At 36.0% G+C, this 70,129-nt stretch overlaps 2 protein-coding genes and 1 pseudogene across 2 annotated transcripts; 2 read left to right on the top strand and 1 right to left on the bottom strand.

Moving 5' to 3' along the window:
- Positions 1-4,123: 4,123 nt before the first annotated feature.
- On the top strand, positions 4,124-5,754 carry LOC120137536 (receptor-like cytosolic serine/threonine-protein kinase RBK2; the record flags this gene model as incomplete). Its single annotated transcript, XM_039153269.1, has 7 exons — positions 4,124-4,257; positions 4,391-4,642; positions 4,736-4,890; positions 4,987-5,066; positions 5,156-5,291; positions 5,373-5,522; positions 5,614-5,754. Coding segments are annotated over 7 exons (1,048 nt in total), but the record flags the coding sequence as incomplete, so codon positions are not given.
- Positions 5,755-13,230: 7,476 nt separating this feature from the next.
- LOC120137548 (histidine-containing phosphotransfer protein 1-like) lies at positions 13,231-14,807 on the top strand. Its single transcript, XM_039153279.1, has 6 exons — positions 13,231-13,521; positions 13,632-13,762; positions 13,844-13,912; positions 14,128-14,199; positions 14,289-14,361; positions 14,470-14,807. Exons 1-6 carry the CDS (start codon positions 13,462-13,464, stop codon positions 14,626-14,628), a joined length of 564 nt encoding a protein of 187 aa, XP_039009210.1. The 5' UTR covers positions 13,231-13,461; the 3' UTR covers positions 14,629-14,807.
- Positions 14,808-33,620: 18,813 nt separating this feature from the next.
- LOC120137557 lies at positions 33,621-57,805 on the bottom strand (annotated as a pseudogene).
- Positions 57,806-70,129: the final 12,324 nt, after the last annotated feature.

The raw sequence follows: 70,129 nt of genomic DNA on the forward strand, positions 1-70,129 counted from the left end.
AATCCACTATCAAAATATTACACTTTAAATCCCTAAACTTTTCAATTTTTCCTAAATTGATCACCAAATTCTGAAACTTTTCAATTTAGTCACTAACCCGGTATTGCGGATGTTACACCGCAGATATCTGAGGATCCATTTGACAGCTTCCCAGTGTACTTTGCCCGGATTATTCATGTACCTACTAACAGCTCCCACTGCTTGAGCAATATCTGGTCTGGTGCAAACCATGGCATACATCAGACTTCCAATTGCTGAGGCATACGACACCTTCACCATGTGTGTACGTTCTTCCTCCGTCTTTGGTGATTGTTCTTTGGAGAGTCTAAAATAAACACCTAAAGGTGTACTTACTGGTTTAGCATATTGCATGTTGAACCTGGAGAGAACTTTGTTGATGTACTCAGCCTGTGATAACATCAAAGTCCTCGACTTTATGTCTCTCTGATCCTCATCCCAAGAATCTTCTTTGCAGCGCCCAGATCTTTCATAACAAACTTCTTCGACAATTTTTGCTTCAAGTTTATAATCTCTTGTATGTCTGAGCCTGCAACGAGCATGTCATCAACATACAACAATAAAATAATGAAGTTGTTGTCGAACCTCTTGATGTAGCAACAATGATCTGCTTGGGATCTGGTAAAACCACTGCTACTCATGAAGTTATCGAACTTCTTGTACCACTGTCTAGGAGCTTGTTTTAAACCATACAAGCTCTTCTTCAACCTGCATACCAGGTTTTTCTTGTCTACCTCTATGAAGCCTTCTAGCTGCCTCATATAAATTTCTTCCTCCAAATCACCATGAAGGAAAGCTGTCTTTACATCTAACTGCTCAAGATGTAGATTTTCTGCAGCTACAATTTTCAACACCAGTCTGATTATAGACAGTTTCACGAATGGAGAGAAAATTTTATTGTAGTTAATACATTCTTTTTGTTGAAAACCTTTGACAACCAATCTCGCTTTGTAGCGTTTGCTCCATCGTGCTCTTCTTTGATTCTGTAAATCCACTTGTTGTGCAGTGCTTTCTTGCTTGGTGGTAATTTAGTTAATTTTCATGTCTGATTTGACATAAGCGAGTCCATCTCATCTTTCATGGAAGACTCCCACTTGAGTGAATCCTCCACCTGCATTGCTTCATCATAGCACTCTGGTTCACCATTGTCAGTCAACAACAAGTAGTGCAAAGAAGGCGAATAACGCTGGCTTGGTTTAGGAATTCTGGAGGAGCGTCTCAGTTCTGGTGTGAGTCGTTCTTCTTGAACTGCTTCAGGATTGATTTGAACATCATTTCTAGAAATCTCCTCGAACTCAGCAAATTCCTTTGTTTCAGCTTCAGTATTGGAGCTACTTGATTCTATGGTTGACATGTCTTTGTACATTACATTTTCATTGAAAATGACATCTCTGCTTCTGATGATATTCCGATTTTCGTAGTCCCAAAATGGTAACTGAACTCATCACCACCATAACCAACAAAGGCACATTTGTTGGACTTAGCATCAAGTTTACTTCTTTCAGCAGAGTCTATGTGTACATAAAAAATACAACCAAACACTCTTAAGTATGAAAGGTTTATTTCTTTCTTGCTCCAAGCTTCCTCTGGTATTCCGCCATCCAAAGGAACTGAGGGCCCATAGTTGATCAGGTAAGCTGCAGTGTTGATAGCTTCAGCCCATAGAAATTTGGGCAGTCCGACATGTATCATCATGCTTCTGGCACATTCATTCAGAGTTATGTTCATGTGCTCTGCTACGCCATTCTACTGCGGTGTCATGGGAATTATTGTCTCCATCTTTATCTCATTATTTGCGCATAAATCTTTGAATCTTCTATTTTTGTACTCTCCTCCATTGTCAGACCTCAACCGCTTGACTTTCAAACCAGTCTCATTTTCCACCATGGCCTTCCATTTTCTTAAGATATCAAATACTTCTGATTTCTTCTTCAGAAAATAAACCCACACCTTCCTTGTTGAATCATCGATGAATGTGACATAATATAGTGAGCCTACAAGAGATGGAACTGGAGATGGTCCCCATACATCAGTATGAACCAACTCTAACTTTTCTACCTTGGGTGTCTTGCCAATCTTTGCAAAACTGACTTTCCTTTGTTTGCCAAAGATTCAATCCTCACATAGCCCGACATCTACACTCTTTAGATCCGGCAGCTTCCCTTTTGACAAAAGTGTCTTAATCCCTTTCTTGCTCATATGGCCAAGCCTTTGGTGCCATAGGTTTGATTTTCCATCAGTATCTGCTACTGCAATGATATTCTCTAAATTTGAGGTTACATAGAGAGTACCAGTCTTCTTACCACGAGCAATGACGAGTGCTCCTTTGGTAATCTTCCATTCACAGCCTGAAAAGGTTGTACTATATCCTTCTCCATCAAACTGTCCTACAGAGATCAAATTTCTTTTGAGACTAGGAATATGTCTTACACCTTTCAGTGTCCAGGTGGTCTGGTTTGGCAACTTTAGTCGGATGTCTCCTCTTCCGACGATCTTCAAGGTTTCATCATTAGCTAGATGAACCTTCCCAAAATCTCCACTGACATAGTTCTCCATGATTTCTCGGCATGGGGTGGAGTGGAAAGATGCCCCTGAATTCAAGATCCATGATTCAATCAGACTGTTGACGCTTAGAATCATGGCATCACCTGTCTCCTCTGTCATGTTGGCAGATTCCTGTGCGCCGGTATCTTTCTTCATGCTCGACAATCTCTTTTAAAGTGACCCTTCTTGCCACAATTATAACAGGTAAAATCTTTCTTTCCCGTTCTGGATTTTCCCCGTCTGAATTTCGATATGCCACGATTTGAATTTCTTTCTAAAGTTCTCCCTCTAGACTCCGTGTGCAAGGCTGAGGAGCTTGATGCTTCACCAGATTCTCTCCGTCGAATTTCTTCACTCAATACCAGATCCCGAACATCATCAAATTTCAATTTGTTGTTTCCCGACGAACTGCTAACTGTTGTAACAATAGCATTTCAACTGTCTGGTAGAGATGATAAGAGAATTAAAGCTTGAACTTCATCATCGAATTCAATTTCCACGGAACTCAACTGAGTTGTGATTGTGTTGAGTTCATTTAGGCGTTGAGCCACCGATGCCCCTTCCGCCATCCGCAATTTGAATAATCGCCTCATCAAATGAACTTTATTTAAGGCTGATGGCTTCTCATAAATACTGCAGAGAGCCGCCATAAGACCCGCCGTGGTCTTTTCCTTTACTATATTGAAAGCAACATTGCGGGATAACGTCAGTCGAATAACTCTGAGGGCTTGTCTGTCGAAAAGAGCTCAGTCTTCATTTTTCATGCCCTCTGGTTGCTTTCCTGAGAGGGGTTGATATAGATTTTTCTGGTACAGAAAATATTCGATCTGCATATTCCAAAAGCCAAAGTCCGCTCCATCGAACTTTTCAATTTTCACATTCCCTTCATCTACAGCCATCACTCCACTCGAATATGGCTTCGTTTGGATCGTTTCTGACAATTCTTGCGAACCACTGTGTATAGGAACACCTCCGTCGACAAATTCGTACCGCCGACAATTTTTTTACTATTCACGAAATTAAATATTCATATGAATAGTAATAAATAGTAACTTCGCAAAAAAATTAACAAAATTCACAACCAAAAGCTCTGATACCAGTTGTTGGGAAATAAACTCAGTACGAGTAATTTTCCTATAACCAGATTAGTGAGAATGCTAAATAAAAGCGGAAAAATAATACCTGAAATTGATAATGGAGTTCAGCCGATTTTGCTTACGTCTCGGACTGCTGCAGATCTTTTACTAAGAGAGAAAATTTACAAGTGTTTACAAAACACTCACTACTCACAAGAAAGCTCTCTAGTAATGGGAGAAAGAAATGATTTGGGATGATTTTGAAGCTAAATGGACTAGGATATTTATAGTTGAAGCTTAGGGACTAATCTTGTAATTACCCTAAAAATACAATGGCTAAATGTATGATTTAACCATTACCATTTTCAACAAATGTTGGCTGCCCACTTTGAATTAAAAATTGTCGTCCAATTTGAAGAAATTTAGCCGGCCATCTAGAAAGCCATCAACATTTGTCAACTTTCAACAAGGGTATGGTAAAAAAGGGCAAAAAAAGGCGGAGATGACATGGTTGCACCACTAGAGTCGACTCTGAATTCGGAACTAAGCTGTTTCAAGTCTTCTCGGAAGAACTTTTCGCTCTCGGAGCTTGAGGAAGCAATCGATAACTTCAGTGATGGTATATTTCCTCCTACATGATCATTGTTTTTGTAATTTTGATTTGGTTATAATGTCAAATTTCCACTAGGAAAAAGAATAATGTTCCCATGACATCCTCTTATTGGCCAGATATTGCCATTGTTTTTGAGAAGAAAATTTGATAGGGAAAGGAGGGTATGCAGAAGTTTACAAAGGGCAACTAAAAACTGGAATGTATATTGCGGTTAAGCGGCTAATGAATGGCTCGCCAGACGAGACGACTATTGATTTCTTGTCTGAGCTTGGAATTATAGTTCATGTTGATCATCCCAATATTGCTAAAATGATCGGCTACGGTGTTGAGGGGGGAATGCACCTTGTTCTTCAATTGTCCCCCCATGGAAGCCTGGCCTCGATACTTTACGGTTGGTTTTCCGCAAAGCCTCTTAAGTTCGGTTTCTTCACAAGTTCATATAAAGGAAAACTTGGTAGTTAAACTTGTTGTCGTTCATATACAGGTCCTAGGGAGAAACTGAACTGGAGCCTCCAATTCAAGATTGCCGTAGGGACTGCCGAAGGCCTTGGCTATCTTCATGAAGGTTGCCAGCGAAGAATTATCCATAAAGATATCAAGCCCGCAAACATATTGCTTTCAGAGCATTTAGATGCTCAGGTAAAACTCGAACTCAGATTTCTGTAGAGCTGCAAATAAAAATGTCTTACTTGAGATGTTCCTTTGCTTATGGTTGTATTTCCAACTTAATTCCAGATTTCAGATTTTGGCCTTTCAAAGTGGTTACCTGATCAATGGACTCATCATACCGTCTCTAAAGTCGAAGGCAAATTTGGGTTCATAGTTTAAAACTTCACTCGGTTTCTGTACATCTTAAACTTCTTTTATCGTATGCGAATGCTAATACGAATTCATGTCGTCACAGTTACCTATCTCCCGAGTTGTTCATGCACGACATAGTCGATGAAAAAACGGATGTCTATGCTTTTGGCGTACTGCTGTTGGAGCTCATCACAGGGAAGCAAGCCGTCGACAGTTCACACCGAAGCCTTGTTATCTGGGTGGGTTTGGTTTACCGAAAAGTGAATTTATACTTGTATCCGATATGCACTTATTGAGTCATCCGATTATTCACGTTGCAGGCAAAACCATTGATTGCAGAAAATAAAATCAAGGAGCTCATCGATCCAACCCTCGAGGATGACTATGAGCTGAACGAGTTAAAACGTTGTGTAGCAACAGCTTCGATCTATATAGATCAGTCTGCGATAGATCGACCACAAATGAGCCAGGCAAGTCCTTCCTTTTTTCATCACAAGTTTACTTGCAGTCCAAGTAAAACCTAAAGAACGATGTTGTAATCCCTGAATGATTCAAATGCAGGTTTTATCCATTCTTAAAGGTGATGTTAGCTGCCTTGAGATTCTGAAAGAGCAGTCCGCTCATCGGAGGACTTACTCCGAAGAGATCTTCGATGTGGAAGAATATAACTTAACCAAGTGCTTGAATGATCAAAATAGTTGATTGATAATGTTTGAGGGATTAGAACAGTTTGAAACATGGAAAAAAAGTTCATGTGGAAGTATAATATAAACACATGTTTTTGTATTTCAGACACAAGTACTTCTGTTGTATTTTTTACATAACTAATTATTAGGGCTGAGTTACAACCGGTTAACTGTGTCCATCTGGTTTTGGATTTAATAAGCTAAGTCATCTGGTTTTGGATTTAATAAGCTAAGTCATTTGGTTATTGAATTCGGTAATTTTAATTGTGGTTGTGATCGCATTTCCAGTTTTATTATATTTATCATGATTGTAGATATAACCGGTATTATTGTGGTTCTTGTGAATATTGTGGTCATATAACATCGATACTTTTATATAATGACCGTTATTGCAATAGCAGACCTCTATTCCAGTTGGCCTTGTCTCGTGAGCCGATCTGATGGTTGTGGCCCTTTCAGTAGGGGCCGAACTAAAAATTTATTAAAATGTAAAAATATTTTTATTTACCATAAATATAATTTTTTCAATTGAAGGAATACCGATAAAAGTTATTTTATTTATCTCCCAAAAATATAAACCTAACCTCCCTAATTCTACATGCATCTATATCATAATATAAATAATACTGTGGTCATTATGAATATTGCGATCATGTTATAACGATTTCAGATTATCTATTTCTGTTAACTTAAAATTTTGAGATGCTATAATGAACATTCCTAATTCTACTTGCATCTACATCATAATGTAAATAAAAAGACTAAAAATAGTTTATGTAAGAATTTTTTATGAATTCAAATCATAGTTCTAATTCTGTTATTTTTTTCTACCTTTTAAATTGATCGTAAATTCTGTTAAATTTCTGTCAATATTATTATGAATAAATTTCTAAAAAAATCAAAGAGAAAAAAACATGTTACAAGAATATAAAATAAAAAATTATTATTCAATTTTAAAAATAGATTTATAAATTGGGTAAACTACTTTAAATACCACTCATATTTTTGTTCGAATTATTTATACCACTAATATTTTATCGTAGTTTTGTTTTGAGACAATTTAGTAAAACTATGCACTTGAGGGATTTGAACTCAAGTACTTTAGGTACAAAGGCCAAGGCTTACCACTATATCAACTTAAATTTTTGGTATAATTTTGCAAATATAATATACATAATATGAGTCACGTATTTCAAATATAATTTTTTTAAATAAGCTATAGAATTATTAAAATTTTCTAAAAATGCTTTAAATTTCAAAAAATCTAAAAAAAAACTCCTAAAAGTTAAAAAAAATCCTATATCACTGAATAAAAACTATTATTATTATTTTCAAATGTTTAAAAATATTTTTTCAAATGTTAAAACTAATTTTTAAAAACAATTTTTAATAATGATATACATAACATGAGTCGATTGACCATTTTGTAAATTCAAGTTTTTTTCAAATGTTTTAATTGTTAAAAATATTTTAAAATTTTCAAATGTTAAAAAAGCCCTAAAATATTTTTTAACATTCGAAAATAATAATAATAATAATATTTGTTTTCAGTAACATATGGTTTTTTTAACTTTTAGGAATTTAGAAGTTTTTTGAGATTTTCTGAAATTTAAGGTATTCTTTTGGGGAATTTTAATAATTTTATTAGTTTTTTTAGAAAAACAGTATTTGAAATACGTGACTAATATCATGTATATTATGTTTGTAAAATTACTCTAAAAATTTAAGTTTTTACAGTGGTTAAGCTTTAATTTTTGTAGCTAAAGGTCTTGAGTTCAAAACCCTTTAAGTGCATACTAAATTTTCTTAAAACAAAACTAAGTTGTTTTGGGATTTTTAGTCTCAAATACAATCATGCCAAAACGACGTCGTTTTGGTGAGATTGTCACGTCGGCAACATCATGGCGCACGGCTATCATATCATCATTCCGTTAGATCATTAACGGTGGAGTGACATAATTACACTTACAAGTAAATGTTAGTGCTAAAATTGATAAATTTAAAATGTTAGTGGTATAAATGAGATTAAGCTTACAAGTGAATGATATTTGAGGTAGTTTTGGATTACTTACATATATAAGATAATATCATTGTTTTGAAAATCGGACCGGATCGGCTGGTTCAACCGGTTCAAACGGAAACCGTTGTCTAGTCCGCTTCAATCTAGACCGGTTGAACCGTTACTAGTGAACCGGCCAGAATCGCTGAACCGTTCAAACCGGACCTGCTGAAAACCGGAAAAAACCGGGAAAAACCGCCAATTTTTTTTTTTTTTAAATTAAATCAAACGACGTCGTTTGTTAAACGAGCTAAGTCGAACTCTAGTATTGTTGAGTTCGACTCGAACTTGAAAAATTTAAAAGTAAGCTTAACTCGATTCAAACTCACGAGCTAAAAATTATGAAGTTTAACTCGAACTCGAAATATAATATTGAAACTTGAACTCGAAAAGGTTTGAACTCAAAAAAAATTTAGAAGATCGATTGAAGCCTAAAATTCGAGCTTGATTGAAGTGAAAGAATAGTTCACTAAATGCTTACCAAAAGGCTCCATGATTTTGAATGTTAAATTGCCTCTATTATTATAGAAGTTAGTTGGGATGATCTTCTATGTTTCTTAACCATGTGAGATTGTTTAAAAAAAATTAAATCAAACAATATCATTTTGTTATGATATTTTAGCCCCAAATTTATTTTTTAATTATAGTTATATAACTATATTTATTATTTAATATGTTTTACCTTAAATATTATGTTGTAGTTAATTTGAATCATTTTGTTTCACTTGATTTTATGGTTTTTAACTTATATATGTTATGACTTGCTTTGAATATGAATTGTGATATAAAAAATTATTTTTTATTAAATATTTTTGATATTTTTATTTAATTTTTTAAATAATTATGACGTCGTTCGGTTCTTTCTACCGGTCGGACTGATTCGACCGGTTGAACTAGTGAACCGATAGCATAACCGATTCACTAACCGGTCCGGTTCTGAAAACCATAGATAATATATGATTTCTTAACATTTTAAATCATTAAATCAATTATGTTGGAAAGACAATATGGAGGACAAGTTTTGGTGATATTAAAAGGCCAAAGTGCAATGTAGTATCCATCATAACAAAATTGAATGTAATCTTCAATGATATAATATATAAAACAGAAAAGGAATAAATCAATAAAATATTAAGAAACGATAAGGATTCTCTCCCAACGTTATTGGTTGTCCATTGAAAATAAATTTAAAAAGATCACATACGACAAAGGGAAAAACATATCTTGCCTCTAGTCGGGACTGGTAAAACTGGACTCAAAAAATTATTTTTACGATTCGACTCGATTTAAAAAAAAATTAACTCGAAATAATTTCAAGTTGTAATTTTATAAGCTTAACTTTAAAAAATTTCAAATTCAAATCGAGTTGTAAAATACAACTCAAATAACTCTAAATTTTTAGTAATTAATGGATGAGCTTTTAAGTTTGATTTGAGTCCCTTAATTATGTATGATATATGTATATCACATATGAAAAAATTTATTTAAATGGAAATAAAATAATATCATAATATTATAAATATTTATAATTAAATTTAAACACAAACTCAAAAATTTGACTTTACTCGATTCAATTCAAAAAAAATTCAAGTCAACTACGAATTGTAAAATATGACTCGTCAACTCGAATAACATAAAAGTTTTTACTCTACTCGACTTGATTAATCGATCACCACTCACTCTAGCAGTCCCTAATTTATTAATAAGAAAAATATTTTTTTAAATATATTTTTATTAAATTAAGTTGAAACATTTTTATTGAAATTTAGAAACTATAAAATAATTATTAAAATTTTACATACTTATAAAATTATTAATAAAATAATTATTAAATTAATAAATTAATAGTTATTTTATAATTTGTAAAATTTTACTAGTGGTCAAAAAATTAATTTAATATAATTTAATGATTATTTATATATTTTATCTAAAATTTGAATAAAAGAAAATTAATTCAGAAAATTATAATAAAATTTTTTGAACAATTATAAAGTAATCTATAAATTTATAAAATAATTATTACTTTTTTAAGTAATTATTATAAAATAATCATTAAACTTATCAAGATATTATAAAATAATCTATAAATTTATAAAATTCATCAATAATTTATAATATATAGATCATTTTATAATTGTAACACCACGAATTACAAGTTAGGAATTTAGAGTTTATTAGTTCGGGTCTTAGAATAATTTCCCCTAACCCATGAAGTTTTTGACCCATGAAGCTTTTGACCCAAGTGGTTTTTGATTTGAGCTTGGGATGAGCCCAACAAGCTTGATTTTGGATGCTTTTAACCTTAACTCAAATGTCGGAAGACCAGGAGGGTAATTTACCCATTTTTTTGAGTCAAAATGAATCCCATTAAATGGGATGATCTCACGTTCTGAATTCTCCTCCTCATTTTCATATCAACCTTGTTTCTTATTCCTCTTCACTTTTTGTTCCTCTTCATTTTTTGTTCCTCTTCATTCAAGAGCTAAGTAAAAGTTTGGAGCTTTAAGTTATTCCAGCATTCTATTGAAATTTCAAGGTAAGATTCGTCATCCCATCCTTAAAGATGTCATTTAAACCCACTTTTGCAAGTTTTAGCCAAATTTCCCATAAATGGATTTTAGTAGGGTTTAAGGAACCATGAGTTATAGCAAGTTTTATTGGTTTTAACTTGAAAGAAAATGTTTTAGACTTCCTTCTAAGATTTAAAATGAGCTTCAACTCATTAAAAATCGTTTTAATTAGTGCAAGAGCAAGGGGAGACCTCCAAGGCTAGAGGCAAGGAAAAGTTTACCCTTGGGTGATTCAAGGGTGTTTTCAGTCACCTAAGCTCAAGGTAACACGATTCTGACTTGTCCATACCACATGCAGTTCATCGTATGTGCATTATGGTTTGTTTAGTTCATAAAGCATGCTAGAGTAATTTTCATGGCAAGATTCGTATTTGTGTGTTGCAAGCATGAAAATTAGTACCTTTTGACCTCTAACACACTAAATAAGACATTAAGCATGTTTGCTAGTCTTAGGGGAATTTTTGGGTCGATTTGTGGGTGTTTCCCGAGCTTAAGTAAGTCATTCCCATAAAAAGGATCGATCCCTCGACCAAAGGGATCGATCCCAAAGTTTATGTCCAACAAATGATCAAACCCTTTTCAAAAATATCGACCCGTTAGGAAAAATGATCAATCCCAAACTTTCTATTGTGCATAGGATCGATCCATTTTCAAAAGAATCAATCCCTCAGGGAAAAAGATCGATCCCTAGAAAGAAATGATTGATCTATTCGCTGTTTTGCTCGGTGGAAAAGGGTGAAATTGCATTCTTTAGGGGTCTGAAATATTGAAAATGTGGTCTTGACCTTAACATGTTTGAATGAGTTCAATTTGGTTCATTAATTGATTTGCTTAAATACTTAAACCCTTAATATGGATATCATCGATAATAAACAGCTCGACTAATAACGTTATGAAATAAAGTGACATAAAACTAGCTTTGTTTGATACTCGGGAAATGGCCAGGACACCCGAGTTACTCTAGCATTACTCTTGCATTCTTTAAGTTTCGGTGCGCGTAAATTCTGGTTCTTGCCCCGAAGCTATCACGTTCTAGATAGGTTGGTGTGTTGTCCGAGATGCACGTAATTCCTCTAACCACATTACTTGACCTATCTCATGTTTGATATGTACTTATGCATGTTACCAACATGTTCATGTGGCGAATGCATTTAGTATCGTTTAGTTATTTTTGTGGCACATAGCTTGTGAGCTCAGCGTATGGAATGTGTTTTCATGCACAGGTTAGTATAGGGGATCGCTTAGAAGGCTTTCGCATTCTTACATTCCAGACTAGAAGATTAGGAGAGTATGATTTGAATTTATTTTAGAGGGCATGTATTCAATATAGACCTTGCATAATCATGTCATAACTATATTTTGGATTTTTAAACTCTATGGTTATATTTTGTAAACGTTTGATTTGATTTCAATTGCAAGTGTGATTTATTATGATGTTAACAATTGTTTTCAAAGAAATTTTTGAGTTGACTATTTCGATGGTTTCGTATATCATCGTAATTCATGGATCTTCAGGTCGCACTGGATTAGAGTGTTACAATAATAATATAAAATTTAATGATAAAAGTTAATTCAACCTAATTTAATAATTATTTATGTATACTGTGTAAAAAATAAATAAAAGACAACTAATTTAGAATTAAGATTAGCTGAACAAAATCTTGTTGTATCCTAGCAAGATTGTATGGATATCTTCAAAAATTAATATATTAAAGAAAGATCAATACTGTAATTAGTGTCATAACGTGGAGAGATCAACGCTTCATATCAAATGTTTTTGCCAACTTGCGCTTTGCACTGTGCCTGGTACCAATGACCCTGCCACGTGGCATGGACTACTTGGTCTCAATTCATCTTCCTTGACCACATCATTAAATTAATTCAAAAATAAAAGACTATAAATACTTTGCTGTCAAGCTTCAATAGGTTATAAGGTAAATTATGTATATAGTCATTTGATTATTTATACGGTTTTATTTTAATGATTCTATTATTTTCTAACAATATTATATTTTGATTTCGATTTTATCACCCACCTATCATTAAACAATTAATAAAAGTGTTGACTTAATATTATGTTAAGTATAATGTGATATTATATTATGATGACAACTTAATATTATTATTAATTTTTAAATGATGAATAATAAAAATAAAAATAAATTTTAATATTAAATATAAATTTTTAAAAATAACTACATAACTAAAATAAAATCACGTACATAATTGATTGATTAAATACACAATTTATTTTTCAAGTTTTTATGAACTTTAATCCTATTCACAATTTTGGTATTTTTATAAGTAGTATTATTTTTATATGAAATGATAATATAAAATCATTCCACATGTTGAATTTAGGGACAGACACATGAGTATATATTAGGGAGGTAAACTTATCAAATTTTAAGAAGAGACAATTTTTTAAAATTTTAAGGAGAAAAAATAGATTTTTAATAAAAAAAATTAAAATATATAAAATTTTTAAATTTTAAGGATGCTTAGATTCATTCTTAGTGCTAATGATAATCATTAAAATAAATTTAATCAATTGATAAGACATATTTGGTTACTAGAAACTAGGACCTCTAGATAAATTAAGATTCTCTCGTATTATTGAAATCATTTTATTAGTTTAGAAAATATATTCTATTAAATAATAAAATGATTAAATTTAAAATTATAATATGAAAAATCTTGGTGAAAAGCCTACAATGGTGAATTTAATACGGAAAACTGAAATGATATTTTTCATTTTCCCCTAAAGAGAAGGGGACACAGAACAAATGAAAGAGTAACAGTAGCATCAAATCACAAATCCAGAGAAAAAGAGGACCCACACACTATATACTACAAGTAGACGAATAGCTAAAGTTAGCAAAGGGAATAATATTTTGGAATTTTGTTATCTTACCACATCGAATCCTTTTGTCAAAAGCATTTATACCCTTTTCTTTGAGCTCAACTTTTGGTTCATTTCAACCCCAAATATCAAAATTTTAAGCCACAAACCCCTTTTTCTATGTTGGGTCATTAAGCTCTTTTTTTCTGGAAAAACTTCTTTAGAGAGGAAGAAAACAAGGGGAAAAAGACAATGGAGGTGGTTCAGATGCAAAGAGGATTGGTGGACTACACAAAAACCTTGTTTATGGAGGTAAAAATTAAAGCTTTTAAATGTACAAATTTATTAACAAAAAAGCCCATTTTTTGTCTCTGTTTTGTTGTTCTTGGTTTGTTTGTTTGCTTATTTTTTGTAGTGTTTAGTGTTTCTTGGATGCTCAGTTTTTACAGCTTCAACAGCTTCAAGATGAGAGCAACCCTGATTTTGTTTTTGAAGTTGTCTCTCTTTTCTTTGATGATTCTGAGAAACTTCTCAATGATCTCTCCATGGCTTTGTAAGAACTCACTCTTGACTCACTTTCTCTTTCTGCCATGGATGACAGCCTGGAGTAAATTGTGTTTTTTTCCTTATACAGAGATCAGCCAAGTGTAGATTTCAAAAAAGTTGATGCTCATGTTCATCAATTGAAGGGCAGTAGTTCCAGGTACAAAATCCTTAACAATCTTCAATTTTATGTTTCAATTTTCTTCTCAATACTATACTTTCACTGCAAAACCTTACTGACCTTGTTAGATCCAACCTTTTCAAGTGATTGATAGGTTAAACAGCATGAAAATTGAATCAAAATTTTAGAAAGTTAATATTTTTTCCTTGTTTGATTAAAGAATCAGTGGTTCATCTTTGTGTGTGTGTCAACAGCATTGGTGCACAGAGAGTGAAAGATGCCTGCGTTACTTTTCGCAACTTCTGCGAGGAGCAGAACATCGAAGCGTGAGTTGATTTCGCTCTGTCTAAATCTTTCTTATCAACGATATATTTGGATTCGAGATAGCGATACGATGTTCTTGAATGTTTTTCAGGACCCTGAGATGCCTTCAACAAGTGAAACATGAGTATTACCTTGTGAAGAACAAGCTTGAAACTTTGCTCAGGGTTAGTATACGTGTTTTTACCTACTGGACATCAATTAGTTTTATGAGTACTTCGGTTATGAAACCAGGTTTTCTTATATTTGTTTCCCCTTTTACGGTTCTACTGCAGCTAGAGCAACAAATCGTGGCGGCCGGTGGGTCGATTCCGATGATCGAAATGGGTTTTTTGAAGACCATTAACATGAAAGGAAAGCATGATTCCGGGGTGGTTTATACAGTAGAAACATATGGTGTTTTTTGTGATTCCACTTCAATTCGATCATTATGAGGTTCCCTTTTTTATTTAAACTTACCAAGTGAGATTTGTGGTTGTTTGATGTTTTATGAAAGAAGAGAATATTTATTACTAGTTTCTCATCCCTTACCTTGGAAACTACCATTCTGTTGATAATTTCCTCTTGAACTTTATACTGTTTCTTCCATTAATGTGACTATTATCAGGTTTGTGAATCGCCGGAAATGCTAGATTTATTCATTGTTCATGTTTTTTCGACGATGTGTTTAAACATACGGTGTGGGATTATCGCTTGAAAACCATGCATCAAGTCTTTGATGACTGCATCATCAGTATTCTATTTTTCTGTAATTTTGTCCTTAATATGATGTTATGCAAAGGCAGCAGGGAGCCATTTCCTACTTAAGTTTCCCATTGTTAGAAACAAACCCCACTGGACATCGTCAAAGATTGTCATTTCTTACCGAGGCCAACATTTATTTCTGATAAAGAGTCGATGGTAGGCATCCATGGTATAAACAGACAGCATAAGAGTTGTGGGGTTTCTAATTTGATTATTGAAACGACAGACAAATACTACTGTTATATCTGTCTAAATATGAATCAATCTTAAGATATGTTACTTGTAATGTCAATTGCAATAAAGTTTACGATAATTTGTTGAAAACATTTTGATATTTCGATATAACAAATTAAGTTAAATGAATTTTAAGATTTTCCAAATGATTTTCTAAGTATATTCGATATAATTATTCGAATATCAAAACATTACTCCAAATATTTCAAAAATCATTTTTAATCCTTACTTAAGTGTAAAATTAAGTTTTAATCTTAAAACAATTTCAAAATAATCTTTCAAAGTATTTCGAACCATTTCAAAGTCAAAAATTCCAGATTGCTCAGAGGGAACCGATTCCCCCCTAAATGGTTTGGCTCCGAGATTTCCAGAATGCTCGGAGGGAACCGATTCCCCCATAGGGGTACCGATTCCCCCCTATTCAACGGTCGAAATATTTGAATTTTACACTTAGGGAACCGATTCCCTATGAGAGGGTACCGATTCCCCCCACGCTCCAAGCATTTTTTATTAAATGTTTTCACACTTAAACGGCTATATTATCTTCATTAATTATCCCTAACGTTTAGAAGTGATTCAAGGTGTATTTAAGCAAGCTTAGAAGCCATTGATCAAAGACAACAAACATCAAGCAACTAGAATCAAGAGAGAATCAAAGAGAAAGCATCAAACCTCAAGTTTGAGCATTTCAAGCCTATTTTCAATCAATATTCATTTTGCTTTCAAGAACACATATTGTGCTCAATTGTATTCATCTTTGAGTGTTCTTTTCTTTGTTCTAGAATTGTGCAAACAATCTACCTTGTGAGGATTTCCTTGTAAGTTTGCAAATTTGTATTGTTCTCTTTGGTAGAGAGTTTTCTCAAGAATTTGGGGTATAATTCTTGAGGGTTTGTAAGGTTACTCTTTGTCCTCAAAAGAAAGACAAATTAGTGAATTTGTGAAAAATCCTTAGTGTGGATAGCTAAGGTAGTGGACGTAGACTTTGATTGAGAAAGTCGAACCACTCTAAATCGCTGTGCAAATCTTTTCAATTTTCTGCAAAAGCTTCCACCGAAATTTTAATTGCTAATTCACCCCCCTCTTGGCCGATTCCGTCGATCGATTAACTCAACATAATTGAAATACTTAAATACTTCCAAGTTTGATAAATTCAAATACTTAAAAACTTCCAAGTTCGATAAATTCAAATACTTAAAAACTTCAAGTTCGATAATTGAAACAAAGTTTACGATAATTGAAATAAAGTTTAAAAATAAACTACATTGTCATATCTTCTTCATCATCTTCACCTTCTTCGTTTGGAGGGGATATTCCAAGTTCGACTTCTTCAATGTGTAAGTTTGCTTCCAAATCGGCATCAATTGCATCTTCTAGGGTGGTGATATGTTGCTTACGAGCCGCTCCATCCAAATAATCCTTTAAACAAATGCATACTTCCACCGACTTGAGACTTAGTCTTGATCTCCGTTGCGATATAACCCTGCCACTAACAGAAAAAGCGGATTCCGAAGCTACCGTAGAAGCTTGGACGGTTAGTAAATCACGGGCCATGGCGGCTAGAATCAGAAATTGTGCTTCCTTTTCTTTCCACCAAGCCAAAATATCCAAACTTTCAAACTCTTCAAATGTCATTTTTGATAGAAAATCGCATGACATGTAATTTTCCAACTCGCTACTTGGGGTGGTAGTACGTGATCGTTTGGATTGGGAATTTACAAGAGTGTTAAAAGGATTCAAATTTATGTTACTTGGACGTCTACTAGATGATTCCACATTCATTCTCATTTGATCGTGTATTACACTACTTGATCCGTATTTAGTTAAATAAATTGCAAACATGTCTCGAAAACATTTGTTAAAATAATTTATTTGGTTTTGGACAAAGTTGGGTTCATCATCGGTTAGATTAAAAGCAAACGCAATTTGTTCAATTAGTGTTTCAACCCCGCCAACACTTAACGTTGGGTTTAAAGCGGCGGCACAAGTAAAAATGGGGGGAATCTCCTTAAAATATTTTAAAAGTTTTTCCTTCATTGCAAAGCCAATTTCTTGAAAAACTTCGGTTTCAAATTCAAAGTCATTTAGTCGGGTAGCCAACAAAAATATTTGATTAAGAACCAACGGGCTAGTAGGGTAATAAACACCGGATAAAAAAGTTGTTGCATTTTTAAAAACCCCAAGCAAATCGGTTATTTTGGCTATAGTTTCCCAACTCGAATCCGGATAAATGTTTGGGACATGACCCCTCTCGAAAAGCCAATCGTGAAATGTTTGCAATGTTTCCCTTTGCCTTAAGGCAGTATGCATCATCATCCAAGTTGAGTTCCAACGAGTTGGACAATCCAAATTATGACCTAAAGCTTTTTTATTAACGGACTTACAAAATCGTTTATAATCATTTAGTCTTTTGTTGTTGTTACAAAGAACCGATTTTATCATTGTTTTAAATTCTAATCTAATCGACTCAATAACCTCCAAACCGGCTTGCACGGATAAATTAATTATGTGTGCAACGCAACGGGTATGAAAAAACGCACCGTCTAAAATTGGTGAAAGTAATATTTTCAATCTTGGAACCGCATTTGTATTATTCGATGCATTATCAAAGGATATAGAAAAAACTTTATTTTCTAATTTATAAAGACAAATTACCCTTTTTAAAAGTGTAAATAAATTAGCACCGGTATGCGGCTCACCGAATAATTCAAACGCGATTGTTCTTTTCATCATTTGCCAATTATCTTGATCTAACCAATGTGACGTAACGGCTAAAAAAGAATTTCCGGTATTATGAGGGGAACTCCAAACGTCACATGTAAGCTGTCGGAACCGTCTTTCGGTTGGACCCGGGAATTGGGCTTCGACGTTGATTAAATTGGGTTAGAGTCACCACCGACCATTTAAAAACAAACTTTAGGTTGATTGGACACCATCTTACCTGATCTGCGTTTTACCAGAAACGTGTCGGATTCGGGAGTCGGTTACGGTCAATGAAGGATTAGCACCCTTGAACCGCCCTTTCGGTACCAATTAATTTATCAGTTGTCTTTTAATTGCAAAAATTATAATTTAAATTGAAATTTAAAACATTCGATTCGAATTACTTACCCCTGATTGGTTGAAATTTCTCTAAAAATGAGTAAAAATGTTAGATAACAAATAATAAATAAATATTAAATAACTTGAAGTGAGAAAATAATAAAAAATGTTAAGGAAAATAAGTAATAAAAATGAAGAAAAATATCTAGTCCTTAAAAAAATAAAAGAGTGTAAAAACAAAATATATATATATATATAAACAAATTTAAAAGAAATAAAAAATAATAAAATTAAAAAAATATAAAAAATAAATGAATAAATAAATAAAAATGTAAATGATCAAAATAGCAAAAAAAAGGGTAAAGGACTCAATTGTCAAAAAAAAATTAAGGACTAAAATGGTATTTAGAGAAAACAGAAGGATCAAACATTAATTATAGCATAAACTAAAGCCCAAATCATAAATGTTAAATAATTCAGACATCCTAAATGTAAATAACCCTTAAATAAAACTTAGGACTAAAATGAGCTGAACAGAAATGTAAATGAACACATGATAATTAAACCAAATATGAAAGAGTGACTAAAATGAAGCTGAAACGTAATGTTAGGTGTGATTTTGAGAAAACAAATAATTAGATGGTCAAAATAAAATAAAAGTGAGAGTTAGAATACTAAACTTGTAGTTTATCCTAAAATGTTATTAGAGAATTGATTTGAAAAGAGAGTACTGTTGGGACCCGAGGTTCACATGCAATGGAGAATTGGAGATAGTGTTGTCCAGTCAATTTCTAATTGCCCTAGGAATAAGACCCTTTTGTTTTAAGGGGAATTAAGCATCGATTATTGGGGGAGAGGTGGATTACATAAATGAGTTGCAACAAGTCTACAATCGCTGGAAGCGAGGAAACAAAGAAAGTTTATAGTGAAGTGTTGAACTTGCTGAGGCTGAACTTGCCGATAAGCCCGAGAACACCTCAACCCGGTAGCCCTTACAAGCCGAGGTTGCAAAAGGCTGGTTATTTGTCTCCGACCGTGGCTACTACTTCGCTCGAACCGTCACCGACTTCCTCCACTTCCTCTGTCGACAACACTGAGCTCGTGGTGAACTCAAAATCTCCGATCGCCAACGTGGAAATGAAGTTTTCAAGCCCGAATCTCGTTTTGAAGACGATGTCCCCTCGGATTCCCGGTCAAACGCTGAAGATAATCTCTTGAAAATTATTTTGTTCTTCGTTCGAATGCTATAAAGCTTTTCTCGGATTTCAACTTGTATCACTTCGTATTTCTCCATGATTTCTCCTCCTTCTTCTTAGCTTAGATTTACATTAATTTATAGTGTAAACAAAGCTATTTCCGTGTGATTTTAGAATTCTAATGGCATTAAAATTGATTGTTGGTTGTTGTTGTTGCCCCACGATAATCTGTCACCGGAAAAATCGGGACCTTGCCGTTAGTTTGACCGAGTGGTTGAGGCTGCTCTAACGAGGGATGCGGCGCTTAGGTTTGTGAACCCTTAGTCTTGCCCGTGTGGGCTTGTTGGTCAGCCTTCTAGTTGGGGCTGCACATAAAATTGAACCCCAAATGGAAGCATTATTACACCAATAATATTATAAGGTTTAAGTAAAAAATATGTATGTTATATAATAAAACATATTGTAATGGGTCGGACGAAAATATGTGGCTACAGCTGCCCCTCTTTGTCCTTTTTCGTGGAACGAAAAATAGGACAAAGATAAAATGACACAAATTTTTATTCGGTAGAGTTGAAAAATTGACTCTTAAAGAATAACTCCCTGTCAAATTGAGTTACGGATAGCTCATTCGTTGCGAAGTCGAGTCCATCCTAAATTGATATAGAATTGAAGTTATAGTCCGGACTTTGAATCGGAATGTAGCTTCTCGCCTCGGTCATTTCTCGGTTTGAAGACCTTGGTTGCAGCCGGATATTAGTGAATGATGTGTCATCGAGTTGAATGAAATCGAACTCGACAATTTTATTGACAGATAGCCCTTCTTGCCTTGGGTTATGCTGTAAATGATGTGCCTTGGAGCTGAGCGTAGTCGAACTCAAAGGTCTTTGTTGGCGGATAACCCTTCTAGCCTTGAGTTATGCTACAAATGACGTGCCCTCGATGAACTCGAAGGTCTTTGGTTGGTAGATAACCCTCTCGACTTAAGTTATACTGCAAATGATATGCCCTCGGAGTTGAGTGTAATCGAACTCGGGGGTCTTTGGCAGATAGCCTTCTCGAGTTGGATATCCTTCGTCGTGAAGTTGAAATCCAAGTAAGTAGCATTGTTCCGAGTCCAATATCCTCCGTCGTGAAGTTGAAAGTTGTTTATTGACAACCAGCGATCCCTTCGTCGTGAAGTTGAACTTGCGTTGTCTTGAGTCCAATATCCTCCGCTATGAAGTTGAAATTGACTCTGAAATTGAGAAATTGTTTATTGACAACCAGCGGTCCCTTCGTCGTGAAGTTGAACTTGCGTTGTCTGGAGTCCAATATCCTTCGTTGTGAAGTTGAAATTGGCTCTGAAATTGAGAAGTTGTTTGTTGACAACCAGCGGTCCCTTCGTCGTGAAGTTGAAATTGCGTTGTCTGGAGTCCAATATCCTTCACTGTGAAGTTGAAATTGGCTCTGAAATTGAGAAGCTGTTTATTGACAACCAGCGGTCCCTTCGTCGTGAAGTTGAACATGCGTTGTCTGGAGTCCAATATCCTTCGTTGTGAAGTTGAAATTGGCTCTAAAATTGAGAAGTTGTTTGTTGACAACCAGCGGTCCCTTCGTCGTGAAATTGAACTTGCATTGTCTGGAGTCCAATATCCTTCGTTGTGAAGTTGAAATTGGCTCTGAAATTGAGAAGTTGTTTGTTGACAACCAGCGGTCCCTTCGTCGTGAAGTTGAACTTGCGTTGTCTGGAGTCCAATATCCTTCGTTGTGAAGTTGAAATTGGCTCTGAAATTGAGAAGTCGTTTATTGACAACCAGCGGTCCCTTCATCGTGAAGTTGAACTTGCGTTGTCTGGAGTCCAATATCCTTCGTTGTGAAGTTGAAATTGGCTCTAAAATTGAGAAGTTGTTTGTTGACAACCAGCGGTCCCTTCGTCGTGAAGTTGAACTCTGGCTTGAAAGTGTTAACTGGAAACATACTGCTCATGGTTGAGTTTGTGTCGAACTGGATTTGTTTTGAACTGGTTCTCGAACCTATCTGAAATTGGTTCTAAGATGTCAAGTCGGTTGAGGTGTAGCTTCTTACTGCCGAGTTAATCAACCACCATCCTTCTTTGAAGGCGCTTGAGAATCGAGTATCCTTCATCCTGAAGTCAAAACTTGACTCTAAAAGCTGCAAAAACATGTATGCTAAAATGATGAATGTGATGCACCTAAGTATGTTTAAGATGCATGCAATATGAATGAATTATCTGTTATCTTCTGGATGGAGTCTCGTGCTTTGTCTGTCAATCAGGTCCTTGGCATGGATCGTGCCCTATTTGCTTCTCGAGCTTGGGCTTTACAGACATTTCATATCTGAGATTGTTCTGTTCGAAAGTGTTTTTCTCCTTTTTCTTGTTTCAGGAGAGAAAATGATAAAAATGCTGTAAAATATTATTCGCAATTGAATCAATACTATAAACGTGAGTTCAAAGAATATCAAAGGAATCAATAGCTCTTTTAACGCTTTCAGAGTTACAACTCTTTGACAAATGTTCAAATGGATGGGTTGGCTTTAGGTTGGCCTCCTTTCTAAGGTTTTGGTAACCAAAAATGTCATTTTTTGAAATATCGAACCATGCTTTGGCATTTCAATTAGGCGCGGACAAAATTATACAACTAACATAATCAATTACTAGACCTTTTATTTCGGTCCTCTGAAATCTTCCATTTCTTCAAGCTTTGTAGGCTCCTCTAACAAAGGCAGTGCAAAAAATATCGGTCTAAAAATGAAATTCTTGAGTGCTCGTGTGTAGTTGACTATAACAGGTGTTCCTTAACTCCCTTAGTCCATCATTACCGAAAATTTATTGCTTAGATAAATTTGATTTAGTTTACCATTGTCTGGCTAGCTGAATCCATAAAGTCAGGGCGTTTAACCAATTGCTTTAGAGGGACAACTTAATATTATAATCACTCTTATCAAGTTAACTGAAGGGTTCATCTCATCACAAAGTCTTCAGCCTGACAAGAGCATTGGAGCAAACACCGAATTGCCAAGTGTCCGAGCAATGTCATGGTTTGAACGTAATCTACTCATAAGGCCAGGGCTTTCAAGTTTCCTCTATAACCAATTGCCTTAGCGGAATAGCTCAATTTTTACAGATTTAATTTCTTAAGATTGTCAAGAAGAACCTGTTATAGCCTAGGTATTTGTTGAAAGTCAAAAATTTCATCTTTAGAGTTCAATTTTCAAGCAACTGACCTAAACTGGATTCACCTACTCGACTCTTTCATTTGTAAAGATCATCATCGTCATTGAACGTCTTAAATAAAAAACATAGTAATTGTCATATGCAAATGATGCCCCGTGTTGTCCGCACCTTATGAAAAGAAAGTGTTGTATTGGTTAATTATAAGAGCAGGGTACGATGTTTGAGGGTATATTCTGGGTAAGGTCAAGGTCCTTGTTTTAAAACATGTTAATTTGTCAAAGATCCGAAACTTTGAACCATTCACAGAGTTTCTTAATTCAAATGATATTCAAAGAATTGCAAGTTTACAAATGTGATTCAAAATTTATTCAAATGTTCTTACAAAAACTTGAAAAAGTGGAAAAAAAAATAAGTTTAAACAGAATGCCTCAAATGATGAAATGATCTCCCTCACTTGGATGTCCCCAAGTTGTTGAAGTCGATCCAATTCTGATTACGCATCTTTTGTACGACCCTTTTGAATGCGTAACAGCTCTCAATTGTGTGCCCTGGGACTCCGCCGTGATATTCACAATGTACATTCTCATCATACCACTTGGGATATGGGGGCTTCATGGGTTCTACCGGGTATGGTGACACTACATGGGTGTCAAGAAGTTGATGGTAAAGCTCTTTGTAGGTCATGGGAATAGGGTCGAAATGTTCCCTTTCCCTCATTGGTTCTCTGGGATCTTATTTAGAAGTACCTGACGGTACAGCTGCAGTTGGTTTCGGTTTGGAGATCGTAACACCTTTACTGGCATGGTTGATGTTGTTAATCTCTCCATCCCGCTCTCGCATAGGAGGTTTCTTACTGGCCTCCCCATCCTTAATTTTGCCTTGCTTTATGGCCGACTCGACCATTTCTCCAGCCATAACCAAGTCTGAAAAGCTCCCTGACGCGATCGCAACCAGGTGTCCAAAGTATGGGGTCTTCAGGGTCTGTACGAAAAGTTTTCAGGTTTCTATTTCATCCAACGGTGGATGAACTTGCACAGCCAAGTCCCCTCCACTTTTGTGCGTATTGCCTGAAACTCTCGTTATGCTTCTTTTCCATGCTTTGTAGCGTAACTCGATCTGGCCTTATGTCATTGACATGCTTGTATTGTTCTAGAAATGACTTGGCCAGGTCCTTCCAGGTTTTGATATTTGATCGGCTCAGCTAGTTGTACCACCGAATGGCTGAGCCCGACAGACTCTCCTGGAAGCAGTGGATCAGGAGGTGGTCGTTTCCTCCATATCCTGTCATCTTTCGGCAGAACATGGTGATGTGAGCGGATGGACAACTGTTTCTGTCAAACTTCTCGAACTCCGGGGAGTTAAACTTCGGAGGAAGAACTAAGTCCGGGACTAGACTAAGTTCTGCTGCATCAATTTCATGGTAGTCATGGTCTCCTTTGACTACCTTCATTTGGTTCTCCAACTGTTTGATTTTTTCCTCCATCTTCTTCGTTTTGTCATCTTCGTCCAAATCCAATACATGGTAATAACCTGGATTGTTCCTAAGGTTAAATACAGAGGACAAGGGCTTTATTTTTGCAGCAGATGAGTCCCCTCGACGTTCTAGTAGGATTTCAGGTGAGATAACCACTTACGAGGTAGGTTGTATAGTTACCCCTTCCGGTGAACCTGCCCCAAGCGCACTGGTCTGTTGTAGGCCAACTAACTTGGCAACGATCTGATCAACCAAGGACTCTTGGTTCTTTGTGATTGTTTCCAGAGTATTTCGACTGTTCTGGTTTATCTCGTCTTCTAGCTCCTTTTGTAGTTTCAACATATTCTCCTCGATTTGTATAATTCTGGCTTCCATCCTCTTCTTCTTCAAACGAGTGTTATGTGGATGGGGTGTGTCCAACGCTTGAGGCGGTGTATCCAGTATTTACTCCTTTTGATGAGACATGTATATGTTAGTTAATGTGAATGCAAAGAAAAATAACAAAATGCAAAGAAAAAAACAAAATGCATGATGCATGAAATGATCGAGGCATTAATCCAAAAATGTATCTGTTATTAAAAATAATCCTTATTGGGGACAAAAGTGTTTTATCTTTTAAGAGACAAGAATATTCTGACAACTTCTGACATGTTGACTAGTCTTCTGCGTTCGTCTATCACCGGTTGGATAACCTGTCGAACCGCTCCGACTTATGCAGATGATGAGTTGTTTGCCCCAAAAAGAGTCTCGAAGGACTGTACCTCCGGCTTCCACTCTCTGCCGAGTCTGTTCCCTAGCAGCAACACCATTGGAGCCCTCTATCGAAGTTTTCTTCTTGAATTCGTCAGCAATGACATTCAGCTCAGCTAGGGTTTCGTCGTCTTGTTCTCGTAGTTTTTGAAAGGAGCGTCCGGGTCTGTAACCTTTTCATCGTTTTGCTCTGCAACCTTTGGCAGTCAATTCTTCAAAGATAGACTTTCATTACTTGGTGTATACCCGGTTCATCCTGAGTCTTTTATAATGCACCAGAGTGATCTACTCTTCAATTGTGGGGACCACATAGTCGCCTTGCAGATTGTCCTCTGTATTTTCATCTCTTGTATTATAACCCCTTTGTCCATTAATGCAGATTATTCATGTTTAACAAACACGTTTTTGGTGGATCAACACATCTTTTAAATGATGTGAATGATGAGAACAAAATGAAAAAAAAGAGTTAGTGAGGTAAATCAAAACAATAATAAAAATAAAAAATCATACTCCACATGATATCTACCTCATATACTTATTATTCCTACCCGGACTTGATTTCTATCCCGTATGCTAACTTCAAACAAATTCTAACCGCATATTTGTCTAGGTCGCATGCTTTGAACAAAAAAAAAATAGCCTAGGGTTTGGAATGAGGTTTTGGGGTGGGCTCTAATTCCCTGCACTCTCCCGGTTTAGGTTCTAAAAAACGGTACCCGAGTTCTCCTTGTCGGTGCCCCCTTGGGCTTGCCAGACCCTTAGTCCTATGCCCATTACAAGCTTGTGTGGACTAAGTTAAACTCGAGAGGAAAAATTCCCTTATGCCCATACGGAGAATAAATTCACACGAAGAGATAAGGTATATGAATCCCGAAGGCTAATTGCTAGACCCGTACGGTGAATAAATTCACACGAAGGCGTCGCTTTCACCCCCACTTAAATAGGGTTTGGAGCTCGGGCATAGAGCCTGAGATAAAAACTTTTCAAAAATCTGAAATCATTGAAAAAAATGTTAGTACAACTATTTATTTGAAAAATAATCAAAGGTAAATAATTGGAATCGAATAAATAAATTAAAATTAAAATTTGTAATTTTCGCTAAAAAGACAACCGAAAAATTAATTCAGGCCTGACTCACTTACCTGTCCCCAGCGGAGTCGCCAAGCTGTCGGAACCGTCTTTCGGTTGGACCCGGAATTGGGCTTCGACTTGAAATATTTGGGTTAGAGTCGCCACCGACCACTTTAAAAGCGAATTTAGGTGGGTCGGACACCATCTTACCTGATCTGCATTGTACCAGAAACGTGTCGGGTTCGGGAGTCGGTTACGATCAAGGAAGGATTAACACCCTTGAACCGCCTTTTCGGTACCAATTAATTTGTCGGCTATCTTTAATTGCAAAAATTAAAAAAATTAAAATTAAAATTCAAAACATTCGATTCGAACTACTTACCTTTCATTGATTCAAAATTACCCCTAAAAAGACAAAAATATTAGATAAAAAAATAAGAAATAAATATTAGATAAATCTAGTCCACCAATTTTTAAATACAAATGATAAAAGAAAATACATTAAAAAAATACGAACATAGCACCACATGTTCCAACTCATAAAGAATAGCAGGATAGTGAAAAGCCTGTTGCATTAAAGACTTGAGGTTCACAGTATAGTAAAATACCTACCTACTCATCAATCTTCATGTGATTTGAAAATAGCTTTACATCACAATATTCTTTGATCGATGAGCGCATACCCCTTAAAAGTTCAATAGATCGTGAAGCTTTGTTCGAACTGCCTTCAATTGTAATATTCCATCGCCTTGTGGTCCAGACACGAGGAATGTGCAAAATACAGACTGCCTCTTGTGATCCGGATTTGGTTCATGTGGCGATGACGCTGGACTCCGAGTACTTGCGCACCGCCGTCCACTCCATCCTCCGTCACGCTTCGTGCCCCAAAAACGTCTCCTTTCATTGCCACCGAGTTCATCCCGGAGAGCCCGAGAGTCTTGAGCAAACTCGTCCGATCCATATTCCCTTCACTCAATCTTCAAAATCTATATCTTCAAGGAAGACACAGTAATCAACTTAATCTCTTCTTCAATCCATCAAGCCCTCTAGAACCCACTCAATTACGCCCGGAACTACCTCGGAGACATCTTAGATCTCTGCGCTGACCGAGTGGTTTATCTCAACTCGGACCTGGTCGTCATCGACGACATTCACAAACTCTGGAACACGACCCTCGCAAACTCACGTGTAATTGGAGCACCCGAGTACTAGTAATAACCCAACATGCTTCACTGCTATTTAATTATTTCTAACAAAACAACACAAGAATGAAAGAAAAACAATGGTCGAAACTGCAAATTTGTAGTTCGAGAAAGAGAGTGACCCTTCCCCCTTTTGTGCTTTTCGTCTGTGCAGCCCCCCTCCTTTAACAAATGTGACCTGGGGTTTACTTATATATCCCACTGCTTTGGATATTCCAAGTTATGAAGATGAAGTTTTAGGTGGGCGCATATTGTGGGGGTAGTGAGTGGAATAGTGGGGGAAGTTATGAGATAATGGTGGTGGTTGGATCCTTGTTGGACCTATAAACAAAAAAAAATGAAAAATATATATTAATAAAAATAAAAATAAATAAATTATAATGATACAAATAAAAATATAAAACCCGGTCAAAAACGGTTGTCTACAACTGCCTCTCTTTACACATTCTTGTGTTAACAAGAATAGGGCAAAGACGAAAAAGACAACCAGTTTTTGTCCGGTCTTCTCAAATGTGATTGAGCTTCCTGGAATTGGGCCTTTGTCTTCTTCTCGGTTTAAAAATTTCGTCTTGAAAATTCTTCCAGAAAGTAGTTCATCGCTGCCATCGAGCTGAATGAAATCGAACTCGTTAGGTCTTTGGTTGTCAGATAGCCCTTCTCGACTTGAGCTATGAACACGATATCCTTCATCGTGAAGTTGAAATCGTGGATGGCTCATTCGTCGTGAAGTTGATCCTGTAATTGGATATCATTCGTCGTGAAGTTGAAATCCAATCTAAAGGTAAATGTTGCTGGTGAGCATGATTCCCTTCGTCGTTAAGTTGAAATCATATATGGTCCCTTCGTCATGAAGTTGAACCTTGGAGTTGGATATCCTTCGTCGTGAAGTTGAAATCCAATGTAAGTTGTGATGTTTCGAGGCCAATATCCTTCGAGGCCAATATCCTTCGTTGTGAAGTTGAAATTGACTCTGAAACTGGAAAGTTTATTGACAGATACTCCTTCTTTGAGTTGGATATCCTTCTTCGTGAAGTTGAAATCCAATCTAGAGATGGATGTTGCTTGTGTGCACGATTTCCTTCGTCGTGAAGTTGAAACCGCATGTGGCCCCTTCGTCGTGAAGTTGAGCCTGATAATTGGATATCATTCGTCGTGAAATTGAAATCCAAGTATTGTTCCGAGTCCAATATCCTCCGTCGTGAAGTTGAAATTAGCTCTGGAACCGGGAAATTGTTTATTGACAACCAGCCGTCCTTTCGTTGTGAAGTTGAACTTGTGTTGTCTCGAGTCCAATATCCTTCGCTGTGAAGTTGAAATTGGCTCTGAAATTGGGAAATTGTTTGTTGACAACCAGCGGTCCCTTCGTCGTGAAGTTGAACCTGCGTTGTCTGGAGTCCAATATCCTTCGTCGTGAAGTTGAAATTGGCTCTAAAATTGAGAAGTTGTTTGTTGACAACCAGCGGTCCCTTCATCGTGAAGTTGAACTTGCGTTGTCTGGAGTCCAATATCATTCACTGTGAAGTTGAAATTGGCTCTGAAATTGGGAAGTTGTTTATTGACAACCAGCGGTCCCTTCGTCGTGAAGTTGAACTTGCGTTGTCTAGAGTCCAATATCCTTCGCTATGAAATTGGGAAGTTGTTTATTGACAACCAGCGGTCCCTTCGTCGTGAAGTTGAACTTGCGTTGTCTTGAGTCCAATATCCTTCGCTGTGAAGTTGAAATTGGCTCTGCAATTGGGAAGTTATTTATTGACAACCAGCGGTCCCTTCGTCGTGAAGTTGAACTTGCGTTGTCTGGAGTGGCACGATATCCTCCGTCGTGGAGTTGAAATCGCGGATGGCCCCTTCGTCGTGAAGTTAAGCCTTGACTTGAATATCATTCGTCGTGAAGTTGAAATCCAAGTATTGTATGTTGCGGGTAGACACAATTCCCTTCGCGGTGAAGTTGAAACCGTGGAGACCCTTTTTTTGTGAAGTTTGGCTTCGAGCTAGATATCTTTCGTCGTGAAGTTGAAATCTACTCTCGAGCAAATTGTGTCACTTCGAGTCCAATTTCCTTCGCTACGAAGTTGAAATTGACTCTAGCTAAAACCTGAAAAAGTTATGCATATATGTTATGAGATGGATGCAATGCTCTTAGGTATGCCTCAAATGCATATGCAACATATGTTATTTTTGGGCACAGGAGAGAAATCTCAATCTCCGGTTGCTTTTCTAAAATCTTAGTTCTGGAATCTTCAAGTTCTGATCCCTGATCTCAAATTCTTCAAATGTTCAAATCTGATGTGCACATTCTATTTTTTATTTGAGAAATGCTTCTCGACCATCCCAAGTTGGGCTTCGACGTTGATTAAATTGGGTTAGAGTTACCACAGACCATTTAAAAACAAACTTTAGGTTGATCGGACACCATCTTACCTGATCTGCGTTTTACCAGAAACGTGTCGGATTCGGGAGTCGGTTACGGTCAAGGAAGGATTAGCACCCTTGAACCGCCCTTTCGGTACCAATTAATTTGTCAGTTGTCTTTTAATTGCGAAAATTATAATTTAAATTGAAATTTAAAACATTCGATTCAAATTACTTACCCCTGATTGGTTGAAATTTCTCTAAAAATGAGTAAAAATGTTAGATAACAAATAATAAATAAATATTAAATAACTTGAAGTGAGAAAATAATAAAAAATGTTAAGGAAAATAAGTAAATAAAAATGAAGAAAAATATCTAGTCCTTAAAAAAATAAAAGAGTGTAAAAACAAAAAATATATATATATAAACAAATTTAAAAGAAATAAAAATTAAAAAAATTAAAAAAATATAAAAAATAAATGAATAAATAAATAAAAATGTAAAGGATCAAAATAGCAAAAAAAAAGGGTAAAGGACTCAATTGTCAAAAAAATTTTAAGGACTAAAATGGTATTTAGAGAAAACAGAAGGATCAAACATTAATTATAGCATAAACTAAAGCCCAAATCATAAATGTTAAATAATTCAGACATCCTAAATGTTAATAACCCTTAAATAAAACTTATGACTAAAATGAGCTGAATAGAAATGTAAATGAACACACGATAATTAAACCAAATATGAAAGAGTGACTAAAATGAAGCTGAAACGTAATGTTAGGTGTGATTTTGAGAAAACAAATAATTAGATGGTCAAAATAAAATAAAAGTGAGAGTTAGAATACTAAACTTGTAGTTTATCCTAAAATGTTATTAGAGAATTGATTTGAAAAGAGAGTACTGTGGGTCACCCGAGGTTCACATGCAATGGAGAATTAGAGATAGTGTTGTCCAGTCAATTTCTAATTGCCCTAGGAATAAGACCCTTTTGTTTTAAGGGGAATTAAGCATCGATTATTGGGGGAGAGGTGGATTACATAAATGAGTTGCAACAAGTCTGCAATCGCTGGAAGCGAGGAAACAAAGAAAGTTTACAGTGAAGTGTTGAACTTGCTGAGGCTGAACTTGCCGATAAGCCTGAGAACACCTCAACCCGGTAGCCCTTACAAGCCGAGGTTGCAAAAGGCTGGTTATTTGTCTCCGACCGTGGCTACTACTTCGCTCGAACCGTCACCGACTTCCTCCACTTCCTCTGTCGACAACACTGAGCTCGTGGTGAACTCAAAATCTCCGATCGCCAACGTGGAAATGAAGTTTTCGAGCCCGAATCTCGTTTTGAAGACGATGTCCCCTCGGATTCCCGGTCAAACGCTGAAGATAATCTCTTGAAAATTATTTTGTTCTTCGTTCGAATGCTATAAAACTTTTCTCGGATTTCAACTTGTATCACTTCGTATTTTTCCGTGATTTCTCCTCCTTCTTCTTAGCTTAGATTTACATTAATTTATAGTGTAAACAAAGTTATTTCCGTGTGATTTTAGAATTCTAATGGCATTAAAATTGATTGTTGGTTGTTGTTGTTGCCCCACGATAATCTGTCGCCGGAAAAATCGGGACCTTGCCGTTGGTTTGACCGAGTGGTTGAGGCTGCTCTAACGAGGGATGCGGCGCTTAGGTTTGTGAACCCTTAGTCTTGCCCGTGTGGGCTTGTTGGTCAGCCTTCTAGTTGGGCCTGCACATAAAATTGAACCCCAAATAGAAGCATTATTACACCAATAATATTATAAGGTTTAAGTAAAAAATATGTATGTTATATAATAAAACATATTGTAATGGGTCGGACGAAAATATGTGGCTACATAAGCGACACACCATAACGGTGTTCTTGGAATCCTAAAATCATTTTTTTCCCTCGCCGTACGCCACATTTTTATAGCATCTCTTCTAAGGGTAGTACGACTTACTTGAGTATAACGTGGTTGCATTAGTTGTTGAATTGTTGTCGTGAAATCTTCATCATCAAAGTGGTCGAACGGCAATGCTTTTGTAATCACGAACTTTGTAAACGCTTCTCGTAATTTTTCGTTGTCGTAAACAAAAACACCACCTTGCGGTGTAAGATTCGATTGACTAGGATCCGATCTTGAGCGAAGTGCCTTGCATGATTTTGTCAAATGGTTCTTCAAAGTTGTGTTTCCTTCCGATGCAAGAAACTTTAGACAAAGTTTACAACGCGCCCTCCTCGAGCCATTTGACATCTCACATAAATCGTAGTGATCCCAAATATCTTTGTTTCGAGTGTGTTCGATCACTCTCACGACTTCAAGGTTTCCCCCGACGGAAGATTCAGCCGTGTTACTTATGATGAACAAAAAATTACAAAAATAAGATTTGAGAGATGTTTAGGTGTTGTGTAATAAGATTTGAGAAAGTTGTAATCAACCAAATACATCCCCAACCTATTTATACATGTTTAGGGTGGTAAAATGGTAAATTTTTAAAGAAAAAAAAGGTCAAAAATGGTCACAAATCCCCCCCCCCAACGGCTATATTAACGGCTAGTTTTTTAAACCCAGACCGGTTTTTTTTCGGATAAAAACCGATTTTTTAACCGGTTTTTTTCAAACCGGTTTTTTATCCGGTAAAAAAATCAGTCTAGGTTTTTTTCTCCAAACCGGTTAAAATAACCGGTTTTAAAAAATTCGATCCGGTTAAAAAAAACCGGTTTTTCCCAAATCCGGTTTCAGATATTTTTTTCGCAAAATCGGATATTTGGATTTTTTGTACACCCCTAGTTGGAACTGTCCCTCTGTCGGCTGCCAAAAATATTGGATATTTACTTGGAAAATAAGAAGAGTAACTCGAATGCAGTTGACTACAAGTAGTTTAGATGATATGAATACTTTTGATGAACTGGCTTTGATCACCCAATTTATCTGCAAATGGATGGTAACAGTTCTTCAATGGAGGAAGCTAAGTTTAAATGTTATCATACGTTGATATCGGTGATGAGTTTGCTGCAAAGTGTAAAGTTTACAGATGCATAATTTTATGTTAAAGAAATAATTTTTTTAAATTTTAAGGGATAACAACTTATAAAATTCTATGAGGAATAAAAACAGATTATCTATAGAAAGTATAAAGAAAATATTTAAAATTTATGATAATTTAAAATTTTTAGAAGGTGACCGCTCCCATTGATCCATCCTTAATTGAGTCTTTCTTGTCAGCTTCAATCGCTCTAAGATCTCCGGGAACTGACCGACCTTACGATAGATCTGAGCGTGATAAAAAAATATACAATTCGGCATACTTGTTTGAAGGAATAGTAAAAATATTTCCTTTATTATGACAACTTTGGCTGATATATCCTCCAACAATATACAAATCTGCAATTAGATAAAAAAATAAGTCGATACATACACACATACAATGTGTTAAGAGTAACTGGATGAAACAACAGAGTAATTCCTCGGTTCACTGTGAACATAAGAAGGATATGAAATCGTAGGACCCGAATTAGAGAAGCTGTTTATGTTTGCGTTATAGTGTTCCATTGATGCCTTGTTGGAACTCTCTTTGTTCATGAAAAACTGAATCTGTTTTCTAGGAATTAAAAACCCGATTCGAAATGAGGGCTTCAGTCTGATTTGGTGGTGTATTCCACATTTTTCTTTGTTCATCATAGCTTCCAAATACAGCAGACTGATTCTGATCACCCAATTTATCTGCAAACATATCGTAATAAGCCGTAGTGTTGACGTTCTTCAATACTTTTACTGATTTCCCTTGCTTTTTGTCGATCAAAATTTGTCCATCGACTGACTCAACACCTTCAGCAATCACTTTGACTGGCATTTCTTCGATGGTGGGTTTCAGATTGTGATGATCTTCGGCCATGAATTCTGCACCAAGGATTTCACCCAAGAATATTTCCTGCAAAACGAACAGAGATTCAGTTGTTGCATAAGATCTCAATGGTTCTTCGATGGAGAAACTTCATTTTGTTCATAGATCGGAAAATGTTACCTTGTGGTGATATCGGTAATGAGTTTGCTGTAACTTGTAGAATCTGTACAATAGACGCTTCACAAACCGAGCTTCAGAAGTCCTCCTTGTCAGCTTCAGCCTCTTTAAGATCTCCAGAATCTGACAACTTTACGCTGAGTTCCAAGGAATGAGGGTGATGTTTAATCCCTATTTGAAGACCGTCTCTGCCGCAGATGGATCGAGAAACATATTGAATTCAGCATACTTGTTTGAAGGAATGGTGAAAACATTTCCTTTATCATCACAACTTTGGCTGATATGTCCTCCTACAATATACACATTCTGCAATTATATTGAATAGATACTTGATTTCATTGCAGCTAACATAAATCCCATTACATATATGGATATATACAACCATACGATAATATATACATACATGCATCCATACATACATAAATACCTCCATACTGTACATGCATGGATACATACATATAATAGAGTAAATTCATGAAACAACGGATTAATTCCTTGGTTCACTACTAACATAAAAAAGATCAGAAATCAAAGTACCCGAATTAGTGAAGCAGTTTTTGTTCGAGTTATAATGTTGGCTAAAGTAGTCAAAGGTCCATTTGTCAATATGTTAATCTTTGATCCAGAATCCATGGATTTCAGTATTGAAGTCCAAGTTTCCAGTGCTGAAGGTTGTCTTAGTAATTTGACTGGGTTTTCTGCAGTATATCTGCAGTGAAAGTCGATATATTTCATCTCTAAGTTCTTCAGACAGTTGCAAGAAGGATATTAGAAGAGTACCTTCGAGGACTTCGTGGTAAGTCTCGAGCTAATCCGTAAAGAGTATCCGAATCAAGAAATCCCCCGCTTGCAATCTCCAACTGGAGGGAAAACTTTGTCCGACTGATTCATAGCAAATACATCTCAGAGGCCAACTGGAATGTCATCCTGGCCCATCATGTGCAGTAAATCATAGATGATATCTATCGTTGCAGCATTAGCCCATCCAGTTGGACTTACTAATATTGCCTGGATAAAGAGAAAGATGATGAACATCAAATGAAATCTGCTGGTTCAGATATGCATTTGTGCATCATATTAGGCCATTCGCGGCCTTTCTTTTGAGAGCTCGGGCATGTGTTTTCTAGTGTCATTTAGGAGTGAAACCATTTACCTTGAGGTTGAGAATTTCCACAGGCACTTTTGAGGAGATAAAATAGAGACAGAAAATCTCCGACACTCGTATCCATATCAAAAACAACTGGTTTCCCAAGATTTTTGTTTTTCAAATCTGGTTTGTACAGAACTTCCCTGTAGTAAGGAAATTCTGTCATAAGATTGAATCTCCCAGTATTTTCCGGTCTGTTTAGAACCTGCATTCAATCAATGCGTGTGATATTCATTAGTACACAATTTATGGTAAATATCCGACTCACTAAAGTTAAAATAGTAAGAACTTACATCCAAAAAACTTATGAAAAATTGTCGATCAAGTTTGCAGTCGACATCCGGATTAGGTTTTGCCTTCGTAGCAACAAGAACCTGAATTGCATTGGGACCGGTCATCTCCATCGTGTTGGCATCCTATATGATTTATAATGAAATGAAATCCCTAGTATGGTTACTGTAACATGGTTAAACAGTAAATAACCTCAGAATTCATGGTGGTTTAAACCTAACCTTACATTTTCCTTTTCCATTCTCTACAAAACAAAATGGATCTCGAAGTCCTGTCTGAGCATGACCGCTATGCACTCCATCTTTCTTCAGTTTGAATTTCGGAGCTTCAAGGTTATCAAATAATGGATTGGAACGATCAGATATTCCGTAAGGTTTGTTCGAAGTAACAACAGTTACGTTCATGTATTCCATTTCTGCAAATTCGTTCTCCCCGTTATTTGTGTCTGAATTACCCATGATTGAGAATGCTACACTGTGATGAAACGAGATAATGAAGAAGAGAAAAAAGAGATTTCAGAGGAGAAGCAGAAAAGGTTTAAGAAATTCAGAATTCATTTCAATGAAATGACGCATAATCCTTCCTTTTCCAGGTACAATTATTTTTATACAGTGTACTACAAAATCTAACAAGCCAGCTGGCTTAGATTCTAACTAATTCTGTTACTGCATATTATCTTAGGCTTCTCTGGTGGACTTCTCTGTTGGGCTCAAGGCTGCTGGGTCTTCAAACATTAATTGGGTTTAATGAACCCGTGCTCCTCACGTGACCTTCACTTCATCAGGTAATAATCCCAATTCCTTCAGCAATCCCTAACCCTCGTTTATCATTTTCCCCAATTCTCTCTTCACCTCCCCGATCGTCTTCTCCTCCTTCCTCATCTCCTTCTCCAACCATGACAATACCCGCTGCTGGAGCAGATCCTTGTCCCCAAGGATCAAAGTTAGGAAACTGTCCCCTAAGAACAGTATAGTCCTCCCAAGTATCGCACGAATCATCTAGATTTTTCCATCGCACCAACAACTGAGTAACAGGTTTGTTTTTCCTGTTAACAATTCTTCTTCCCATGACTTGCAAAGGCTCAATTTTAATTTCACCTTCCTCGGTCATGTCAGGAGGATCCGTAGAAGAAGGGGCTAACTGTCCCATGTGTTTCTTCAAAAGACTCACATGGAAAACGGGATGTAACCGTGATGTCTCAGGTAAAGCCAAACGGTAAGCAACCTCACCAATCTTTTCTGTAATTTTGTAAGGGCCATAGTATCGGGCTGCTAGCTTTAAGTTTTTACGCAGAGCCAATGATGTTTGGCGATAAGGCTGTAATTTCAGGTACACTTCCTCTCCCACTGCAAAATTTCTTTCCGATCGTTTTTTATCAGCTTTTTGTTTCATGCGATTGGCTGCATGTTCTAAATGAAATTTGACTAGTCTACGAATGTCATCTCTAGTCTTCATTAATTCACTAACAGAATGCACTGGTGAGTCTGATTGCCATACCATTGTAGGAGGTGCATATCCATATAGAGCTTGAAATGGTGTCAACTTTAGGGCTGTATGATAGGTGGTATTATACCACTACTCTGCATGAGATAACCATTTAGCCCACTGCTTTGGTTGGGAGAAACACAACCCTCTTAGATATTGTTCAAGACACTGATTCACCCTTTCACTTTGTCCATCAGTCTCTGGGTGGTAGGCAGTACTAAATAGAGTCTTAGTACCTAACTTCTTCATTAGTTCTTTCCAAAAAAGACTAGTGAAGGTTTTATCTCTGTCTGAAATGGCCACTTTAGGCTGGCCATGCAACTTATAAATGTTGTCTAAGTAGAGTTTAGCTACTTCAGCAGCAGTATAAGGATGTGATATTGCTACAAAATGACTGTATTTTGTGAACTTATCCACCACCACTAAGATACAGTTCTTCTTCAAAGAAGTAGGTAAACCTTCTATAAAATCCATAGTGATAATTTCCCAGGCCTGTTGAGGAATAGGCAGTGGCTGAAGTAAACCAGGTTTAGCAACATGCTCCACTTTAGTTTGCTGACATACTGGACAAACCCTCACATAAGTAGCCACCATGGCCTTAAGTTTAGGCCAATAAAAGTAACTTCTAATTCTTTGATAAGTGGCATGAGTTCCTGAATGACCTCCATGAGGTGAGTCATGTAAAGTTTGAAGAATCTGTAGCCTAAGAGAGCCTTTAGTACCAATATAGACCCTGTCTTGAAATCTGAGAATTCCTTTGGAATATTTCCACTTAGAATCAACATTAGGAGACACAGTCAGACTAGAAATCCACTCAGTAGCCAATAAATCATCCTTGTAACTCTCCTCCACTTCATGTACCCAAGTAGGAATAACTAGAGTAGTTCCCATGACAAGACACTGAGCTTGGTCTTCCCATTGCCTGGATAAAGCATCTGCCACAATATTGGATATACCTTTCCTGTATTGGATAGTGTAATCCAATCTCAATAATTTTGTCAGCCCCCTTTTTTGAATAACAGTAGTGAGTTTCTGCTCCAATAAGTATTTTAAAGGCTCATGATCAGTTTTGATGATAAAAGGTTTGCTCTCTAAATAGTGTCTCCACTTGGAGACTGCTAATAAAATAGCAAGGTATTCCCTCTCATAAATAGACATAGCAGCATGGCATTGACTGAGAGCTTTACTTAAAAAATGCTATAGGTCTGCCCTCCTGTGATAAAACAGCCCCTATTCCTCCAGAACTAGCATCAGTCTCTAAATAAAAAAATCTTAGTAAAGTCTGGTAGAGCTAACACAGGTGCAAGACACATAGTTCTCTTCAGTTCTTCAAAAGCAGTCAAAGCTGCACTGTTCCACTTAAAACAGTCCTTTTTCAGCATCTGAGTCAAAGGTTTACTAATTGCCCCATAATCTTTTATAAATCTTCTATAATATCCTGTCAACCCCAAAAATCCCCTCAATGATTTTAAGGATTTAGGTAAAGGCCAATTTCTCATTGCTTCTATCTTGCTAGGATCAGTAGCAACACCAGCAGCTGAAATAATATGGCCCAAGTACTCTACTTGGGTCTGACCAAAGAAACACTTAGATAGTTTTGCAAATAGTTGATTACTTTGCAAAACATCCAAAACTAATTGTAAATGCAGAATATGGTATGTCATAGAGCTGCTGTAAACCAATATATCATCAAAAAACACCAAAACAAACTTCCTAAGGAATGAACTAAATAATTCATTCATCAAAGTCTGAAATGTTGCAGGAGCATTAGTTAACCCAAAGGGCATTACCTTAAATTCATAATGACCCTGATGAGTTCGGAATGCTGTTTTATAAATGTCCTCCTCTTTAATTCTGATCTGCCAGTAACCTGACCTGAGATCAATTTTTGAAAAGTAGACAGCCCCATGTAGCTCATCCAATAAATCCTCAACAACAGGAATAGGAAATTTATCCTTAATTGTCATGCTGTTCAACTGCCTTTAATCAACATAAAACCTCCAAGTACCATCCTTCTTTTTAATGAGAAGGCATGGAGAAGCAAAAGGACTTTTGCTAGGTTGAATAATAGAAGAAGATAACATAGCAGCAATTTGTTTTTCCACTTCAGCTTTTTGATTATGAGGGAATCTGTATGGCCTTAAATTAACAGGCTTAGAATCAGGCTTTAAAGTGATAGTATGATCATGAGTTCGTGTAGGTGGAAGACCTGTAGGCTCAGCAAAAATAGAATTGTATTTTTCCAATAATGGTTGAATAGTTGTAGGAGTAGGTCTTGAACCTTCTGTCATATTCATCAAAACAGCATACCCCAATAAAGCAGAATTTGAAACTGTCATCTTTAATAGTGTAGCTCCTGAAATCTGTTGCAAAAAATTCGAGGGCTGTTGGCCATTGATAACAATCTGTTCATCCTGATGTACAAAACTGAGTGTCAGTTTATTAAAGTCCATTAAGATAGGACTTACTAACTTCATCCAATCCACACCTAGGACCATATCACTTCCCCCTAACTGTAGAAGTCTAAAATCATGAATAAAAAAATGTCCCTGCATTTGCCATTCCACCCTGTTACACCTAGCTGTACTGAAAAGCTGCTGTCCATTAGCCACTGTAATAACTAAAGGATATGGTGTAGTCACCTGAATCCCTGCATCAGAATATACAACCACTCTGACAGCTAGTCAATACTTATCTCAGTTTCTACATCATAGCTATCTGCTCAGAATATACAACCACTCTGATAGCTAGTCAATAATATATGTTCAATCTAGGGTACAAACCCTAATCAACCAAACATATACATCCTTTCAAATCGAAATTATCTTAAAAATTCACTTACTCACTTATCAATTTCACCTTTATTCTCATATATCCTGAAATTTCTTTTGCTCAAACTCAACATTCTGACTTCCTGTGTCTTATAATCTGATCATCGATATACATATTCTCAAACTCTTCTTATCAATCCTCAGCTTTATTTAAATATACAAATTCTTACTTCCTTTTCCTTTACTATACCACATTACTATGATCCAATTATGCAACTGTATCCAGATCCATTGCAGATCTGGTTATCATATCCTGACAATATCTTATAATCTTATAATTCCAGTACATTTTTATCACATACTCTAGTTAGCCAATGCTAACTCTTTCCATCTTAACTGCAAACCCTTATCATAAACATACTCTTGTTTATGCGCAATATTATCACTCCATTTCAAACTCATAAGCTCTGACTTATACATCTTATACGCTTGTCACTGATGCACTTATCCTTGAGTTCTTCTATACGTAATCATCACGTCATTAGATCTTTTTAACATTCTTATGGTGACACCCGTTCACCATCTTCTATCTTATTCACATAATAGCAAAACTACTCTACATTGTTTTTCCGATTCCAAACGATGAAAATTTTCTATCATTATTAAGATATGATTTCAGCTTTCTGAAATCAACTTTTGATCTTACTAGGCATTTCCTGAGGTGTCCGCTCTTCATCCTGCCTGGCCAGGGCAAGTAAATAACTATCACAATCAGGAATATCACCTTTCACTTACTTCGAAATTATCACAATCGGATTTCTACTGTATTAAACAATTCTTATTTTATTAGCAAGACAACGTATTCCTTACACTATCAGATCAGAAATTTTTCAATCTATGTTGGCATGTACACTTTTTATGACACTTTGAACTTCGGTTTATGCCGAGAATCGGCTAAACCTTAGCTCTGATACCATTAAATGTAACACCCCCAACCCGTATCCGACCCGGATACGAGTCCGAAGTGTCACATTGACTTTTCAAACCTTGACTCTTAAGAAAAATCCCGGGAAATTTAAAACTTTATTTAAATCAAAATAAAGACTTTATCAGAGTGCTCGTACTTAATGACTTATTACATGCCAACACTTTATACATAACCAAATACATACTTTGTCAAATATTTCTGATCTGATCTTTTGGTAAGGAAAACTGACCTGTCTTGCTCCGCATCACTCCTTACTCTTCTCGAAACCTACGTGTGAAACAATCACACGCTAAGTCGAAGACTTAGTGAGGCATAACAACTTATAATGCACTTTAAAACATATATTGATACATGCATGTTCTGTTCTATCATGTTATAGCAATTCCATGCATTTTTCATATCGTATAAAATCATATCAGATTAATTGCAGTAAATACATACATACACATAATTCATCATTAACAGTTTATCATATAATCACATACTTTTTCAATCAAACACTATACACACACAACATCATATCATTTCTATAGCATTTATCATACCACTAACTTATATTTGTTCATATCTCTGGATTAGCCCATGTACATATGTGAGAACTATCGATATGTGAGTCTATAGAGGTTGTGCACTATGCTGTCACCACGGCTCGTATAAATGCACCGAAATGCCCCGTAGAATTGCACCGTAGTGCCATATAATGATGTCCATAAGGACCACGTAGAATTCTTTAAGAATCATATACATATGCTAGGGATCAAGTATGTGTCTTTCCAGACTTCACACATGTTCCAAAGAATATACATATGTCCCGAAGAACCGCGTAAAATTGCACCGTAGTGCCATATAATAATGTCCATAAGGACCACATAGAATTCTTTAAGAATCATATACATATGCTAGGGATCAAGTATGTGTCTTTCTAGACTTCACACATGTTCCAAAGAATATACATATGTCTCGAAGAACCGCGTAGACCCTCGACTCTTGGCATGCCAACTATACCCCTAGCTCTCATGACACATAACATGGGCGTTATCATTTATTTCATTTCAAATATTCACATAACTTGTAATTCACTTTCACATATCACTTATCACATAGCTTCTTTTCATATTATCACATAGTCACGTAGTTCACTTACACGTAGATCATTTCCATATAATTCACATGTCACATATCTCATGTTCTTGTATTCATATAACATATAATCACATAGATTACTTTCACATCACATAATTCATAGTTATGATTTCCTATAGTTACCTAATTATAAAGCTAATTCACCTATACATGTTTTCATATAATTTCTATCATTTCTCACCCAACCACATTTATTCATGTACACATACTCATCATATCTTGTTCACATATGATCATATACTTCATATAACAGATAGGAACACTTTCACGTAGCTTATAATCATAGATTTTGTCTCATAACATATACTTGTTTTCACATATATATTTCATATCAATTCTTATACCATCACATAATTCCTTTAACATACATAACATATCATGTAACATTATAATAGAAATATCTATAAGTCATATCACTTAGAGCACATACACTTATAGTCACATTGTTTATATCTTAATCTTATGCCTTCTCTTAGACATATATATATATATTCACATGTTCAGGTAATCCACCATTTCATCACATAATTGTGTATTCATATAACTCATTTCATTTCATTTCATATCTATCTATATATATATCCTCAAGATTATCCTAATATAAATCATATAGCACTCTTATGTTTCGTATGCATATTCATCTAGGGCAGACTTATAAACATATCTCACTTCATCCTATAGATCAATATTATCCAGCTTATTTCACTTATCATATAGTAATAATTATATTTTACTATGATCACATAGTTTATATCTCATATAATTCATAACCTTTCTTATGTAATTACTTATACTTTATCATCTAACACATAAAAGAACAGATCAATCCATATAATCAAGCATACATACATGCATATTCCACTCATGCCTTTAATCATGAATTCATGTGTAACACTTTAGGAAATAGACTCATCGCAAGTCTTATTCCCATCGCACATCGTATACTATTGAATATGCACTCACCTGGCCTCACTAGTCAATTCCAATCTCTTATCTTTCCCTTGATCGATCTTACTTGCCAAACGTTCCGGAATTTCTTTATGCGTAGAATCTACATAAATGTACATTTCGAGGTAATCATTAGATACCTACACCTTTTAATTAGATACTAGCAACTTAAACGAACTTATTAAACCAATATTCCCATTTTCCTTTAGGGGGAATCGGTTCCCTACTGAGGGGGTATCGATTCCCTCATGACATTCTGGAAATTTTGTCGTTTGAAGGGGTATCGGTTCCCCTTGAATGGGTACCGATTCCCCTTGCCCAGAAATCATATTTTCAACCCGAAAATTACTTCATTTCTACTTAAACACTTCATATATCATCCCCTTTTCATTCTTAACTCTAGTACACATACTTAAACCAATCTATATTCATTTATTTCATCTTAAACCTCAAAATCCTATCTTCCATATGAGATTCAAAAATCATACCAAATTTTCAATGTGTTCTAATTCCAATTCTAACACTTCATACTTCTTAATTTAACCATTGACAAGTCAAATTCAACTTCACAATCTATTATCTCATTCCATATCAAAAATTCACTTAAAAACTCATTTTTCTTAATTTCTCATAACTTGTTAATCTTTGAGGTTTAAGCCACCTAAAGCTTTCCTTAATCTTTCTTAATATCCCAAGAATCAAAACAAGCTTTAAAACGAAAGAATTAACCAACTAAAGACCCATTTACCTTATACCAGGCTTCACGGTTGAGAGGAGGAAGAAGAAGACTGAAGAATGCTCTGGACTTTTCTTCCTACGTGCTTATTACCCTTTATAAAGGGAAATAAAAATCTTCCCTGAAAAATTACCATAGTACCCTTAATATTTCCAAACTTAATCATTAAATCCAACATCAACTTTCTTCAATTAAATCCATGAACTTTTAACTTATTTCGAAATCGAGCACCTAGTTTACAAAATTTGCAATTTAGTCACTGACCCTGATTTGGGATGTTACAAATCTCCCCTCCTTTAAAGAAAATTCGTCCTCGAATTTCCACTACACACATTGATAAAAACATGTCTGTTAATGTTCTCATGTTGTTTCCTTTACTTAATCTTTCTTTCTCTTAGTTCTTCAACTACCTTTTTCCTTTATACATCATTATCATGTTACTTATCATATAACCAATATCATCAGTTCTTATCACTCAAAATCCTTAATCAATCAAATTCTTTATCAATCTTTAATTACCTTATAACCATACCAAACTTGTATTTCGTCATCATTTGACCAAAACATAACTTTAAATCTTCTTCAATGTGATTAAACATATACTTTAAGGAGTCAAACAATATTTTCACATCACCTTGCACACTTGTTTTATTTCTATATCAAAATTGTCCTCTGTACTTCCATATTTATCGTATCTGATCCTTTAAATCAATCCCTTTCATTTCTTTATTCCTTATTCCTTATACATAAATCATATATTTCCTTTCATGTTCACATACTCTTGTCTTATTACTTATACTCATCTTTATGTACCAATCTTCATTGCATCCTCATTACTTTAATAACCCATTTCTTATACATAACTTCATTCTTTATCATTCTTATACTTGTATTTTTCTTTCTGAAGGTTCCATGCAAATACTTATCTCAGTTTCTACATCATAGCTATCTGCTCAGAATATACAACCACTCTGACAGCTAGTCAATAATATATGTTCAATCTAGGGTACAAACCCTAATCAACCAAACATATACATCCTTTCAAATCGAAATTATCTTAAAAATTCACTTACTCACTTATCAATTTCACCTTTATTCTCATATATCCTGAAATTTCTTTTGCTCAAACTCAACATTCTGACTTCCTGTGTCTTATAATCTGATCATCGATATACATATTCTCAAACTCTTCTTATCAATCCTCAGCTTTATTTAAATATACAAATTCTTACTTCCTTTTCCTTTACTATACCACATTACTATGATCCAATTATGCAACTGTATCCAGATCCATTGCAGATCTGGTTATCATATCCTGACAATATCTTATAATCTTATAATTCCAGTACATTTTTATCACATACTCTAGTTAGCCAATGCTAACTCTTTCCATCTTAACTGCAAACCCTTATCATAAACATACTCTTGTTTATGCGCAATATTATCACTCCATTTCAAACTCATAAGCTCTGACTTATACATCTTATACGCTTGTCACTGATGCACTTATCCTTGAGTTCTTCTATACGTAATCATCACGTCATTAGATCTTTTTAACATTCTTATGGTGACACCCGTTCACCATCTTCTATCTTATTCACATAATAGCAAAACTACTCTACATTGTTTTTCCGATTCCAAACGATGAAAATTTTCTATCATTATTAAGATATGATTTCAGCTTTCTGAAATCAACTTTTGATCTTACTAGGCATTTCCTGAGGTGTCCGCTCTTCATCCTGCCTGGCCAGGGCAAGTAAATAACTATCACAATCAGGAATATCACCTTTCACTTACTTCGAAATTATCACAATCGGATTTCTACTGTATTAAACAATTCTTATTTTATTAGCAAGACAACGTATTCCTTACACTATCAGATCAGAAATTTTTCAATCTATGTTGGCATGTACACTTTTTATGACACTTTGAACTTCGGTTTATGCCGAGAATCGGCTAAACCTTAGCTCTGATACCATTAAATGTAACACCCCCAACCCGTATCCGACCCGGATACGAGTCCGAAGTGTCACATTGACTTTTCAAACCTTGACTCTTAAGAAAAATCCCGGGAAATTTAAAACTTTATTTAAATCAAAATAAAGACTTTATCAGAGTGCTCGTACTTAATGACTTATTACATGCCAACACTTTATACATAACCAAATACATACTTTGTCAAATATTTCTGATCTGATCTTTTGGTAAGGAAAACTGACCTGTCTTGCTCCGCATCACTCCTTACTCTTCTCGAAACCTACGTGTGAAACAATCACACGCTAAGTCGAAGACTTAGTGAGGCATAACAACTTATAATGCACTTTAAAACATATATGATACATGCATGTTCTGTTCTATCATGTTATAGCAATTCCATGCATTTTTCATATCGTATAAAATCATATCAGATTAATTGCAGTAAATACATACATACACATAATTCATCATTAACAGTTTATCATAATCACATACTTTTTCAATCAAACACTATACACACACAACATCATATCATTTCTATAGCATTTATCATACCACTAACTTATATTTGTTCATATCTCTGGATTAGCCCATGTACATATGTGAGAACTATCGATATGTGAGTCTATAGAGGTTGTGCACTATGCTGTCACCACGGCTCGTATAAATGCACCGAAATGCCCCGTATAATTGCACCGTAGTGCCATATAATGATGTCCATAAGGACCACGTAGAATTCTTTAAGAATCATATACATATGCTAGGGATCAAGTATGTGTCTTTCCAGACTTCACACATGTTCCAAAGAATATACATATGTCCCGAAGAACCGCGTAAAATTGCACCGTAGTGCCATATAATAATGTCCATAAGGACCACATAGAATTCTTTAAGAATCATATACATATGCTAGGGATCAAGTATGTGTCTTTCTAGACTTCACACATGTTCCAAAGAATATACATATGTCTCGAAGAACTGCGTAGACCCTCGACTCTTGGCATGCCAACTATACCCCTAGCTCTCATGACACATAACATGGGCGTTATCATTTATTTCATTTCAAATATTCACATAACTTGTAATTCACTTTCACATATCACTTATCACATAGCTTCTTTTCATATTATCACATAGTCACGTAGTTCACTTACACGTAGATCATTTCCATATAATTCACATGTCACATATCTCATGTTCTTGTATTCATATAACATATAATCACATAGATTACTTTCACATCACATAATTCATAGTTATGATTTCCTATAGTTACCTAATTATAAAGCTAATTCACCTATACATGTTTTCATATAATTTCTATCATTTCTCACCCAACCACATTTATTCATGTACACATACTCATCATATCTTGTTCACATATGATCATATACTTCATATAACAGATAGGAACACTTTCACGTAGCTTATAATCATAGATTTTGTCTCATAACATATACTTGTTTTCACATATATATTTCATATCAATTCTTATACCATCACATAATTCCTTTAACATACATAACATATCATGTAACATTATAATAGAAATATCTATAAGTCATATCACTTACAGCACATACACTTATAGTCACATTGTTTATATCTTAATCTTATGCCTTCTCTTAGACATATATATATATATTCACATGTTCAGGTAATCCACCATTTCATCACATAATTGTGTATTCATATAACTCATTTCATTTCATTTCATATCTATCTATATATATATATCCTCAAGATTATCCTAATATAAATCATATAGCACTCTTATGTTTCGTATTCATATTCATCTAGGGCAGACTTATAAACATATCTCACTTCATCCTATAGATCAATATTATCCAGCTTATTTCACTTATCATATAGTAATAATTATATTTTACTATGATCACATAGTTTATATCTCATATAATTCATAACCTTTCTTATGTAATTACTTATACTTTATCATCTAACACATAAAAGAACAGATCAATCCATATAATCAAGCATACATACATGCATATTCCACTCATGCCTTTAATCATGAATTCATGTGTAACACTTTAGGAAATAGACTCATCGCAAGTCTTATTCCCATCGCACATCGTATACTATTGAATATGCACTCACCTGGCCTCACTAGTCAATTCCAATCTCTTATCTTTCCCTTGATCGATCTTACTTGCCAAACGTTCCGAAATTTCTTTATGCGTAGAATCTACATAAATGTACATTTCGAGGTAATCATTAGATACCTACACCTTTTAATTAGATACTAGCAACTTAAACGAACTTATTAAACCAATATTCCCATTTTTCCTTTAGGGGGAATCGGTTCCCTACTGAGGGGGTATCGATTCCCTCATGACATTCTGGAAATTTTGTCGTTTGAAGGGGTATCGGTTCCCCTTGAATGGGTACCGATTCCCCTTTCCCATAAATCATATTTTCAACCCGAAAATTACTTCATTTCTACTTAAACACTTCATATATCATCCCCTTTTCATTCTTAACTCTAGTACACATACTTAAACCAATCTATATTCATTTATTTCATCTTAAACCTCAAAATCCTATCTTCCATATGAGATTCAAAAATCATACCAAATTTTCAATGTGTTCTAATTCCAATTCTAACACTTCATACTTCTTAATTTAACCCTTGACAAGTCAAATTCAACTTCACAATCTATTATCTCCTTCCATATCAAAAATTCACTTAAAAACTCATTTTTCTTAATTTCTCATAACTTGTTAATCTTTGAGGTTTAAGCCACCTAAAGTTTTCCTTAATCTTTCTTAATATCCCAAGAATCAAAACAAGCTTTAAAACGAAAGAATTAACCAACTAAAGACCCACTTACCTTATACCAGGCTTCACGGTTGAGAGGAGGAAGAAGAAGACTGAAGAATGCTCTGGACTTTTCTTCCTACGTTCTTATTACCCTTTATAAAGGGAAATAAAAATCTTCCCTGAAAAATTACCATAGTACCCTTAATATTTCCAAACTTAATCATTAAATCCAACATCAACTTTCTTCAATTAAATCCATGAACTTTTAACTTATTTCGAAATCGAGCACCTAGTTTACAAAATTTGCAATTTAGTCACTGACCCTGATTTGGGATGTTACAAGAATAGTGACTTGAATCCTTAGTGTATTATGACCAATACACCCAGTGATAGCATTCATAGAAATTTCTAGGCTCTCATCATCTTGTAACACTTGCTGTTCTAACTCATTTGGTAAAGTTTCTGAAGATAAAACAGGTTCGTCCTCAATCATCATATTCAATTGCTTTATCTTACATTGATGCCCTGGAGAGAACTTTTCACCACACTTATAACATAGGTTGTTTTGTCTCCTGTACTCCAACAAATTCTGTTTTGGAGGTAGATTAGCTGAACTTTTCTGTTGTGGATTTGAGAAATTAGGTTTAGTACTAGGTAATGGGTTTGGGTAGGGTGGGTTTCTAAAAAATGATCTCCCTCTTTTATTCTCATATTCCACAGAAAGCTCATATAGTTTAGCTTGTCTGCAAGCTTCAGAGAGTGTCTTTGGCTCCAAAACCTTAACTCTATGCTTGATATCTTCTCTTAATCCACTAATAAAAAGAGAGACAAAAAACTCCTCACCCAGAGTAGGATTCTGTAACAGCATATGAGGCTGCAATTCTTCAAACCTGTCCTGGTATTCCTCCACTGATCCCTTCTGCACTAACTTTGATAATTCCTCAACTATGTCAGCAAAGTACCTATTACAAAATCTATGGCAAAGATCTGCCTCAAATTCATGCCATGTCACATGATGTTTCTGCATAATATACCCATCAAACCAAACCTCTGCTTTCCCAGTTAGGTACATAGTGGCTACTTCTATCCTCTGCTCATTAGGAACATTACACAGAGAGAAATATTTAAGACATTTTTGAAGCCACCCCCTAGGATTAACCCCTTCAAAAAATGGCAACTCAATTTTAGGCCTATGCCACATAGACCCTGAACTTATAAAAGAACTTCTTGGACCTCTTCTTTCAGTTTCAGACCCCAACAATTTAGGTCTAGATTCACTATTTTCACCAAACTGATTCCCATTTTTTAAGACCACACAATCATCAGGTTTTGCTTTTAATATCCCAGGCTCATCCGGTTTATAAGTGAATCTGGATTTATCTTTTACCACAGTCACCAAAACAGGACTTTGTTCTCCATTTTTAGAAGCATTAGAAGTTTGTACCTGTTCACCAGCAACATTTTCCTGCTCACCCGTCCTGCCTGTTAGAATCTTCAACAACTCTTCAACATAGCTTTGATTAGTAGCCATTCTTGATTCCATTGCTGTGATTCTGTTTTCCTGCACTTCCCACCACTTAGGTGGATTAGTCTCGTCCCTTCCTTGCTTCACTAATGCTGTTAAATCCTCCATCTGTTTCTGCAGGCCTGATAGATCAGCTTCATTCATGTTTTGATTCTTCTTTGTCATGCCCTCTGCTTGCCAGAACCGAGGCTCTTGATACCAATTTGTGATGAAACGAGATAATGAAGAAGAGAAAAAATAGATTTCAGAGGAGAAGCAGAAAAGGTTTAAGAAATTCAGAATTCATTTCAATGAAATGATGTATAATCCTTCCTTTTCCAGGTACAATTATTTTTATACAGTGTACTACAAAATCTAACAAGCCAGCTGGCTTAGATTCTAACTAATTCTGTTACTGCATATTATCTTAGGCTTCTCTGGTGGACTTCTCTGTTGGGCTCAAGGCTGCTGGGTCTTCAAACATTAATTGGGTTTAATGAACCCGTGCTCCTCACGTGACCTTCACTTCATCAGGTAACAATCCCAATTCCTTCAGCAATCCCTAACCCTCGTTTATCATTTTCCCCAATTCTCTCTTCACCTCCCCGATCGTCTTCTCCTCCTTCCTCATCTCCTTCTCCAACCATGACATACACCAGCCATGAAGGAGTCCCACATGAAGGAACTATACTGAAAGTAGCAATAATAATGGCATTAACAACAGAAAAATACAGTGTTACTCATTACATATGCATTACAGGGCTAGTAAATATCAGAAAAATTATATCAGTGTCGGTCACAAACTGAATCCAGAGCTTACACAGTCAATGATAAGATGAGGAGTCTAAAAGATTCGGGACTTGAATCCCAACATCTAGAACCCGTTTCCCTATTTTAGGCAGTGAATTCTTTAGCAGAAGTTATCGAGTCGAATTCATCAGCAGAATCAAGAGCTATTTTCGTTTTCAATGACTGGAAGCAATATTCTGCCTCATAAGTTCCTTGGCTCGCCTCAAATGCCTTGAAAAACTCCTCAGTTATGGGGATGGTAATTGTTGCATCCAAGGGAACAATGGTGATTGGAATACCAGAATGAAGCACCTGAAATATTAGCAGTACATATACAAGCCTATACGCAATCAGTCAATAAGGATGCCGGGTGTTGACGTTTTTAATGAACTGTTTTCTCTAGTTACCTGCTAAGCAGCAAAGGGATCACCAAAGATATTGAACTCCGCATAAGGATTACTGTTGTAGTCAGTGTACAGATTACCAGGATAACCACAAGTGTCTGGCTGGCAAGACGTGCTAGCATTTCCGGAACAGCAACTGCTCGGATTTTCAGACCTAACCCCACCACCCATCACATATATGTGCTCAATATTCTTCTTAAGATGTGGATTATTCATTAGAAAAATGGCAAGATCCGTTTGAGCTCCGATTAGGAACACCGTAATTAGACCTGCAGATATTGTTTCGATCATCACTTGTTGAGCAGCAGGCTGTTGAAGAGGTGAATATTTCCTGCTGCCCTGATTCCATGAAAAGGAAACCATAAAAGGAAGTTCTGAATTACATATAAAGGAACATGAAATTCACCATTCAGCTCCCATTGTGAAGTGTATAGAAGAATTACCAGTGGAAGACAGGCTTTTCGAAGGCCAAAGTTGGTGTCTATATCTAATCGTCCTCCATAGCCTGCTGGAATTGCCTGCCTATATCTACAATACCCAGCTGTAGCCATACTCTGGTAAAAAATTCCAGAATTTAAGCATAAACAATAGATACTCGTGTTTAATGCTAATTTATGAGTTCAAGACGGTGTACTAATGTTGATAAATGTAACTCTACTAACTGGATTGAAAAGAGAAATTCAACCTGTTCAATTATAGGAAGATATCCGCCAACATTTGGCAATATGGTGCCATCTTCAACGATCCCACCTTCGCCGCCAACTCCGACGGCAATGTCGTTGCGGTTCATCATGTAAAGCAAGTCATATATATGGTTGACAACATGCCCGGCATCAGACTATATATTTGTGTTGATTGTGATTGCCTGCATTTGAGTATAGGTGAGTGTCCCATATAAATACATTTCTATCATCACTATATTCGCCGTTTTGTTACCATGAAGGAAGTGACTCCGCCGGCGGTGAAAGGAGAGGGGAAAGTGGAGCGAAATCATAAAAGATTCCGGCCAACTGAAGAGGACAGAGTTTCGGATGAGGAGGTTCCGAGAAGATCATGGAGAGACACGGTAATAAGCCCGTCCATTCTACCGGAAAATACTAACATCTCGATGGAAGTTGAAGTCGAAGATTTGGATGAAGAGGAAGAAGGTGAAGGGGATGACATTCCGACGATCAAGATCCCCCAAGAATTAAAAGAAAAATTAAGGAAGCCATGGAAAAAGGCGCTTATTATCAAGATTTTGGGTAAAACGGTGGCATACAAAACCCTCGTTAGTAGAGTGACAAATTTATGGAAATTAGAAGGTGAGTTTGAATGCATCGATCTTGGACATGGGTTTTATGCTATTAAATTTCAGAATATGATTGATAGAACGAAGGTCCTTAAGGAAGGCCCGTGAAAGATATTAGATCACTATATCACAGTCCAACATTGGCGTCCCAACTGAGTACTTTGAGGAAAGTGTTCTACGTAATATAGGAAGTTTGGTTGGAAAGCCTCTGAAAATTGATTTTCATACTGCCTGGTCAACAAGAGGGTGTTTTGCTAGAATATGTGTGGAAATTGATCTAAATACTCCTCTTTTGTCTAAAGTGCGCATAGGAAACAAGATGTATAACATTGAATATCAGGGGTTGCATGCTATCTGCTTTAACTGTGGTGTTGTAGGTCACAGAGTTACTGATTGTTTGGCAAGTCAGAATGAATATCCTGTTGTTAGGGAAACCAATAGAGAATCACAAAATCAAGTTCAACAAGAAAGACAAGAAGTGAGAATTAAGGAAATTCAACAGGACGAAAAGGAAGAGGGTAAAGATAGATATGGACCCTGGATGCTGGTCCAAAGAAGACAACGTGGATCAAAATTTAATTCTAAGAATCAAAGAAGCAAAAACCAAGAACCAAGTAGAAACAACAGATTTGCAAATCTGGAGAAACATAGCGACGAAGATTTGGACAAAGGAAAGGAAGAAAATAACCAAAGTCGAGAAAGAAACAATAACAGTAATGTCGCTGGAGGAGTTACTAAAAACATGAAGTCCTCACAACGTGAAGATTGTAATAATAGAAATAAAGGGAGCAACTTGGAAGGAATCTCAAGTAAAGTTAATGATAAGACATCAAACGGAAAATCCCAGACTCCTAATTCAAATGGGAAAAAAGACGATCAAGGAAAGACCCAAGTGAGTAAGTTTGGAGGGGAGGGTAACCAAATTGCAGAACTGGAGCAAATTATAGAAAAGGAGAAGTCTACCGATAAACAGGGACATAATCTAATGGACATAGAAAATGCTCCAAATCAATTAGATAGCCAAAATGCGTTGGAAATGGAAGCTGAACCAGTCGAACAGGAGCAAACTGATATGTTAAATGAGCATATGGCCATTGAGGCAAACAATAACAATAAAAATTCTAAAAGAAGCTTATCTCCTGGAATTGTCGAGGAGTAGGAAATAACGATTTTGTTAGAAACTGTAAGGAATTGATTCGGGATGAAAACCCTTCCATCATTTGTCTCCTGAAAACCAAGGCAAAGACAGGAGTTGGTTCTGTGCTAGAGAAAAAGCTTAAATTCGATACTCATTTTGAGGTTCCGGCTCAGGGCCTCCGGGGAGGGCTAATTCTAGTGTGGAACACAAATCAACATGATATTATAATTCGTGGTCATACCGATCAGATTATTCATGCTGAAATCCAAGAAAATGGTAAGAGGTGGCTGCTCTCCACTGTCTATGTTCAATCTCATTCGAACAAAAAAGATGAGTTTTGGGAGAACATTCGTGATTGTTCTATGAATATAAATCAACCGTGGATGGTAGTGGGAGATTTCAATGACTTTGCTACGATTGAAGAACGCGTGGGTAGTAACTCTGATTGCATGGAACGCATCTTAAAATTTCGGGAATGCTGGAATATGTGTAATCTGATGGATGTGGGGTATATAGGCAGTAAGTTTACTTGGACTAGACACATACATGGGAGAGTTACGCTTCAGGAAAGGCTTGATCGTTTGCTTCAAAATGCGGATATGGTGGATCTCTTTCCAAATCTTAGAGTGATTACGCTGAATAGAGTTTATTTGGACCACAATCCGATCCTTGTTAACACCGACTTGGGAATTCCTGTTGACAAAGAAAAACGCCCATTTAGATTTGAAACAGCGTGGCTTACTCATGAAGATTTCAAGACTGTTTTTAGTTTAGTCTGGGATAAGAAGAAGGATTCTCTTGTTAATGCGGTGGAAGAAACGAAGAAAGCCATTATTGAATGGAAGGAAAATAGGTTTGGCAACATTTTTAAACGAAAGAAAACGTTGATGAAACGTATTAAAGGTATTCAAAGATCCTCAAAGTATTTCTATTCTGCTTATCTTCAAGAGTTGGAAAGGGCCCTCGAAACTGAATATCAACAGGTGTTAAATCAAGAGGAAATTCTTTGGTTTCAGAAAGCAAGGCTGGACTGGATGTTGAAAGGTGAAAGAAATACAAAATTTTTCCACCTTACAACTATGGTGAAGCGGAGATATAATAAAATAGTGGGCTTATACATAGGAAATGATTGGATTACTGATAAGCAAACTCTTTGCAATCATGTATACATGTACTATAAGGAGTTATTTGCTGGCAAAGAGTATGAACAACTCTCAACTGATTATTATAGATTCATTCCCAAATTAAGCGAAGACGATAAAACCGAATTAAGTAGAAATGCCTCTATGGATGAAGTTAGAGAAGCCTTATTCTCCATGAAGGGAATGAAAGCTCCGGGTCCCGATGGCATTCAACCTATTTTTTATAAACAGAACTGGAATACCGTTAAGGATACTATATGTGACTTTGTTAATACTTCTTTAGAGCTTGGAATGATGGATGTTAAAATTTTGAAGACTTTTTTGGTGCTTATTCCGAAGAAGATTGTTGCGGACAACATTACTCAGTTTCGCCCTATAAGTTTTTGAATACTGTCCTATAAATTTTTTCCAAGATCATTGTTCATTGTTTGCGTCCTTTACTGCAAAGGCTAATCGGCCCATATCAAAACAACTTTCTTAAAGGAAAAAGTACGACTGATAATATTCTGGTTGTTCAGGAAGTGGTTCATTCCATGATGAATTTAAAAGGTAGAAAGGGTGTGGTTATAGCAAAGATAGATCTTCAGAAGGCTTACGATAATGTCAGCTGGGAGTTTCTTGAGAGAACTTTACAGGACTTTAATTTTCCTGATAAACTTATAAAGATCATCATGTTCTGCATCAAGTCCAGCACTATTGAACCGTTGTGGAACGGAGAAATCACTGAGATTTTGAATCCTAAACAAGGTCTCCGTCAAGGAGATCCGCTCTCGCCGTATCTGTTTATTCTAGTCATGGAAAGACTTTCTCATATGATTTTGGAGAGGGAAGAAAAGGGTTTATGGAAATCCTTTAAGTGCTTAAGAGGAGGAGTTAAACTAAGCCATTTGTTTTTTACTGACGACCTTTTATTATTTGCAGAAGCTAAAGCTGATCAAATGAATAATATTCGAAGTTGTCTTCATGAATTCAGCCGAGCAGGTGTTGAGGTGAACTTACAAAAATCAAAAAAATTTATTTCCCCAAATGTTAACTCAAATATGGCTAGAGACTTGAGTCATTTGTGTGGTATTTCCCTTACGGATGATTTGGGAACCTATTTGGGAGTTCCAATAATCCATAAGAGGGTAAATGCAGGAACTCATGCTCCTCTCATAGACAAAGTCATGAGGAAATTAGCGGGCTGGAAAGGACGAGTATTGTCCATGGCTGGAAGAAGAACTCTCATCGAAGCGGTGTCAAATGCTATCCCAATCCATACAATGCAAACAGCGATACTTCCAGTGGTTGTCAGTAAAAAGTTGGACAGTTTAAGTGCCAATTTCCTGTGGGGAGGAGATATTGTATATGCGCATAATCATTTAGTTAGCTGGGGAAAAGTCTGCCGATCAAAGAAGATGGGAGGACTTGGCCTACGAAAAATTAGAGACATGAACTATGCTCTAATGGCTAAGAATAGCTAGAAATTACTTACTAAACAAGAGAATCTTTGGTGCAAAGTTTTCTCAGGAAAGTATCTTAAAGATAGAGAGTTCCTAGAGATAGGAACAAGAGCAAATAGTTCTTCCACCTGGAGGGGTCTGCTTAGCACGGGAAAATTACTTACAAAAGGGTGTAAGTAGCAAATCAGGTCGGGAACACTAGTGAAATTCTGGTGAGACTGGTGGATCAGAAAGGAACCGTTGAAGAACATATACCCGCTCATGGATAATCCTAGTAGAAACAAAGAGGTTGCTAGATACATAGATGAGAATAGATCATGGGATATCTAACGTATTCAACATTTAATTTCTGAAGATACTAGGAAGGAGATTCTGAAAATCTCGTTACCAATTCTGTCCGATCATCAGGAGAGGGATAAGATTATTTGGGGTCTTTCAAAAGACGGGTTGTTCACGGTCAACTCTGCTTATCAAGCTATGTCTAACATGGAGATGAGTGAACAAATTGGAGAAAACTTAAAGTGGATTTGGAAAACGCACACTAGCGAGAGAATAAGAGAAACGAAATAGAATCTATAAATCACATTCTCCGGAGGTGTCCCATAGCAAGAAGGGTTTGGGAGGAGCTAAAAGCAATACAACAGGACAACCAATTTGAATTGATGGAATTTAAAAAATGGATGAAAAGAAACTGTCTCTCAAAGAAAGTCGGAATTGATGGATTGGAATGGGGTCCTTTATTCTTAGCAACCATTTGGGGACTGTGGAATAACAGAAACAAAAGAGTATTCAAAGAAGGGATAGTTGATCCGTTTAAAGTGATAAATTACGCAAATCAATTCGCCAGAGATCTAGAAAAAGCCTGGACGCCTCGCAGAGAAGGATGGCAAATGATCCTTACTGGGTTAAATGGGAAAAACCGGCTGAGGGTAAATGGATTTTTAATACTGAAGGTGTTTTTAAAACTAACACAGGTTTAGCTGATGCAGGTGGCCTGATTCGGGATAGCAATGGTGACTGGAAGTGTGGATTCATGATGCGGTTGGGAAACGTGAGTAGCTCGTCTGCTGAAATCTGGGGAGCTCATCAAGGTCTAATGTTAGCAAAAAATCTGGGATTAATAAATGTGATCCTTGAGATAGATGCGAAATGGGTGGTAGATTGTTTAAAAGGTGAAATGATGGATGAAATATCAGATAACGAGCTGGTAAAAGACTGCATAAATATCTTAAAAGAAGGTTGGATTGTAGAAGTCCACCACATCTGGCGTGAAGGAAACAAAAGCGCTGACAAGCTAGCAAATCTTGCACTGTTTCAAGAAGAAGAAATCTCTATTTTGCAGGGACCTCCAGAGGAACTCCTTGAGCTGTTGGAAGCAGACAAGAATGGCACAGGAGAGTTGAGACAATAGTTTGATATGTTATCTCTTAATGTACCAAAAAAAAAAGGAAAAAAAAGAGTGTCAACCTAACCAATTATTTGACAAGCATATTTTTTATTTTGTCAAGCACATTAATTTCATTATTTTGTTAAAAACACCTTAAATACAATTAGAATAGAATGAGACTGTAGGTATAAAAGGAAACGTGATTTTGAACGATAAGAATGGTGTATTATTTTGTTGTTAGATTAAGATTAAAAAACACTAAAAATTAAAATATATTTGATAAACTAAAAAATAGAATAAAAAATAGAGATAAGTGTGATTAAATTTAATTTAGAATTAAAAAATTATCACGAGAAATGGAGAAAATGTCAAAAATTAAAAAAATATATAAATTTATTATAAATATAAAAAAATTAGATAATTCAATTATAAATGTGTGCTCGCCGGCCCTACACACCGATGTCAAAATATGTGATGCAAAAGGATATTAATATATCGAGAGGGAATTACAAGTAATAATTGCTGAGCTTCATTCAGTGATCTAAACTCTGAACTTGAGCTAAAACCATGAAATCTCTTACATGAAAATAAAAATTGCAAATTGTTTCTGTCATTCATTTTTCTTGAAATATCCGTATTTGAAATTCAAAACGAAGATATAAACTCCAAACACCCTGAAAAATAAACAAACCCATATCAGATATTTAAACAAGAAATTCGAATTCGATTAATAAACAGAGAATAGCTAACCTCCAGTTCAAATTCAGATCTGTTGAGCTTCAAGAGGTAAAAAAGAGCAAAGAAATCATCAGTAGCCATATCTGTATCCAAAAGAATTCGAAAAGGCTTGGCCCCTACAGCGTTCAAAATTGCTCCAAAAACTTGCACAATCAAAACTAGAGCAACCCAGGATTTCGTGTGCCTCAACATCCCTTCTCCTCTGATTGATGTTTTTCCTCCGACGAGAAAATATGATCAGAAACAGTTTAGAGAACAAGCGGAAAAAGGAAGCCTTTGGGCGATAGGATTTTGCAAATACAGAACATGTCTTCTCAATTGAGAGACTGAAACTTTATAACTATGATTCATTGTTTTTTTACAATATTTTAGTTGGTAAACTACTCAAATAACCATTTAATTATGGATTTGGTGTCTATATAACCATTATATTTTTAATTTTATCAATATGGTCATATTATTGTTTAAGTAATTTTAATGAAGTCACATAACATTACAAACAAACGGTATAATTAGGGTTGTTCATGGACAGTTAACCATACCGTTTAGCCAAACGGTCGGTTAACTGTTATAACAGTTATGGGATTTTTCTAACCGTAACCTAACCATTAAGAAACGGTTAACCACTAATGGTTAATTTCTTTCATAATTCATACTACAAAAAAATGTAGCACTTAGCACATACTTACATCAGTGTAAATGAATAAAATAAACAAGTGTAGCACTTAACACATACTTACACCAGTGTAAGTGAAAAAACCAAAAAGTGTAGGACTTAACACATACTACTACGGTACAAGTGAATAAAACAAAAAAGTGTAGCACTTAACACATACTACACCGGTATAAGTAGGGGTGTGCAAATCCGGGTACCTGGATTTTTTGGATATCTGATTACCGCGTACCCGTAACATCCGGGTCGATGATTTCTCGGCCTGTGTCCCGACCCGGATATTGCGGGTGCTCGATTTTTTTTTTCATTTTCAAATTATTAATTTAAAAAATATATACACAAAATTTAAATGTTCGAAACTTTGAATTACATACTCCAACATCCGAACATAAAATTTAATAGTTCGAAATACAAAATCTAATAATCAATAATATAAATAATCCATTATATTTTACATATATATATATATATATATATATATATATATGTAATATTAATAAATAAAAACTAACTAAGTATCCGGAAAAACTCAATTTTGTAACCCAGGAAATGTAGGGCAGGGTACCCGACCTAGTCGGGTAATTTTTTTTAGAAAATTACCCCTTTTTAAAGTTCGGGTCAGTGGGTGAACGGGTCAGGTCAACCGGGCGGTATTTTTGCACACCCCTAGGGTGTAAGTGAATAAAATAAAAAGTCTAGTACTTAACACATACTTACAACAGTGTAAGTAAATAAACTAAAAAAGTGTAGCACTTAACACATACTTACATCGATGTAAGTATATACATCTCCCAATATCTTAGTATCTAACAATAAACATATAATTATATTGGTGTAAGTATGTTTCTATATTTCAAAGAAATAAAAAATAAAAAATAAAATAAAAAATATATTAAATTATTTGTATACAAATTTTACTAAAATTACATATAAATTATAAAAAATAAAACTTATATTAAATTATTTATGTAAAAATATAATAAATTATAAATTTAATTTATTAATAGTTAACCGTTGGTTAACCGTCTATCAAAATTCTTAACCGTAATTTTAATCGTTAACCATCATTTTTAGCGATTCAGTTAATTAATATATTAAATATAACGGTTATACGGTTAACGGTTACAGTTAACAGTTTCGGGTTTTTTTGAACACCCCTAGGTATAACTTATAAAATAATTATATGCCATATTGATAAAATGATGGTCAAAATAAAAAAGAATAATAGTTAGGTGATCATTAATATAGTTTTACGTTCCTTTTCAGATTCGCATATTGATGTTGTGTTTAGTACAGATGGTGATGGTCAGTCGTGGAGACTAACTGGTTTTTATGGAGCCCCGGAGGAGAGTTGGCATTCTGAGTCATGGAATCTTCTCAGACGTCTAAATGATAGCCCTGATATCCCCTGGATTGTTGTGGGGGATTTCAATAAAATCCTTTTCTCTTTCGAGAAGGAGGGAGGAGTGATGCATAATGAGCGTCGAATGGCTGCATTCCAGGAGGTTCTAAATGCGTGTAATTTGATAGATATCAGATATGCAGGAACTTAGTATACATGGGAATGTGGTAGACAAGTGGAGACAAATATTCGAGAACGATTGGATAAGGACGTTGCAAATGAAACATGGAAGCATTTGTTCTCACATTACTCCTTACAACATCTATATCATGCCTTCTCTGATCATTGTCCACTGTACAATGTTCCATAGTAGGGTAGTACGACGTTGGCATTTTCATTTTGAGGCCTCCTGGCTGATAGAAGAATCCTGTGAGAATGAGTTTCGAAGCCTGTGGTCTGAGTCAGACGGTGTGGTGATTGATAAATTGAATTATGTTAGTCAAGGTTTGGAAGCCTGGTTCAAGAATATATGTCGTTCCAAGCGGTTCATGTATTCTGAACTAGAGAAGGAGCTGGCAGAGCTTGTGGAATTACAACTGACTGATAAAGTACTGGGTGAGATTGTAGATACGAAATTAATGCTTAATTTGGAGGCAGACAAGGAAGAATTGTATTGGGACCAAAGGGCCAGTGCAAATTGGTAGAAAAACGGTAACAAAAATACGGCTTTTTCATCGATTTGCTTCTGCTCGACAACGTCACAACAGAATTCGATTCTTGTAGGCGGACGATGGTTCCAAAATGGAGTCTGAGATAGGAATAAAAGAGATTGCCCATGGATATTTTTGGACGTTATTCACATTTGATTCGCTCCCTGTGGATGGCTGAATTTTAGATGGTATAGAGACACAAATTTCACAAGAAATGAATGATGGACTAATGCAATCTTTTACTTTCGAAGAGGTGCCAACGCTATTTAGTCAATGAGTCCGCTGAAAGCTTCTGGTGAAGGTGGTTGGGGGGCTTTGTTTTATCAAAGGTTTTGGCATCTGATTGGGAAAGAGGTAGCAGATTTCTGCATTGGTTTGCTACAGGGACACCACAATATGCGGCTGGTTAATGTCTCGCAAATAGTTCTTATTCCAAAAATTATCGCGCCATGTAAGTTGCCTCAATTCCAACTCATGAGCTTATGTAATGTAATCTATAAGATTTTTCAAAGATGCTAGTCAACAAAATGAAAAATCTTCTTCATGGGTGCATTGATGAAGCTCTAAGTGCTTTTGTGTCGGATCTTTTGATCTTTGACAATGTCATCACAATTTATGAATTGTTGCATACTTTTGTAAATAAGCAAGGTGGTCGTAAAGGATATTTTGCATTGAAGCTTGACATGAGCAAGGCTTATGACAGGGTCTAATGGAACGTTGGAGAATTATGACAAAAATGGGATTCTCAGAAGATTGGATTGGTTGCTTACAACGATGCATTTGTTCTGTCTCGTATGCGATTGTGATTAATGGTGTGGTTGGGTCTCATTTCACGCCTCAAAGGGGTCTACGGCAAGGAGATCCCCTCAGCCCATACTTGTTTTTTATTTGTAACGAAGGTCTGTCTGCCTTGCTTCGGCTGTCAATCTCATCTGGATCCCTGAACGGAGTCCGAATTAATAGGTATGCCTCATCGATCTCTCATCTTTTCTTTGCCGATGATAGTCTTATTTTTGGCGAAGCAAAAGCTAGAGTGACGTCTTAGATAATGGATATTTTTAAACTGTATGGGAATTGCTTGGGACAGACTATCATTTTTTTATAGGTATAGGATTTCCTTTAGTTCCAATGTTATTGAAGAGAACAGAATGGATGTTCGACGTATTTTGGGGGTCTTGAATTCCTCAAATATTGAAAAGTATCTGGAGTTACCATCAATTGTGGGTCGCAATAAGAGAGTGGCCTTTGCGCACTTATGCTATAAGTTTCACAGTCGCATTCAGACTTGGAGCATCCGAGAGCTTTCCCAAGGAGGTAAGGAGGTTTTCATAAAGTCGGTCTTACAAGCTATTCCGTTATTCACTATGAATTGTTTTTTATTGACAAAGAGCCTATGTTCAGATTGGAGAGTATCATGGCAAGGTTCTAGTGGCAAAAATGGGACAAGAAGCGAGGTATACATTGGTGTCAATGGAGTAATTTATGCCATCTCTAATGGGTATATTGCTTTGGGAAAAGTATTTTCACACAAGCGACTTTATGTCTTCTAGGCTAGGATCCACACCTTCGTACATTTAGCAGAGTATTTGGAGCGCAAAGGGACTTTTAAAAAAGGGGTTGCAATGGAAGGTAGGTACGGGGTCTTCAATTTCCATTCGGAATGATTTTTGGTTGCCGACTGCAAGGCCCCAATTGATAGAGTCTTCGAATTCTCATTTAGTTGTTCACGTGGCTGATTTAATAAACGAAGACTCAATGATGTGGAAGGAAGAATTAGTGATGAATGTGTTTAATGAAGAGGTGGCGAACTGTATTCTGGGAATACCTTTATCCCGGTTTAAACAAGACGACTATCAGGTTTGGTGTGGTGAAAAATCAGGGTATATAGCGTTCGAAGTGGTTACCGGCTGCTTTTGGAGGAGGAAAGTGTGTCGGATGCAATGAAAACCATTTTTGATTAGTTTTGGGTCTGTGCGTGTCAGCAAAAAATTAAATTACAGGTATGGCGATGCATCCATAATTTTATTCCAACACTCCAGTGTCTTTATGCTCGAAGAATAACTAATGATCCTATATGCCAAAGATGTTTTCTAGCATTGAATTGACTGCTCATGTTGTTAAGGACTGTGCAATAGCCCGGGACGTTTGGAGGGATATGTGTTCTAATTGGAATGGGGCAGATTTATCATTAGATTTTGTTGGCTGCTTATATTGGTTGTTTAACAAAACTCCCACCAAAAACATGCTGAAATATTGGTTATCATTTGGGCACTATGGTATACGCGCAATTTACACTATCATCAAGGCAAGGTTTTAAGGGAGGAGGAGATTATTACCTTGATTCGAACCCAGTGCCGAGACTTCTCTGTTGCTAACAGGAGACTTCGAACTCCCTCACCGACTCCTCCTGTGCGGTGGCAGGCTCCACCTCAGTCATTTGTGAAGGTTCATTTTGACGCCCGTTTTGTTCATGGCCAACAACATGCATGGTCCGGAATAGTAATTAGAGACGAAAATGGTTATATAGTGGGTGCATGTAGGAAAGAGGCCCGACGTGTTACCTCAGCTTTCATGGCGGAAGCGAGAGCTGCAGTCGACGCTGTTATTTTTGCTGCGGAGTTGGGATTTTAGAAGATAGCGGTTGAGGGAGATTCAAGAACTGTGATCACTAAGGCTTCTTCTCCAGAGACTGACTTCTCTGAAATTAGTGCACTGATTTGGGAATTGAAGAATCGAGCCAAATCGTTTCATGCATGTGAGTTCCGAGCAGTTCCCCGTTCAGCGAATTCGGCGGCTCATATCCTCGCTGCTGACTCATCGTATGTTATGTCCCACCGCTTCTGGGTTGAAGAAGCTCCGTACAGTGTTGAAGTGCAGGCATCGAAGGACCACAGATGGATAGTCCCGCCTTGATAGCTGTCGCCTGTGGATACTTTTCTTAAATATTTTTTTGATTTAACAATCTTTTGGAAGAGAAAAAAGAGTTTTCCTTAAACACGCATCAATTGAGGTGAGTTTTTCATGAGTTTTCATGAGTTTTAGATTATGTGGAAGGCGTATCCCTTATACGTGCCTTCCCCCATTTTTTATTATTTTATTAATAATTTTTTTATTATTTTATTTAATTAATTTTGTATTTAATAATTTTTATTTTATTATAAATTTATTTGGTTTATATTGTTATTTGCAGTTAAAAAATGGCAAGTGAAATATTGTGATTAGACAAAAATGTAAAATTATATTCTTTTTTAAATTTTTAAATATTAAGAAATTGATCATATATTTTAAATTGTTAGAATTTATTTATTTACAAGATATCCGATCACTCATTTACTATAAAGTTGATGTAGAGGTACGTACATTTTTTAATTTTAATTTTTTTATTTAGTTTTTTTATATAATTAAACAAAAAAATAAAAAAAATATTAAATAAAAAAATTAATTAATAAAATAATAAAAAATAGGGTAAGCTTATCCCAGGGGAAGCGCCTTCCAAGGAATCCAAAACCGGGTAAAGCTCTTCTAAAAGGATGCGCATTCAAAGGGAAATCTGACAATTATATTCTCTCCTCCTAAGTCGCTTTTTGCCAAACGTGTCTTCTTGTCTCTCCTCTAAAAGGTGTAGACACCAGATTTTGTCCTATCAACCGAAGAGTCTTCACGTAACCAACAAAGAAGAGTTGGATTAGGACTCAAATATTAGTCTTAAATAGGGTTTTTTAGTACTATAAATAAGCCTTGTAATTACCACATCAGGACATAGGAGTTACACAAAAGGAATGCCAGAAAAATACGAGCAAAGAAAAAGTGATTTCGAGGCTATTGTAAACGATTCGAAGTAATAAAGGTGAAAGTTTTTTACCTTTCGTTTGTTTCTTTTTACTCTTCACTTGCATGCGTTGTTAATCGCGTTTTCTTTGCTTGAGAATCCCAAAGACAAATGTTTTAGCTGATGGCCCGAAGGGAGTTTTTCGAAACTTTAATTTCAGATCTACGCTCCCTAGAGGCTATTTCGCAAAAACAAATTACATTTTTGGAATGAAGATGCGAAAATCTATAAAAATGATTTTTTTTATTTTTGCCGGTTTTAATCTTCAATGTTCTTTGACATTTGCCCACTGATTTAGCTTTTATTTCAATTTAATCCCCTACTAATATCATATATGTTTACTTATATTTCCATTATTATTATTATTTATTTCATTTATACTTTATTTTTTTATTTATATATATATATATACTTTGATTGTCATATTCTTTATAATTTCTTTTATTTCTGTTTTTTATTTATTACTATTATTATTTTTTTTATTTTAATACTTATTATTACTATTATTTTTTATACCTTGTTTATAAGTTATTATATATATATATCATATAACTAGTATATTACTATTTATTTTTTCTATTACCGTATATATTTATATTTTTATAATTATCAGTATAATTGTTATTACTATTTTACTTTTTACATTTTTTCTTATTTTATGTAATTGTATTTTTTCATTTTTTTCTATTTTCTTTGTATTTTTCCTCATTATTTTATTGTTGTTTTATTATTATTACATTCATTACTTCATTATTTTTTTCTTGTTTATTTTACTTTAACTTCTTTTATTTTCTTATTTTTTATCTCATTTTGTTTATTCGTGTTATTTGTGTTTTCTTTGTTTTATTTATTTACTTTCATTGTCTTTTTTCTCTAACGTGTTTCTTGCCTTTTTTAAAAGGGATATTTTCAAATCGAATTAGGGTAAGTAATTTTGGCTCGTAATTTTACCTTTTGAGTTAAACTTTCAATTTTCTTACTTAATGACAACTGGAAATTATGTAGTACCGAAAGGGCAGTTCAAGGGTGTTAACCCTTCCTTGACTGTAACCGACTCCCGAATCTGATATCTTGGTAAGACGCAGATCAGATAAGAAATAAGGTATCCGATCAACCCACTTTGTAAAGTGGGCGACTCCCAATTCATTTAATCCACGTCGAATCCCAATTCTGGGGCCCAACCGAAAGACGATTACGACAACTTGGCGACTCCACTAGGGACAGGTAAGTGAGTCAGGCTAAAGTAATTTCCAATTGTCTTTTTAACGAAAAGGGTAAGTTTAAATTTTAAGGTAATATTTCGATCCTTTTTACTTACTTTTGATTATATTTTAGGGTAAATAGTTGTACTAATCGTTTTCTTATTATTTCAGCCCTTAAAGATTTTTTCATCTAAAGCTCTAAACCCGAGCTCCAAACCCATTTTAAGTGGGGGTGAAAGCGACGCCTTCGTGTGAATTTATTCACCGTATGGGCCTAGCAAGTAGCCTTCAGGATTCATATACCTTATGCCTTCATGTGAATTTATTCTCCATATGGGCATAAAGGAATGTGTCCTCTCGAGTTTAACTTAGTCCATACAAGCCTGTGATGGGTTTAGGACTAAGGGTCTGACAAGCCCAATGGGGCACCGGCAAGGAGAACTCGGGTACCATTTTTAAAACCTAAACCGGGAGACTATGGAGAAATAGAGCCTACCTTAAAACCCTATTTCAAACCCTAGGACATTTTTACCCTAACCATGTTTTTTCTTCTTACTCTTCTTATTTTTCTTTCGTCATTTCTTATTTATTTATTTATTTTCATTTTACTGACCTGTTTGCCTTTGTGTTTGTTTTCTTAGCATTTGCATCATAATAAGAGGTCATTGATCCCTAAAAAGGTATTTGTTATACACAAAATAATTTGAACAAATGGACAAAGGTGTTGTAATGCAAGAGATTAAAAACTCTAAGGTACGACTATGGTCTGAGAAGACTCAGAAGGAAAAGGGAGACAATCTTCAAGGGAGCTATGTGTCATAGCTGGTTAGTTACGTCTCTATCAACCTAAAACAGAACAATGTGCAAGAGCTTCGAGATATCTGGGACAGTTGGAAGAATGATCGGAAATAGAAGTTCAGCCAACAGTACGGTGACATTGCACTTTTACTCCAAGTTAAGACTGATGAGCCTTTAATCAGAGCCCTGGTTCAATTCTGGAACCCAAGATATAGTTGCTTCACTTTTAATCGGGAGGACATGGTGCCCACCATTGAAGAATACACTACACTGTTGCACTATGAAAGTATCAGACTAAAGAAGGCCTACCTTAAACACATCAAGAGCCAAACTTTCAAGAATGCACTAGCCAATGTTGTCTGGGTTGACGAAAAATGGGTAATTGACCGGACTCAGCGCAGAGGCAGTGGGGAAGGAATTGAGTGGATCCACATAAGGCAATTAATGAAGAACCACCCTGATGATTGGAAGACTATAGATATTTTTCACTAGGTCAGTACGGGTTGATTATCTTTCCAAAGGCTTTGGGTTGCATTGACGCAGTCGTGGTGGAATTATTCGAGCAACTTCGAAACGGGTTAACCCAGCACCAGCCATCTTAGCCGAAACCTTTCGATCTCTCAACCATTGTCGAAGATCTGGCGGAGGAAGGTTCGTTGGGTGTGTCCAACTCCTTCAAGTCTGGATTCACAGCCACTTCTGAAAGACTAACGGGGTTGCCTACCGCGATTTAGCACCACATATTCACCTTTGGGAGAGTTCATCACAATGAAATGACATGAAGGTGTTTCAAAGGAAAAGTGGATGAAAGTTTTTACACATCTTCAAGATTGGGATATTACCTGGAGAGCCCCCTGGTTATTCCTTGATGACGTTCTTTTCTGGTGTGGGGATTTTGATACTATGACCTTGCTTGGATTTTGGGGTACAGTTGGGTATGCTCCGTTGTTGGCACTGAGACAGTATGGGGCACGTCAGTTTATCCCCGCAACATACGGAATAATTAAATCAAAGTTTATGTATAGCGGTAACAGTTATAAGAAGATGATCAAAGAAGCAGCTGAGTCATGGAAGAAAGTATCCCGGATGGATGTCGTGGCTGCTAGAGATATGCTTACTCCGGATTATATGGAGTTGCGAAGATTGAGAAAGAATGATAACATCCCGGTGCCAGACTGTGAAGACACCCGGACCATGGAGGAACATCTCAGACTTGTCCCTTCTGAACTTGAGATAGTCAAGATAGAGTTTGAAGCTTTGAATCACGAGCTGAAGCAGAGGATTAAGGAACTTGAAGCTGAACGTTATCAATGGAAGCTAGATGCCGACTCTCAGAAAGATAGAGCAGACAAACTAGAAAGAGAACAGAAAAAAGTTTGTTTTGAGCTCGAAGATTTGAGAAAAGGGTATCAAGATAAAGTCAAGGATAACTCCAAGTTAAAAGTAATCTCTGAATACTGGAAAGACGAAGTTCATAGCCTAAAAAAAAGTTTGAGGGGTTTGATGAAAGAGCTTGGAAGGAAAATTTGAAAACTGCTCAGAGACGCTTAGCAGACAGTCAACATCAAAACCAATGCTTGAGAATCCAGATGGCTGACCTAGAAAAACAACATGAGAGAGATGGCAAAGCAATAGACAAGTTAGAAGTTATTATGGATGGATTCAAGAAGCAAGCAGCTGAGCTTCAGATAGTGCCATTCAACGGGGTTTACAGTGGCGTTTCCGTTGGGAGCAAGCACAACAAAGGGTAAAGCTAGAGACGTAGTCATCCGAGATTTCCTAGATCAAGTACAGAAGGCATCTTGTCATCTTCATGGCCTAGCAATGGAAGCTGGAGTCGTTCGACAAGGCATTCAACCAGTGACAGATGAAGGCAGAAGACTTGTCAATCTACTAGAAGTTGTTTGGGGTCTAGAGGATTTAGTCGTACGTACATTTGATTATTTTTATGTCTCTTACAAGATAAAACATTTTTGTCTAAAATAAGGATTATTTATAGTAATGGACACTTTTCTGGATCAATGCCTATAAATTGTATACATCATGCACTGCATACTTTGCATTTTATATTTCACGTTTGTTTTTTTTATATTTTCTATGTTTTTACATTCGTATTAATAAACAGAACATGTCTTAGAAACAGAAAGAGCAAACACCAAGTCTACCACCGCAAGCATTAAATACGCATCACCCGCACAATACTCGAGCAAAGAAAAGACAAATGGAGACCATAATGGAAAAACTCGAGGAGAACATGGCAAGTCTGCAAAAAGAACTGGAGATAAGATGGCTCAAAACAGTTAGAGTACTCTGTAGTCATCAAGAAATAGGAGTCCTTGGTCGACCAAATCGTGGTCAAGTTATCGGGTTTACAACAAGCTAGTGCAGTAGGGGGAAGTCTCTCCGAATGGGTAATCATGTCACCAACCCCACAGGTGGTTATTTCACCCGGGATCTTACCCAAGCCACGAGAAAATTCTTCTGCTGTCAAAGGAAAAGCATTATCTGCTATGAAGGTGCAAACTTCCACAACTAATCTTGATAACTATCCGGATGATTACAACATCCTGGATTTCAATGAAGATGACAAAACAAGAAAGATAGAAGAGAAAATCAGGATGTTAGAAGATCAAATGAAGATGGTCCAGGGAGACCATGATTATTATGGAGTGGACGCAAGGGAGTTGAGCCTGGTTCCAGATTTGTGCTTCCACCAAAGTTTAAACCTCCTGAGTTTGAGAAGTTCGATGGGAATAGCTGCCCATCAGCCCATATCATTATGTTCTGTCGAAAGATAATAGGATATGGGGAGAATGACCAACTCTTGATCCAATGCTTTCAGGAGAGCCTGTCCGGTTCAGCTATCCGGTGGTATAACCAGCTCAGCCGAACTCATATCAAGACATGGAAAGACTTAGCTAAGTCTTTCCTGGAGCAATACAAGTATATCAACATATTGATACCAGACCGGTTATGTTACAAAGCCTGGAGAAAAAGCACAACGAGAGTTTCCGACAATACGCACAACGTTGGAGGGATTTATCTGTGCAGGTTCATCCACCCTTGGATGAAAAGGAGGCTAAAAATTTGTTTGTACAAACCCTGAAGACACCTTACTACGGGCACCTGGTGGCAATTACGTCGGGAGGTTTTTCAGATCTAGTCATGGCCGGTGAAATGATCGAGTTGGCCATTAAACAAGGAAAAATTGAGGGAGGAGACTCCAGTAAAAAGCCTCCACGAAGAACAAAGACTGAGAGATCAACAATGTCAACACTTACAACGTCAACAGGGTGTTACGGTCTCAAGCTCAAAAACCACTGCAGTTGTACTATATGGTACTTCAAACCAGGCTCAAAGAGAACCAAGGAAAGAAAGGGAAAGGGAGCAGATCGATCCCATTCCCATGACATATAAAGAGTTATATCAACAACTCTTCGACACCATGTAGTGTCTTCCCAATGGATCCGATGAAGCCCCCGTATCGAGATGGTATGATGAGAACGCTCACTACGAATATCATGGTGGTATGCAGGGGCATTCAACGAAGGTTGTCTCGCATTCAAGAAGCTTATACAATGAATGCGGAACAAGAATTGGATCACTTTAAACTCTGAAACACCAAACGTCGCCCAGAATCCCTTGCCTAATCATCCAAAGATCAGAATTAATGCAATCACCACGAAAATGGCAGGATAATTAAAACCAGTGTTTCTGTAACATCCTCAATACCGGGTTAGTGATTTAAGTGTAAGATTTTAAAAATTCAGTGACCAAATTAAAAAAATCGAAAAGTGAAGGAATTAATTAAAAGATGTTGGTGTAGGATGAATTAATAAGTAAATGAGAAGTAAAAGGGTCATTGAACAAATAAAAGAATAAAATAATAAATTGTGGGTATTATAATACCCATGTGGATGAATTGAAGAGATAAGAAACTTATCTTCTCCATCTTCTTCTCTCAACGTGAAGCACCCAAGCTTAAGGTAAGAATTAAACCTTGGTCGTTTCTTTA

Source organism: Hibiscus syriacus, unplaced genomic scaffold (assembly GCF_006381635.1).
Source record: "Hibiscus syriacus cultivar Baekdansim isolate YM2019G1 unplaced genomic scaffold, ASM638163v2 tig00002058_pilon, whole genome shotgun sequence".
Classification (NCBI taxonomy): domain Eukaryota; kingdom Viridiplantae; phylum Streptophyta; class Magnoliopsida; order Malvales; family Malvaceae; genus Hibiscus; species Hibiscus syriacus.

What these genes read in the sequence shown, in the direction of transcription:
- LOC120137548 (XM_039153279.1), top strand. Translation starts at nt 13,462, where the DNA reads ATGGAGGTGGTTCAGATGCAAAGAGGATTGGTGGACTACACAAAAACC. An exon ending in CAAAAACCTTGTTTATGGAG is followed by an intron (nt 13,522 to 13,631) that starts GTAAAAATTAAA and finishes TGTAGTGTTTAG; the next exon opens with TGTTTCTTGGATGCTCAGTT. An exon ending in AGCTTGAAACTTTGCTCAGG is followed by an intron (nt 14,362 to 14,469) that starts GTTAGTATACGT and finishes GTTCTACTGCAG; the next exon opens with CTAGAGCAACAAATCGTGGC.